The 72089-nt window shown below is 39.7% G+C and overlaps 3 protein-coding genes across 4 annotated transcripts in view; 1 reads left to right on the top strand and 2 right to left on the bottom strand.

Moving 5' to 3' along the window:
• The window catches only part of slc9a6 (solute carrier family 9, subfamily A (NHE6, cation proton antiporter 6), member 6), a 36951-nt gene extending 24743 nt beyond the window's left edge, over positions 1-12208 (bottom strand). The window contains exons 1-3 of the mRNA XM_002932592.5: positions 11806-12208; positions 2888-3087; positions 470-547 (exon numbers count right to left, since the gene is read on the bottom strand). Coding sequence (XP_002932638.3) covers positions 470-547; positions 2888-3087; positions 11806-12160 — 633 coding nt within the window. The 5' untranslated portion in view covers positions 12161-12208. The remainder of the gene's footprint in view (positions 1-469; positions 548-2887; positions 3088-11805) is intronic.
• Positions 12209-21021: 8813 nt separating this feature from the next.
• Positions 21022-27980, top strand: mmgt1 (membrane magnesium transporter 1). Its single transcript, NM_001016553.2, has 4 exons — positions 21022-21119; positions 23634-23686; positions 26188-26291; positions 27237-27980. Exons 1-4 carry the CDS (start codon positions 21041-21043, stop codon positions 27397-27399), a joined length of 399 nt encoding a protein of 132 aa, NP_001016553.1. The 5' UTR covers positions 21022-21040; the 3' UTR covers positions 27400-27980.
• A 12712-nt stretch (positions 27981-40692) lies between these two features.
• ints6l (integrator complex subunit 6 like) lies at positions 40693-70961 on the bottom strand. Of its 2 annotated transcripts, NM_001016198.2 has the most exon segments (19): positions 40832-41002; positions 41292-41648; positions 42135-42228; positions 43450-43827; positions 45120-45357; positions 46134-46276; positions 46427-46550; positions 46840-47055; positions 48283-48393; positions 49480-49574; positions 50790-50922; positions 53393-53545; positions 54022-54185; positions 56025-56153; positions 56403-56586; positions 57131-57220; positions 57556-57705; positions 70373-70450; positions 70580-70895. In NM_001016198.2, coding segments are annotated over 18 exon segments (2691 nt in total). In that variant the 5' UTR covers positions 70691-70895; the 3' UTR covers positions 40832-41002; positions 41292-41548.
• Positions 70962-72089: the final 1128 nt, after the last annotated feature.

Below are 72089 nucleotides of genomic sequence, written 5' to 3'. Positions count from 1 at the left end.
CGTCGTCTTTCTTAGTGCCAGCTGTGCATGAGCAATAGAGTGAAAAGCTGAACTTTATCAAAAGTTGGCTTTTTGACTCTGCTGTGCATGTGTGGGCCTCAGGAGCGCAGCACTAGGAGAAGAAAGGAACAGGGTCGCTTGCCTGCATGTACTGGTGCGCATGACTGGAGCGATTTTCTGCTAATAGGAGCACCAGCCTATCAGGTAAGTGATCTTAATCACAGAGGGTTGCCTAACATTTTAGCTCCCCCCAGTGATTCCACCTTTATTTCTGCTTTACTAACCATTATTCCAATTTAGTTAATTGTACTAGACTCAGGTAAACATAGCCATGCCAGAAGCATGTGTAGTCTATAAATATAACCATGCTGGAAATGTGAGGTCTAAAAATTAATATAAACATACCAGAAACATGCATGGTCAAGTTTCTTAAAAACAGTGGTAGCCAACAACAAAACTTCTCACTTACCCTTTTTAAACTATATCCTGCATAAAAGATGATTGGTGGAAGTAGGATATTGAAAAAGACTTCTGTATCAAAAGTAACCTATATATAAGGTAAGAAAATTATGATGTTAAGCAACATATCTTAGCTTATGAAGAAAAAATATTTGACTGTTAACTAATCATATTGAACCAGCAAGAACCCAAAATGTTAAATTTACTGCATTAGGACTTTGAGGAAACAATATATAATACACACTGGCCCAGAGAATGCCTGGAACACCAGTACAACATAATGACATTACACAGTGGGAAAGTACCCTAGGCTTTTTTTTTGGTGGAGATAGAAAATAGGAGATTTATCAAGAAGTAACAGTTATGTTCAGAAAATGCCAGTCATTCTTGTATGTTTTTCTAAAAGCACACAGGGCTACATGTTGACCAGTTTAACCCTATGGGCAGGGGTGTAGGTGTTGTTGAAAATTTGCACTAACAACATGCATAGGGCTCACCAGCTATGTCACATATACTATATGTAAACTCAATATGTAAAAATATTAACCAGCACCTTTAAGTAACATTTCATAAACTTGTTTTAAAATCTAGAATTTGGAAAATGTATTCTAAATACAAAAAAAGTAACAATCAAAGACAACAAAAAGTGTTCCCTCTTTAATACTGTACATGAAAATAATGACTGAACAGGCTCTAGCCAGTATGGAGCAGATTCTTCTAAGAACAGCCAGTATGTAGCAGAAAATACCTATGATCTAGATAAGTCACTAACGCTCAGTAAGGGGATGGGGGGAGATCTCCAACTCCAATTCTCTTGATAAATGTATTAAAGGAACAGTAACTCCAAAAAATGAAAGAGCTTTAAAGTAATAAATATATAATGTACTGTTGCCCTGCACTGGTAAAACTGTGTGTGTTTGCTACAGTAACACTACTATAATTTATATAATAAGCTGCTGTGTAGCCACGGGGGCAGCCATTTAAGCTGGAAAAAAGGCACAGGTTACATTGCAGATAACAGATAAGTTCTGAAGAATACAATAGTGTTTTATCTGTTATCTGCTATGTGCCTGTGCCTTTTCTCCTTTGAATGGCTGCCTCCATGGCTACATAGCAGCTTATTTATATAAATTATAGTAGACTTTCTGAAGTAAACACACAACTTTTACCAGTGCAGGGCAGCAGCACATAACATTTTAGTTACTTTTATACACTTTCATTTTTTGGTGTTACTGTTCCTTTAAGGCATGTAGCAAATTATACCAATTTAGACAGCCTATACCTGGCTTACTGAGCTTCTACTGGGAAACACCAGGAAAGTTAAAGGTTGAACTGAAATCTTGGAAGAAGAAGAAGAAAGGAATAGAAAAGTCTTTATTTCTAGTATACTACCTGAAAGCAACTGGAATGAAAAAAAAAAAAGTTATCAGAAGGTATACTACAAGGGTAGTTCACCTTTTAATTAACTTTCAGCTTGTTATAGAACGGCCTGTTCTTTTGCAAGTTTTTAGTTCTTAGTTTTTGTATAATTTGCACTAACTTTGCCAACTCTTTTTCCTTTTTAATATTTAGCTTTCTTTTCAGACTCTCTCCTATTAATATTCGAGTCTCATTCAAACTGCCTGGTTGCTAGGATACATTTGACCCTAGCAACTAGATAGCCTCTAAAATTCCAAAAGTGCAGACCAGTTACAAATCATCTCTTAAGTTAATTTAAAGGTAATCTATCCCTTTAATGACTCAAAATTCATACAACTTATTACAAGGATATAAAACTTTAATGAATCATTTTAAATCCAATTGAGCATGCCTTCCATATGCTGAAGGGGAAACTTAAAGGGAGAAGCCCCAGAACAAGCAGGAGTTGAAGGTGGGTACAGTAGAGGGTTGGCAGAGCATCACCAGAGAAGATACTAAGCACCTGCTGATGTCTATAAATCACAGACTTCAAGAAGCCATTGCGTGCAAGGGATATGCAACAAAGCACTAAACATGACTGCTTTAATATACCTACCATTACTTTGTCCCAAACATTATGGTGCCCTGAAATGAGGGGGACCATGTATAAAAAGCGTTGTAATTTCTATATGGAACTGAAATGTATGCAAACAACTTTAAATTAAAGACTGGAATGCGCACTTTAATCATGTCTTAATTGTTTGATTTCAAATTGTACACTGAGGAGCAGAGGAGTAAATCAAAGAAAAATATGTCTGTCTCAAACATTATGGAGGGCACTGTATTATCCATTTAATACAAGATTAATTGGTAAGGAATCCATTAGATAAATGGGTTGACTTAGGCTTTCTTTTAGTGCATAAGAGTTAGAGAGGATTAACCACTCGACCACCTAAAGAACATACAGGTCTCACTTACTGCACTCTGTAAAAAAAAAAAAAAAAAAAAAATAGAAAAACCACTGGCTTACCTTTCTGAGCATATCATTATCCTGAACATTATTGAGTGCCTTAGAACTAATTTCCCCCTTCAGCATATACTCATAGAACTTGCCGCTCACATTCACCAGCAGGGTAGCTGGGCTTGTCTGAAGCTCACAGCTCATAGTCACATTGTTCACATCGCTAGGAACATGAATTCCATACCGTAAAACCACACCAGCAATCAGACCTTTGAGGGGGGAAAAAAAGCATTTTAGTGGCACATCAATAAACCAGCTCTATGGCCCACACATTCTCAAAAAGTTCCTGAATATTTTGGAGTAAGTAAAACCTGAAGTAAATATAGCCTCAGGATAGTATTAGTGGGCCAGTATATTTATGCGAGAAACCCCAGTTCATCACACGGACACAGCTCTCATGGTCCTTTAAGCTTCAAGCTGCTCTTATACAGGAGTATGACAGAAAAAACTCGCTGAGAACATCTGAAGGTAATAGTGGCTGGTCATGAGAAGATCTCCAGCATTCTTTTGCTTTACCAGTAATATTTCATGATTACATTACCTTCTATAGCTGCACTTTCTTTAAGTATCTGATAATCCCATATTTTTTGCCTCATCCCTTCTAGTATGCCATGGGGACTTAATGTAATAAGCTGCATGCAAGCAGTAACCCATACCATCTAAAGGCTGTGACACATGGGGAGATTAGTCGCCCGCAACAAATCTCCCCGAAATGCCATCCCACTGGCGAAAATGTAAACGTGGCGCTGTGATTTCTGGAAATTGCAGAAGTTTCTTCTCAAGGCAAGATGACTAATCTCCCCATCTACCACGGGCCTTCGGGCCTTGAGAGGAAACTTCCGCGATTTCGGGAAATCATGTCGCCACATATGCCATCATACTGGCAATTTACATTCAATGGGATGGCACTGTCGCAGTCGCAGGCGACTAATCTTCCCATCTACCACGGCCCTAATGTCTGTATAGCCAAATCTGAAGCCAGCCTGCTCACGATAAGAATATGGAGATAATCAAAACCTCTAACTACTTTACTACAGAAAACAAAAAAGGTATCAATCTGAAAATCCATTTATTTACTAGCATGGTAAAATCACCACTGTCAGTGGAAAACAAAGCACTATTTTAAAATCAGAAGTTGCGACGGCATTAGCTATCATTTGTGTTAACTTTATTTTTAGGGAGGGGATTTTTAACAAGGAACCAATACTAATTTGCCTTCTGCTTTCTCATTCTTAGGTTTGTTGGGTTAGTAATGAGCTTGTTGTGCCCTACAGATATTTCATTTCTCCTGTGACAAAAAATATCCACACATGACACTGACCTAACGCTCACAGCACATGCTGCTGGTATAAAACCGCCCAGTTGTGCCACCTACTGTACCACTGACTTTCTGACACAGCTGGTACAGCATATTTTGGCCCTAAAATGCAAAAGTGCCATTACTTACAGTGGCTTGCAAAAGTATTCGGCCCCCTTGAACTTTTCCACATTTTGTCACATTACAGCCACAAACATGAATCAATTTTATTGGAATTCCACATGAAAGACCAATACAAAGTGGTGTACACGTGAGAAGTGGAACAAAAATCATACATGATTCCAAACATTTTTTACAAATAAATAACTGCAAAGTGGGGTGTGCGTAATTATTCAGCCCCCTGAGTCAATACTTTGTAGAACCACCTTTTTCTTCAATTACAGCTGCCAGTCTTTTAGGGTATGTCTCTACCAGCTTTGCACATCAACAGACTGACTGCCCATTCTTCTTTGCAAAACAGCTCCATCTTAGTCAGATTAGATGGACAGCGTTTGTGGACAGCAGTTTTCAGATCTTGCCACAGATTCTCGATTGGATTTAGATATGGACTTTGACTGGGCCATTCTAACACATGGATATGTTTTGTTTTAAACCATTCCATTGTTGCCCTGGCTTTATGTTTAGGGTTGTTGTCCTGCTGGAGGGTGAACCTCCGCCCCAGTCTCAAGTTTTTTGCAGAGACTTTTGGCTCCATCCATCTTCCCATCTACTCTGACCAGCTTCCCTGTCCCTGCTGAAGAGAAGCACCCCCAGAGCATGATGCTGCCAACACCATATTTGACAGTGGGGATGGTGTGTTCAGAGTGATGTGCAGTGTTAGTTTTCCGCCAGACATAGTGTTTTGCATTTTGGCCAAAAAGTTCCATTTTGGTCTCATCTGACCAGAGCACCTTCTTCCACATTTGCTGTGTCCCCCACATGGCTTGTGGCAAACTGAACTTCTTATGGTTTCCTGTTAACAATGGCTTTCTTCTTGCCACTCTTCCATAAAGGCCAACTTTGTGCAGTGCACGACTAATAGTTGTCCTATGGACAGATTCCCCCACCTGAGCTGTAGATCTCTGCAGCTCGTCCAGAGTCACCATGGGCCTCTTGGCTGCATTTCTGATCAGCGCTCTCCTTGTTCGGCCTGTGAGTTTAGGTGGACCGCCTTGTCTTGGTAGGTTTACAGCTGTGCCATACTCCTTCCATTTCTGAATGATCGCTTGAACAGTGCTCCGTGGGATGTTCAAGGCTTTGGAAATCTTTTTGTAGCCTAAGCCTGCTTTAAATTTCTCAATAACTTTATCCCTGACCTGTCTGGTGTTTTCTTTGGACTTGATGGTGTTGTTGCTCCCAATATTCTCTTAGACAATCTCTGAGACCGTCACAGAGCAGCTGTATTTGTACTGACATTAGATTACACACAGGTGCACTCTATTTAGTCATTAGCACTCATCAGGCAATGTCTATGGGCAACTGACTGCACTCAGACCAAAGGGGGCTGAATAATTGTGCACACCCCACAGTTATTTATTTGTAAAAAATGTTTGGAATCATGTATGATTTTCGTTCCACTTCTCACGTGTACACCACTTTGTATTGGTCTTTCACGTGGAATTCCAATAAAATTGATTCATGTTTGTGGCTGTAATGTGACATAATGTGGAAAAGTTCAAGGGGGCCGAATACTTTTGCAAGCTACTGTATATACAGGTGTTTTTTGGGGGGGTTTTCTGGTGAATGAATGCACTGCAGTATAAGGGCATCTCTGCAATATTGACTGAGAACGGCCTTTCACAAGGGTTACACACAGAAGGATAATGGAATGTCTTAATAAATATACATGTCAGTATATTCATCTTCTAAGCAAGGAAAGACATCACAACAGTCCATTTTATGGTTTGATAAAAATGTTGGTGTCAAGGATGGTAAGAAAAAATGTGCATTTAAAGGAGAAAGAAAGTTACCCTGGGGGTGCCAAAATATTAGGTGATTGTAATCGCTCACCTGAAACCCTCAGCCGGTGCTCCTGTTAGGAGAAAACTTCACTAGCCAGGATGTATGCGAGCCACAGTTTCTCTTCCTCCTTCAGTCTTCACGCATGAACAGTACAGTGAAAAGCCAAATTTTAACAAAAAATCTTTTTCCCACAACAGCACATGCGTGGGTCCCGGGATCACTACGAAAGGTGAAGGAAGAAAGAGGATCACTTGCCTGTATTTACCCCGGGCCAGTGCAGTCTTCTCCTAACAGGAGCACTGGTCGGGGGTTTCAGGTAAGCAATTACAATCACTGCGGGGGGGGGGGGTGTGTAGCATTTAGCACCCCTATTGATTTAGCCTTTCCTTCCTTTTAAGGCATTCAGGTTAGTTGAGACAGCTGAAACTTTCATCAGGTACAAGGATGCCAATAAAGCATGTAAAAAAGCTATCAGGCAAGTTAAAATTTTGATGGAAAAGGGTAATGCAGCAAGGAGTATAAAAAATTACAAAATAATTTATTAAATATGTAAATAATTTATTTTTAAAAAAAATGACGTAAGAAAAAACTCTGAACTGTTATTTTATTGTCTGTCTACACAACTGAGTAACCAACTAATGAAGGTTTCCATTTTAATAGACCCAATTGTAGTACTACAACTACTGATGAATGGGAGAAAGTTCAAAAGAGACTTGAACATCTAAATGTAAACAAAGGTCCAGGACCAGACACTATTTATCCCAGGGTACTATATAAGGTTAGGGCTTTGATTGTCAAACCTATTTGCTTCATTTTTCAGGATTCATTGAGGTCTGGCATGGTGTTGAGAGACTTGTGAATGTGGTAGTGTTATTCAAAAAGGGATCCCATTCTCAACCTGAAAATTATAGGCCTGTTAGTTTGGCACCAGTGATAAAGATTCCAAGGAAAGATTGTGGAAGGTGTAATAAGGGTAAGATACTTGAATACATTGAAAATCACAATACTATGGGGGAGATTTATTAAGATTCGAACGCTCCGAGCGTATTTTTGCTGATTTTTTTGCGCTTGCGCGACTTTTTCATACGCTTGCGCCAAAAATTCGGAAAAGGTTCTGCCGCTGTTTACAATCGTTCGGTATGAAAATTTTGTGACTTTGCTTGTAGATTACACGGTTGTGGTAAATCGAACATTTTCTAAATGGACCAGTGTCTTGGAGTCCCACAGGGGTCTGTCCTTCATCCTTTGCTTTTTAACTTGTTTAGTAATGACCAGGAGGTGGGCATTGAAAGTATTGTTTCTAGTTTTATTGATGATAATTATGTAAAGTCATAAATTCCATGTAGGATGCTGTCACTTTGCTGCAACTTTGCAGAGGGATGTGACCAGGCAGGTCATTCCATGGCTGCTAAACCAAATAAAGTACTGTGTTGCATAAAAAAAGGCCATTAACACAAGAGATGTATATATATATAATTCTTGCCTTTATAGGTCCCTGGTAAGGCCTAACCTTGAGTATGCAGTGCTACTTTGGCTTCCAGCCCTTAAGAAGAATATTAATGAGCTGGAGAGAGTGCAGAGAAGTGTAATTAAACTGGTAGAAGGCATGGAAGATTTAAACTAGGAGGTTAGACTGCGAGGGGGCATAATTACATTTTCCCCATAAAAAGGATCAATGCACCAGAGAGGTCACCCCTTTAGAGGACCAAAACATTTATTTGAAAAAGCATAGGTGATTCCTTTTAGTATGGGCAGTGAGGTTGTGAAATGCTCTTCCGATGTTGTGATGGCAGATTCTATTAATGCCTTTAAAAGTGGCTTGGATAATTTTTGAACAAGCATATCAAAAATTATTGTGATACTAAAATCTATAGTTAGATATTGGTATATAGTTTATATATGTGAGTGTATAGATAGGTTGGTATGAGTGTGTATATATGTGCACTGGGGTTCACTTGGAAGGGTTGAACATGACAGACTGGTCTTTTTTTTAACCCAACCTATGTGTCTACCATAGGCCAACTGAAAGATAAGGAGACATACCACTTGAGTTCGAGTTCCAGATTGCTAACATTGTTTTTATTAACAACAACTAAAAAGATTCTTATCAAAGATGGAATGTTGATAAATTACTGTTTTGGCCAGAAAAAAACTATATGGTTCATTCCAAAGTAATGACCTAAACTCTAGGTAACACTGGATACTGCTGCAAAATGTTGTATTGCGATAGTTTCCTTTCAATGAAGGGTGCCAGATAACTATTTTTAAACCAGCTAATTTCTGGTAACAATTTACTGCCACAGCAGTAAATATAATCATTTAACTATCCAGTTTATTATAATAGTATTCCATTTTCCACAAATTTGTCACATTGTGGGGTTACACTGCAGCTAATCTTTTTATTTCATATTGCAGTTTACCTTTTTTTATTTTATTCTTATTGGAAAATCAACCTGGGAAACCAGGGGCTTTTATTTATTTTTTTAAAAAGGAGTGGGAAATTTGGAGTTGTCCTTTTAAGTGATTCTATTAGAGTGTATATCACAACTCCATGACATAAAGCTAAACAGAACTGTTGTAGAGAAAACTGATCCCTCATTATAAGCAAACAGAGAACTGATTTGTTGGCACTAACTTTTAACAATATCACACAAAGCTTCCACGCACAATTAAAATGTGAATTCTGACTTTATTAAAAATTGATTAGCCTAAAATTGATTTAGCCTGTAAACAACTGCAATTTAAAAAACAATAAAAAAAGAAATAATTTGCCATGGGTGTGCATAGTACACAATAAATGATTTACTTTGATACAATCACCTTGCGATGGTAAAAGTGATCATGTGACCATGTGTTCCTTTCTCCAGCACTGATTTCTGCTTTCACATGTCTCTCTAGTATGTGCCCTTTATAGAACTTCTACTTTTTTTAGATCACATGAAGCTTGAGGCTGCACGCTTCACTGATATCCACATAGCAGTATTTAATTTTCCATGTTCAGTTGCGTTTGCACTCGACTAATTAACATGTTGCTAGCCAAAACCCACTCTATTGAGAGATTAGAAATTCCTTTATTTAATGCTGCAGATAAAGTGAAGAAAGCACCTACAAGGATCAAACATCCTTTAGTCTATTCACTAAAGGTCAATAAAAGATAATGCATGCAGTATTACATAAACATCTGATCTTTTATTTTAGTTATGCTGTAACCTGTACAAAATCATCACCAAATTTATCAAGATAAAACCAGGAAAATAATGCAACAAGTTAAACTAAAAAAAGTGTGATATGAAAACACACAAAACAATGCATCTTATTTGAGAAGCACAAGATCCTAACAAAATACAATGCCTATAAATAACAACAGAATTGCATCTGGTATTTTCTCTCACACTTAATGAATATACCCTTATATGTTCTATGTAGAGTTTCATCATGCCACACTAGGTTACTAGTTAACCTGTGATTAAATTTGCAGGGAAGTCAGTTGAAATTTGAGTACTATATAAATTATTGTTTTGCCGGACCTCCCCAAAGGGAAAGGAATACTATAAAAAAGTACTATATTCTCACATCAGAGAGTGAAAGAATGGACATATGAAGAAACTAAAGGCATCTATTCGATATCCTACATAGCAAAATAAAAGGATTTTCACTTTTTTTACATTTACATGAAATGAACAATTTTGAATATGAGCAGAAGGGAGGGACAGACAAGAAAGGTTAAGGGACCACTAAAAATGTAAACTCAATACTTTGGACAGATTGGTTGGTCTTACTTAAATAATATTCTTTAGGTGGTGAGCACCAGTAGTATTGTATTTAGGCTTGTAACATGACTGTAACATGACTTGTAACAGTACTGTGAAATACTTTGTCAATTTATAATAAATAATGATATAAATAATAATGATAGAACAATATCTCTCACACACACACACACCTGTGTACTTCAGATAACATTACCTGTATAAACTTAGGAGTGTATAGCCAGTTGGCAAAAAAAGAAGCATTTTTCCAGGGTGCAAATGGCACCTGTTGTGAAGGTATTTTCTCAGCGTGATGTGCCTGACATGGGGAGAACTATGTCTAGCGCAAGGATTCTTAACCTGTGGGTCAGTACGCAAACACTGGTCCCCATGATTCCCCTAAATATCATATTTTATTCCTACAATAAATATAGATTAAAACAAAGCAGATTAATGGTTCTAAACCCAATTTTTGGGTGGGAAAGTTGATTCTGCAATATAATTTGGAACCCCTGAGAAAAAAGGTGAAGACAGACTGCATGTAGGTGTCTTGATAAAATATACTATTACACATATTACCAAGTGTAGTGGTTATAAAAAAGGTAAATAAACTGTCACCCCTTAATATCAATAAAATATGGTAGATGCACCAAATTTTTGGGATTAGGCCAAACCCCAGAATCCTTCGTAAAGAATTTGGGCAAATACCGAACCGAATCTGAACCCTAATTAGGCTAATAAGGTCTTGAAAGGGTTAAACATTGCCACCCGCACAGCACACGGCAAAAAATTGGCATAAGTTGTCAAGCAAAATGGGGGCCAAGATGAGCAGTTGTGTATTACGAACAGCACCTGGCTCACATATGACCAACAGTTCTACATTTTCCATTTTTGTATGGCAGCCAGGGCGGACTTGATGAGAACAGAAACCAAGTGCTAGTGATGAGTGAGGTTAGGTTTAGTGCAGAATACAAAAGCATCTGACTCTATAAATCCACTGTAAGAGATCTTGGAAGACATAAAACATGACCAGTGACCAGGCTGTGGAGTTTTAACTCATGGTAAATGGCAGGAGTTGGTTTTATAATAGCAAGTGACTGATGGGAGACTCAGCACAGAAACCCCATACATGGACTTGGGCATATAACAGAGACTCCCAGCTATGTGGGTGCCCCACCATGGGGGCTTAGTGAAACAGACAGAGGATGAGCCAGTAGGCATGATAAAGTCTGGGACTGGGACTGGGAGCAAATGATTATTTACTTTATTAGCTAGCTCTAACATTTTAACACAGTCACGGTTTTAACTATGTTTTTAACTATATGTACTATGATTAACTAAGTTGTGCCTAATCAAATGCTGGCACACAAAGAAGGGCCTCAACCCCAAACCTCTGGATTAAAGGTTGAAATCACAAACACATGCAAGCAGTCCATGGAAGCTAAACTAACAGTACAACGATTAGACCTGAGGAAGTGTCCCATCATCTATGGACTGAGAAAGTAAAAAATAATGCAGGTTATGTCTGTAAATCCACTGAGGAGGACAAGGGTTTAAAAAAGCTCCAGGTAACAGAGCCAGGGGACAGACTGGTAAGTTCTAGGTTGTCAGACTTTTTCAGTTTAAGCCCCAACGTTTGGCCAGGACCCCCTTGGTATATTGGAACATGACAGGTGTAGCAAACCTATGTCAGTCACAGTTCAATAAATATTCAGGGTACAAAATAAGCGTTTACTCAGATCTTATCATAATTGGCCTTCATATCAGGCTCCCAATACCAGATGTAAGTGAAACTGCATTTAGCCCAGCTCTCACAATAACTGGCCCTCGGTGTGCCCCACTTTGGGAACTGCTGTGTCAGATTGACAATAGAGAGAGCCCTTTGGCACACACCGAGTTAAGGGGGTTCTGGTACTGACCGTATATCATTGCCAAGCCAGTCTCATGCAAAAAACGGAATCGTCTGTGCTTGAAAAGCCAAATGGTGAGAATGGTGAGGGTGAGCAACAAGATGAAGACTAGAAGGTTGGCACTGTCCTGTCGGTGACTGGCTTCCACCTGTTTCTCTGTTACAATCTCCTCTATGACACTGTCCTGGGCCCCAGCTCGGTCCAGCGCCAGCGCCAGCAATAGCAATAGCATCGTCCATGCTTTCCTGCCCCGAGAGCCCGGTTTCATCGCTACCAGCGGCGCCATAACGGGGGCAGGACTGCCGGTTATTCTCGCAGGATCATGGGAAAGGGTCGTGAGGCAACACAACAGCCCCACGCCCATTGGAGGAGGCTCTAACAGCTTCCCTGCCTGCTGCCTGCACGGCCTTCACTATCTAGCGCACTGCTACATTCATCTGCGCTCCTCCTCTCTGAAAATAATTACCTGTCCTGGTCACAAATTATCGTCTTAAACATCCTAATGTATCTATGAGAGATACAATGTTATAGAGTTATTTGCCAACAGTATTTTCAAATAATCAAATATACAGTACTATGGGTTTAGTGCTGATAAAGTGGTCAAATAGCATTCATTAGTCGCCACATTTGCAAAGATTGAAAATAACATTGTTCATGCCGAGGAATTGATTTTTGCAGGATTTGGGTAACTCAGTATAACTTGAAGCTCAAATGTATTTACTTTGTGCTGAGATGCAAGCGCCATATAGTCCTAATAGAAACTGCCTAATATTACTAGTACATATTTGTAGGGACCCATAGGGTTTAGCTCCCCTATGGCTTTAAAGGAACAGTAACACTAAAAAATGAAAGAGCTTTCAAGTAATAAAAATATAATGCACTGTTGCCCTGCACTGGTAAAACTGGTGTGTTTGCTACAGTAACACTACTATAATTTATATAATAAGCTGCTGTGTAGCCACGGGGGCAGCCATTCAAGCTGGAAAAAAGTAGAAAAGGCACAGGTTACATAGCAGATAACAGATAAGCTCTGTAGAATACAATAGTGTTTTATCTGTTATCTGCTATGTGCCTGTGCCTTTTCTCCTTTGATTGGCTGCCTCCATGGCTACATAGCAGCTTATTTATATAAATTATAGTAGAATTTCTGAAGTAAACACACAACTTTTACCAGTGCAGGGCAGCAGCACATTATATTTTAGTTACTTTTATACACTTTCATTTTCTGGTGTTACTGTTCCTTTAAACCCTACCCCTTCACTTAATTCTACTGTTACTAGGCAGAGTGCTATGTATCTAGTTTGCACTAAATTAGCAGCTTTGTTATAGCACCCTCTAGGAGGAGTGAGAGTAGTAAGAACAAAATAGTAAGGGCAGCTAAGGCCCCAACTAGAAGACAGTCGGAAATATTTCTTCTACTAGGCAATGTTGCCTTAACTTAGGGCCACAGACTAGTGACAGGATACAGGTTAGTATAAACCCTGATCTCTGCCCAGCCGTAGGCAGGGCCGCCATCAGAAATCACGGGGCCCCTCACAACAAAATTTTCAGGGCCCTCCTCCTCCTCCCACGCCCTGCCCCCTAATGGCCCCTCCCCCAGTGACCCCTCCCATCAGTATAAGGGACACACAAACATTGGTAGCCAGTGCCCCTAAAACATTGGTAGCCAGGGCCCCCCTAATACATTGGTGCCCAGAAACAGTGCGCCCCTAGTACATTGGTGCCCAGCGGCCCCCCCTAGTACATTGGTGCCCAGCAGCAGTGCCCCCCTAGTACACTGGTGCCCAGCAGCAGTGCCCCCCTAGTACACTGGTGCCCAGCAGCAGTGCCCCCCTAGTACATTGGTGCCAAGAGCAGTGCCCCCCTAGTACATTGGTGCCAAGAGCAGTGCCCCCCTAGTACATTGGTGCCCAGCAGCAGTGCCCCCAAGTACATTGGTGCCAAGAGCCAGCCCCCCCTAGTACATTGGTGCCCAGCAGCAGTGCCCCCATAAGTCAGTGTGCCCCGTGGCCCCCCCTAATACATTGGTGCCCAGCAGCATTTTACTTCTGCTCTTCGGTGGCTTCAGCAGCATCTTCCCCTCACACGCCGCCTCTGCACTTCTGCCTACACACGACCGCACACAGGCCCTTTTATAAGGTTGCGCCCCGTGCGTACTGACGTCACCCATACACACGAGGCGCAACCAATGACAGGGCCCGGATTTTATTGAAAGTAAAAATTGCCCGGGCCCGGGACAGTTGTACCCGCTGTGCCCCCCTGATGGCGGCCCTGGCCGTAGGACCCACAAGAGTTAAAGGTTATCAACCTGGGGACTGAAATCACTATCCAGTCTGCCTTCCAAAGTGGTGCCCAGCTGACAGGTACTTTACCCTGCCCAGACTCCAAAAGAGGTGGGATGAACCGGTGGTACCCTCCTTTGCTGTCCTAAGTGGGTTCTGCTATTTATACCTTGTTCCCGTGAGTATTGATCTATCTCTGCACTTATAATATCTGTCTTGGAAAATAAAGTCTGTATTATAGTTCAACTATAGAACCTTCTGGTGTCCTATTTAATATACCTGCATTACACAGAATCAGTGAGTTGTAGTTAAACTACATCCTCAGCTCTATCCAGGTCTCTTCCACCTAAGCGAAGGCCCATCCTGTTGCATGAGAGTCACATGTACCCCATGTTCTACCAATAGCCTGGTATTTAAGTGCTTTTTAGCCAAAAAGGGGTTACATATTGTTAGTACAGGTGATTATTAAAATGCTCTAATGGATTATTTTGGAGAAAAAAAACTAACTGTATTTGCTGTGTCAGGCAGATTTTATTAAAATCAATAGGAAACAGCATAAGTGGTTTCATGTATTTCTCTGCCAGCTTAATTAAACTGTAATAAACTGCCCCATGAGCCATTCGATTCTGAATAAAGCTTGTGCAGAAAAGGCCTTATATATAAACTTGTAAATAATAATGAAGAGGCTTCCGAGAACAATATCTTCAAGTCCTAAATACAGTATACTGTGAGAGGCACCAACTTACCCTTATAAAAAGTAGGTTACCTGAATGCTGGTGCAAGTTGTTGCATTTTACAACTTTTTAGCTCAAGGGATGAAAACATAATTTTGCCTCTTTATAGGTCCCTGGTAAGGCCTCACCTTGAGTATGCAGTGCAGTTTTGGGCTCCAGTCCTTAAGAAGGATATTAATGAGCTGGAGAGAGTGCAGAGACGTGCAACTAAACTGGTTAAGGGGATGGAAGATTTAAACTATGAGGTTAGACTGTCGAGGTTGGGGTTGTTTTCTCTGGAAAAGAGGCGCTTGCGAGGGGACATGATTACTCTGTACAAGTACATTAGAGGGGATTATAGGCAGATGGAGGATGTTCATTTTTCCCATAAAAACAATCAACGCACCAGAGGTCACCCCTATAGATTAGAGGAACGGAGCTTCCATTTGAAGCAGCGTAGGTGGTTTTTCACGGTGAGGGCAGTGAGGTTGTGGAATGCCCTTCCTAAAAATGTGGTAATGGCAGATTCTATTAATGCCTTTAAGAGGGGCCTGGATGAGTTCTTGAACAATCAGAATATCCAAGGCTATTGTGATACTAATATCTACAGTTAGTGTTGGTGGTTGTATGTGTGGTTTGTGTATGTGGGTGTATGGATTGGTGGGTGTGGGTTGTGTGTGCTGGGTTTACTTGGATGGGTTGAACTTGATGGACTCTGGTCTTTTTTCAACCCTATGTAACTATGTAACTATGTAAAAGCTCCTTTAAAGGTAGTAAAGGGTTGTCCCCAAGGATCTGGAATCAGTTAAGAGGGTACATTTACTGTTTTGCCAGCACATTGGGTCAACCTGATTTAGGGAATCTCTGATCTGACAACTAGGAGAAAGAATATCAAGATGGTACTTTATTTCTATACTGAACAGTTGTAGCATAGTGAAAAGGAGCTTCTGTAACAATGTAGGGCAATGTTTATACTATTGCAGAGCTAAAAAAAACCCTTAACTGCTATGTAATTTTGCCTTCCCATTGACTTCAACGCATTTTTGTAAGATGTTGCTGTTTTTCCTTGAGTTCATTTGCCACTAGTTGCCCCACAAGCTCTTGGGCACACAAGTCATTCCTTGTATTGGGAGACTCACCCCTATATATTTCAGCAAAGGCTTTAAGTCATTTATTTCAGCAGAATTGCAGCACAAGCTTTCGGGGGAACATCCAGGGTTCCTCAGGTGCCTTTTTGGGCATACCAAGAAGTATGTGTATGTGTCTCACTACCTTTATCTAAAATTGTCTCAGTATGCACATGCTGTGTCTGTGTTCCTCTGTCTGTGCCTCTCTTTGTATAGATATTTATTTATTTAACATTGTCTATATGTGCCTCAACATGCATGAGAAAATTAGAGCTTCATTTACTGCTAGTAGCTAAATTAAATAAATCAGCGCATTTTGCTATGATTTTTACACCATTAATATTTTATCCCAGAATTCCAGTGTAATGTAACCTGCTGAAAGTCAACACAAAATTTTGCCTGCGCCACTAGGCACAAGCTATTCTACAACATGTCCAAAAACCTTCCTGTTTGTAAATGCTGTAAAAGCTGTACCCATGTCATTACACAACGTTGTAGGTGACACCCAGGCGGGGCACAGGAGCTTACTTATTCAACATTTCATTGTGCAATTTTTTGAAGGAGACACTCCACAGTTCAAAAATGGGGCTTTGTACATACAACATAAAAAAGACCTAAGTCTAACACAATCAGCAACAATGCTTTTTAAAGTATAAAACCCATTTTATTATTGGTGCAAAATATGTGCAATGTGCACTGTTCAACTAAGTGGCAGATGTAAAGTAACAGGCTGTCTTGTACCTCTACACTCTGTGCCACAATCACAGTACAGGTATGTTATCCAGAATGCTCGGGACCTGGGGTTTTCTGGATAAGGGATATTTCTGTAATTTGGATCTCCATAACTTAAGTCTACTAAAAATCATTTAAATATTGAATAAACCCAGTAGGCTTGTTTTGCCTCCAGTAAGGTATTAATTATATCTTAGTTGGGATCAAGTACAAGGTACTGTTTTATTATTACAGAGAAAAAGGTTATCATTTTTAAAAATTAGAATTATTTGCTTATAATGGAGTCTATGGTAGATGGCCTTTCCATAATTTAGAACTTTCGGGATAGCGTGTTTCCGGATAGGGGATCCCATACCTGTAAAAAGTGCAAGCAGCATTGCTAATGGCACATGAGGAGATTTGGCACCTGCAGTTAAATCTGGGCTACCGGGGGCGATAAACCTCCCTGTGTGTCATATGCCTAAATGAGACCTTCTTGTCAATGTGTTATTTTGTGCCTTTTTGTAAGTATTTTTGAGTTTTTGAGTATGTTTATCTGTAGAAGTCTTTGTTTTACTGTTTTTTTTTTTATCTGTAATATATCTATGCAATTCAGTTCATCCGTATCTGAATTTCTGCATCTCAGCTTGTATCTGTTGGAGCATTTCATAGCCCTCCCTTTAGTAAAATGAAGCTGTAGAAGTATTATTGAATAAACTGGTTCATATTAAGACATATAGCAAGCTATCTTTTTTATTCATAGCATAATATTGCCTTACTTCAGCTTGAACTTGTACATTTTCAAGGATGTTGGTATGTTTACTTAAACACTCACTCATCTATCTGGCTGCTTTCTACCATCCTCAAGCCAAGCCTCCCAGCACTAATGGCAGTTGAGCTTTTGTTTGCTCTTTACTGGAGAGGGGGAGTGCACTGCAAAAATGGAGCTACAGTGTTAGCATAGTGGTTATGCTATTTTACAGTCCGTTTCAAATAAATATGGTTAACCTGATTTAAAATCACCAACAATTTCACTTTCTTCAAGGTCACTAAAGTAAGTACGTGGTTAACATTGCACAGACCCAACGTACTCAGTATGTCTGCAATTACAGCAACATCATACAATGGACCAGAAACACCCACTGCATCCCCCTTGTCTTTCTCAGTTTAAATGTTGCCTATTATTTGGGCATTGTCACAGGAAGAGAGGTACCTAGTTTTCATGCACTTTACTCTAACCTCAGTAGGTAAAAAAGTATGCCATAGAAAGGTGGTACAGCCTCCATGAGGCCTGTTTTGAAGCTTTTTTGCTGTTTTCAGTGCCTGGCACAAGTTTGTGAAACCTAGTTCTTATTCCTGAGTATCATATTCAATCACATACAATACAGGTGTATTGTACATGAAGCACAGCCACAATAGCCTCAACCAATACACTCGGACCTGTTAAATCTCCCAGTAACCAGCTTATTAAAACTTATATCCATACTGATTTGAAGGGATATAGTCAGCAGCCAAGACTAAAAAAATGGCCAGAGGTGGGGTTTATAGCAACAGAAGCCCTATTAGTACTGTTAGCCAACCTACCAGAAATCTCTAAAACCATTTATTGGGCAATGGAATGAAAATTAAATCACTATAATGCCTGATTTCAAAATATTAATATATATACTTAATAGTTTTCATTGCCTTGCAGACTACATAACTCCCTCTGCTGATTATCTGTGTACCGCCTGCTTGGTCAGGACATCAGGGCTTATCTGATCAAATCCTGACTGATTTACAGGTATTCTGTGAGTATCCAGCCCGAAGCAGACCCTTGAATAACCACACACATTTTCAGATGAAACCTTTCTGAAAAGCAACACAAGGAAGGTAGCCACTATTCCCACAAATTTCTTTTTGGTTGTGTACAAAAAATATCTTTTCACTGATATGAATGGTTCAGAATAACTACATTTTAGTATTAAATAAGTACTAAGGAATGTCACACAAAATTCTTTGCATGCACCATCTGTGTAGGTTGATTTCAAATGCAGTCAGAAAGGCAGGCCTGCATTTTCTATGTGATCATACTCATAGGGGCACATTTACTAGGATGCATTTTTTTTCTGGCTTTGAAACGCGATATGGTATAAATTCGAAGTAACCACAATTTCTGAAGTTCTAAAATGTCTTGATAATTCTTTTATCGTTCGTACAAAAATATCACAATTGCGTTTCAAAAGTCACAAAATTTTCGTGCCAAAAAGTTTGTTAACGCCACGAAAAACTTTCTGGTTTTGATACCTTCCATGTCTGGCTTTGGAAGCCTTCCATAGGACTCGATGGCACTCGACAGTTCAAACCTGGTGAAAAGATAGTCCCGATGAAAGTGTAACCAAAGCATTAACGAATTCCGAAATGTTCACATTCTTTACTCAAAGTATGATTTTTTTTATGGAAATTTACAGAAAACCACAAAAAACTAGTGGAAATTTAATGAAATTTTTGCATACACTCCGAAATGTTCTATTATTTAAAATAAATACAAATTTATCTGAAAATTGTTTAGTAAATGGGCCCCATACTTGATGGCAACCCAGTGAGTACAAAATAAGAGAATAGCCTGGGTTGCCCCACTTGTGGAATGCATAAAAGATCCACTGCAAGTAAAAATGCTCATCTGTAAGAGCCCTTAAGAGGTTTTTTTTTTTGGTTCTGTGCTCAAAATGCACTGGAAAAAACAAAAATTAACCTTGTGCATGCTATATCCCTTATCTTAATCACTCATTAATATTTACTTCATTACTATATTTGGACCCATGGCTAATTAAGAATGAGAAGGGAAGCTATATGTTTAAGTGAGGCAAAATAAAGGGTTGTGATGGGCTTATACACATGTATAGACAATCTAAGGGGCTGATTTACTAATCCACGAACGGTCCAAAGGCGTCCGAATGCGTTTTTTTTCGTAATGATCGGTATTTCTCGATTTTTCCGTTAATTGTCACGACTTTTTCGTAGCCATTACGACTGTTTCGCAAATTGTCGAGACTTTTTCGTAGTGTTACAACGCGCGAATTGTCGCGACTTTTTCGTAGCCTTCGCGCCGAGTACGAAAGTTTCGGATTCATTCAAGCTTCAGTATGGTGACTTTTCTTGGGCCAGGTTGGAGCTGCAGAGTGCCATTGAGCCCTATGGGAGACTTTCCTTGGGCCAGGTTGGAGCTGCAGAGTGCCATTGAGCCCTATGGGAGACTATCCTTGGGCCAGGTTGGAGCTGCAGAGTGCCATTGAGTCCTATGGGAGGCTTTCCTTGGGCCAGGTTGGAGCTGCAGAGTGCCATTGAGCCCTATGGGAGGCTTTCCTTGGGCCAGGTTGGAGCTGCAGAGTGCCATTGAGCCCTATGGGAGACTTTCCTTGGGCCAGGTTGGAGCTGCAGAGTGCCATTGAGCCCTATGGGAGGCTTTCCTTGGGCCAGGTTGGAGCTGCAGAGTGCCATTGAGTCCTATGGGAGGCTTCCAAAATCATGCAAAGTCTGAAAGTTTTGCCCGCCGTTTACGAGCGCTCAATACGATAAAGTCACGACAATATACGAGCAATTCGTAGCGGCTCCGAAAAAGTCGCGACTTTTCGCACAAGTCGTAACAGCTACGAAAAAGTTGCGACAATTTACAATAAAGTCGTAACGGCACGAAAAAATCGCAAAAAATACGAAAAAGTCGCAAAATGTTTGTTTCCAATCCGAATTTTTCCCATTCGGATTCGAATTCATGGATTAGTAAATCAGCCCTTAAGAATATACACTATTAAAGCTTGTGTAAAATATTAAAAAATTGTGACATTATCCTCTTATTGATAAAAAAAGAAGTTTTCCTTGTGACCTGGATATTTTTTTTTTATCCTGTCTGGCAATTAATGGTTGACACCAGCGATAAGACTGAAGCCAAATATAAAAAAAAGAATCCACAAAATAAGAGCTGCACTAGATAAAAAGCAGGAGGGAAAGGGGTTTGGTATAAGTTTAGCTTTAATTCAGTTCATAGTAGTGGAAAACATTTACCTGTAGTCAAAAACGTGTTTCCCGCACAGACAATATTAACTAACTACAAAACTTTCAAGTTTAAAAGTATGCTGCCCAGCAAGGATTTTATTCGCAATTGAATAAAACATAGGACGCTTTATCCGGGTCTATTGTGTCATACAGCATCCCTCAACAACTCAAGCAGCACTGCGATTGCTAAACAAAGGCGTGTCAGTGTCACCAAACGGAAATGACATTTACTACCTCATACTAGCCAACCAAAAAATGGCTTCTTTACGTCCTTACGTGCGTAAAGCGTCTGTCGTCAAGGGTCGGCGCTCTAGTTTGGCGTCACTGGTGGCGACCGCCGGCAGCTGGAAGAAGATAGGGGGAACGCAGAGAAGGTGTTATGGCGTCCTCGATCTGGAAAGGGTTGGTGGGGATCGGTCTGTTTGCCTTGGCACATGCGGCCTTTTCCGCTGCTCAGCGTAAGTTTAAAAATGCTCAGGATGTTTAGCTTGTAATAGGACGCCATTGGCTGTTCCTCATAGGAAGGCCTCATTGAGGGCTCATTGATCGGGGTACTGCGGGCCATCTGTTTATATTTTTCCTGTATGGTATTATAACGATGTGGTAGTTTTTAGCGCTTAATGGTACGACTACGATATAAAATAGACTGTGATCGTAGCTGTAGAACACCTTGTGTCATTATAATATGATAGCACACGTAGCAAGTGATATGTGGCCCAGGCAATTAACCGTTAGGTGCATGGGTGACCGTGTTTGGTATCGCTCCTCATTCAGTTAAATGGCAGATACAAGTTCACTCACTGTTGAGGCGATTGGCACTTGAATAGCTGAGCTAAGAAGAGACAGTACACACAGTTCAGGTGATTGCCTGCCTAAGGAGATATTAATTGCCAGGGACACTTAATACTGGAATCATGGTGCCATGGCCCTTCTATAAAATATTGCTTTTGCAGGCAAGAAATATTACATTTACACTTAAAGGAGACATATCCTATGAAAATTATGAATGTACCAGTGAATTATCCTCCTCTAGATATAGAAGGATTGTGCTTAAAAAAAAAAGTTGGATTTCAGACTGATTTATTGAGAAATTCCCCCAAAACCCCACTAGCCCCGCCCATCTGTTCCACTTCCTGCTGGCTGAATTCTCTGGATGAGCTGGGGAGCCGGCGGCCCTCCGTACCCTGCACTGTAGGATAGGAACCAATCAGCAGCTAGGCTGACCTGATAGGGAACTGAAGCCTGTCTGTGCTTGTGTGAGTGCAAGGCTGTGATTGGCTCTCCCCCTCCTACTGTGCGTCTGGCAGGGACCGTTAGGACACGCCCACTCTCCATTTCAAACTCTGACAGAGAAGTGATAGGATCTATAGGGAGCTCCAATAAAGGGGCCATTTTTACAGATAGGATTAATTTTTTAGCACAAAGTGAAACCAGCACCTTATAATATTCATAATTGCCTACAAAATTAGGGTTTTCCCATTTATCCTATGTGTCCCCTTTAAGTAATTCTGGACAAAAGGATATAATCTTTAAGTACATAAGTAATAAAAGCTTTTGTTGTAGTAAGAAGCTTATCTGTCCTGCAAGCATGGCCTGTTCTGGAGCTTTATTGGCAGCCCTTATGGCTAACTTGTAGCTTCTGAAGCCATCATAAATTCTTATAGAGCTGCTTAGTGCTATATTATACTTCTGTGGTGAATCCTAAAGATAACCTGATACCTTTTAATAACATTTAGTTTTATACTTAATCTAACATTAACTACCATGCGTGCATGATATTGTTGATAGATAAAAAAAAAAAAAAAATCATGTAGCTGTACTGTTTCGTTAAAGGGCCAGTAATACCAAAAACAAAGTGTTTAGTATGCATTTTAATTTAATATACACTTACACTGCCCAGCGGGTAAAGCTGACCATGCATGCACTGATACAATAGTTTCGTACGATTTTCGGACTGTGTGTGGGCTCCAAATTATCATCCCAATAATTTTCGTACCATGGTGGTGGTAGTCGATCGGACAGGTTAGAAAATTTCTGTTGGGTATCCATAATCTGTGCATGTATTGTGTATCTGACCAAATCCTTTGAGGACCTACCATGGATTTTGGGGAGGCACTTTTGTATGATTGGTGTCTTACAATTATTTTCAGAACATTCTCCGAATAGATATTTTTAGGACTTTAGTTAGTTTTAGATCATTGCTTTTAAACGTACGATCAATATCTAAAGAAAAAAAAATATGGTCACCTTTAGTGAACTACTACAAATGTTATAAATAAGCTGTGTAGCCATAGGGCTACATGGCTATTGAAGTAAATTAAAAAAAAAAAAAGCTAGTGCATTATACTCACCTATAGAAGGAATGTGCTGAGAAAAGTAGTGTTTTGGGTTATTTATTGAAGTTTTCCCCAAAAACCCTATTTGCCCCTTCTGTCTTTTCCACTTTCTGCTGCCTCATTTCCCAGGCTGTGCAGGGCAGTTGGTGGCACTGGGCATACTGCACTGTAGGATAGGAACCAATCAGCAACTAGGCAGATGTGATAGGGAACTGAAGCCTGTCTGCTTGTGTGACTGCAGGAACCATAAGGACACGCCTACCCCTCATTTGAATCATGGACAGAGACCATAGCAGATGTACAGGGTAATTTTAGAGTGAAACCAGCGTCACATATCCATTATTGCCAACAAGATTGGGGAGGAGTTCAATTATGCTTTATATCCCCTTTAAAAGTAACTTTAGTATGTCTGCTTCGAACTGAAATAAGCAATTTTCCTGGTGCTGCTTTTGCTGCTATGTTGTCCACCAAACAGGGATAATAAGAAAAGCTCTTTAGTGGCAAATCATTTTTGCCATCTTTCAGGGTTTGCTGTTGGCAGGAGAGCAGTAGTATTGTCATGGCAGTAGCTGATTATTCCATTTTTTTTACACAGTATAAATGTTTCATATTGTTTCTTCCCCCTCTGGCTGCTAGATCGCTCTTACATGAGATTAACTGAAAAGGAAGATGAAACACTGCCGATAGATGTAAGTATAACATTATTTTAATGCATATCTGTTTCATCAATGTTTTGATTTGCTTTAATTCAAACTGGGCATTATTTGTATACGGACAATATTTCTAGGTGTAAAATGTGTGTTTTTCTACTCTTTAAAGGACAATGAAAGGTTAATATGAATTAAAAGTAAGTCTAAAGGCATTCTTTTTATGTACTTACTGCATATCTAAGTTCCCAGATCCCTGCTTGCTTCTCTGAGATATGGTGCTGGCAGCCTACAGCAGTGTGAAGACTACAGTGACATCACTGAAATCTCTCTGTCCTTCCTGTAGCTGCCAGCAGCAGCCTTCCTATTCTCTGAGCATGTGTGTAACTTGATCCTGTCTCCTGTTCTGAGCTACACATGCCCACCAGCCAATCAGAAGCGGATCTGGCAGAGGGGAGGGGGGAGGGAATGAAACACATGTGCAGTATGAAGCAAGGAGGGAAAGGAAGGGAGAATACCTTTTTAGAGATGGCTGCCTGTTCTAGAAAATGTGAAGTAAGTGTGACTGAGTAAATATTTGATTAGGTGAGCCAAAAGTGTGGCGTTTTTACTAAACAATAGGAGGACTATTGGGCAGTATGCTTTTTAAATTTTGACTTGCATTCTCCTTTAAATGTTGATGACATGATGCATTACACTATGTGGCAAAATGTATTTAGACACTTGCCTGTTAAGAATATTCCCGATGCCAAGGATATTTATATTAATGTGGTCATCCCTTTTCTGTCATAACAGCCTTTTCTTTCATGGGAAGGTTTTTCATTAGATTTTTGTTTGTGGGATTTTTCTCCATTTAGCTGTGAGTTTGGGCAGTGATATTAGACAGTTGCTTGCAAGGGCTTTGTTCAGGCCAGAGTCATGTTTTTCTCCCACCTAGGCAAACCTGTTCTAGACAAAACTCACTTTCTACCTTTGGGCATAATCGGCGGAGGAGGGTGAAATTTATGTTTGGGAAGGCTATCAATAGAAGGCTTCCATAGGACAACTCATATATGGATATATATGTTGCCACAGGAAAGGGCCTTCCACAAAGCCATTATTCCTTATCCACTAAACTTGACCATCAACATAACACATTTGGGCAGGTAGATTTCTCTTGGAATTTCAGCTACACTGGGAAACAAGGTGGTGACCTATCTATGGGCGAGCAGCTGCATGCACCTAACATCATCAAGCATCTTTTGGCATTTTTAATTGAGCACCTACCAATAAACTATTTCTTGAAAACAAATGTCTTATAAGAGAGGATTTGTCTACAGTCCTTTAGAGAGCATAAATGACATTTTCCTGTATAAGAACTAAACCCATTATACTCTACAGAATATCTGTCATCTGCCATGTAACCTGTGCTTTTTTTGTCTTATTCAGTTTGAATTGTTGCCTTTACAGTTTATGGCTGTATTTACATAGACCTTTCTGATAAAGCTTACATAGTTTTTACCTTTCATTCTTCTTTAAAAACTGTCCCTATCGCTAACCCCAAGCTAAAAGAGCAGAGTGGCAACATCTTCCCTGCAAGCGAACACTCTTCGGATCTCTCCGCCGACACAGACCCTGCTTGCGCACGCACAGTTTGAGCTGACTTCCTGCTACCTCCAACTGTGCATGCACAAGCGGGGTTCGTGTTGGCAGAGAGAATCAAAGTATGTTCTCTCGCAGGGAAGATGTCGCCCAGGTACGCAACTGTGCTACTCTGCTCTTTTAGCTTGGGGTTAGTGATAGGGACAGTGCTTAAAGTTAGAGACTGTGATAAGGGAGAGGTGAGGAGGGTTGAGGCAGGCCAGGAAAGGGAGCTTTTATAGCCGGGGAAGGTGGTGGTCTCCTTTTAAAGGAGAATAATAGATTAGGAGCTCTCAAAAAACTGAACATATAAAAACCCTATAGACCGATTTTATGAAATATGCACTTTAGGTTAGTCAGTCATATAATATGGAAAATTCCTCTTTAAGCCCCTGACAAATAGTTCTTGTCTTGGTTTTTAACATACACTACAGGCCTTAGCACTCAGGACTCCCTTTTTGTAACTTCTACAGACCTTTACTACCGTACTTGTTTCTCCAAGACATTTTCACTTTACTATAGACTTTGTGGGAAACATTGCAGCCTGTGATAGTGCCAACTTGATTCAGCTCTTCCTATGGGTGTGGCTTAAATAGATGGTTTCACTAATTAGATGGGGTGTCTGGATACTTTTGACAATGTTCTGTATCTATAAATATAAAATATATGGGCAGGTGTTATTCTATAAAAAGTTAATTATATGCGTATGTTTTGCTGCACTGAGGAACAAGAGACTTATTCATTGACTTAAAAGACACAGTGCCCTCCAGTGGACAGTGTAAACAAAAATCACAATGCTTCCTTTGATTTGCTATTCTGCCTCACAAACAAAATATTATTAAGTATTATAACTTTTAAATATTGTCTTATGTGTGCTTATAAGTTAACATTTTGCATTGAGTACTACATTGATTTCTTTGCAGATTGTTCTCCAGACATTGCTGGCCTTTATAGTGGCCTGTTATGGCATCGTACACATTGCTGGAGAGTTTAAAGACATGGATGCAACATCAGAATTAAGGAATAAGTACGCTTTCCTGATTTATTCTCGAATTTTAGTTGTGATTTGTAATTGTATGTTAAACAGTAATATAATAATCAGGTTACACATGAATATGCTGGATATTTATTCTCTGGTAGGTGATTGGTCTTTTCTATTTTGCTTCTTACCATTCGATTGTTTCACAGGCGGCAAATAGTAAAATCTAGAAGATAGCAGAAAGTGTAACTTGCCTTTACCTTGGTACCTAAATCAGGAATCACCCACCACTGGCTAAATTTGCATGGCAGTGAGATATGGCTGGCTTTGATTTTTTGCTATTCGTAGTCATCTCTCCAGTCAGGGCTTCAAGCCCCCAGATCATTTGTATGTTCTGTGATTAAAGGACATGGAAAGGCAAAGTCACTTGGGGGTGCCAAAATATTAGGCACAGCACCAGCCCGGGGTATCTGCAGCACTTCCTCCTTCCTGGTTCGCGAGCGCATGCATGCGCAGTAGAGTGAAAAGCCGAACTTTAACAGAGAAGTCGGCTACTGCGCGGACGCCTGTCGGATAGCCGCAGCTAAACGCAGGTGGAAGGAGGAAGCGCTACAGGTACCCCGGCTGGTGCTGTTTTCTCCTAACAGGGGCACCAGCCCGGGGTACGAGGTAAGTGATTAAAGTCACTTGGGGGTGCCTAACATTTTGGCACCCCCAAGTGACTTAGCCTTTCCTTGTCCTTTAAGAGGCCTGGGGGGGGGGGGGAGCTAACATTTTTTTAAGTCATTGAGGGATTTGTAAGTCTTGATTGGAGGTGGACTGATTTCTGTTGCACTGTTTCTGTAGTGTGGCAAAGGGATTAGCAAGTACTGACAAACTGCTTTTACTTGTGCCTTTGTTGGAAAATAACTAGCTTGCTACTGGTCATTTTAATAAATCCGTTCAAATACTTTAGTAATTGCTTTATTTCTCTTTTTATTTTGTATTTTAAAGGACATTTGACACATTAAGAAATCATCCATCGTTTTATGTATTCAACCATCGCGGTCGGGTAATGTTCCAGCCTCCCGAGTCAGAGGATTGCCATCGAATTCAAGCTCCATTCTCATCCAACTCCTCACTAAAGCTTTCCAAATTAGAATCAATGCACCGCTGAGACCGCAGATATTTTTACAGATGATTATAGAGCAGGACACTGTACAAACTATGGAGTTCAGGATGTACCCACTTATTATTTTTTAAAATGTTTTATTTTTATTTTTCTGGAGCAGTATTTATATTGTTCTTCCAGACTTTATAAAAGGGGGACTTTCTTTGTACACTGTTCATGAAAAGGACTGTATTGTGGACTTGGCAATGCAGTGTAACTTATTGCTACAATTATGCTGTGAAAGATGTCTTTTATCTATGAATCATTAAACAATGCTGCAGTAGATTTCTCCTGGACCAATGCCAATTCTTTTAGTATTTACTTTAGGTATAGATTTTAGTGTAGCACTGGGTTCATGAGGTAATGGAGAGGGGATGTCAGACTTAAATCTGGTCTGGGCAGATAGTGATTTCAATTTATTTCTCTACACATTGAATGAAATCATTAGGAGACAAAAAAATTAAAATGTAACTAACCATTTCAGGAAAACTATTCACCTGAAAAATGTTGGTCCCTGTAAAAATATACTGCGTAAAGCAATTCATATGTAAAACTCTGCTTCATCTAAATAAACCATTTTCATAAAAGTATGCTTTTTATTTTTTTAGTAGTATGTGCCATTGGGTAATCCTAAATAAAATAAAAATTGCCATTTAAAAATTAAGGGCCGCCTCCTGGAATCATAGGATTCACAGTGCACACAAACAAGCCAAGGCACACATACATGCTAGGCCCCATCAGCCAATTAATGGGCAGAGTTCTGCCTTTTGCTTTCTTGCTTTTTCCTGTTACAGTTAGAGCTGTTTTATTTCTGGTCATGTGATTTTTGAGGGAGCACACAGCCCATCACTAAATGGTGGCTCAAGGGGAAGGATGTAAAAGGGCAATATTTACTGATACATATATTCCAGTTTGGCAAGATTATTTATTATATATATATATATATATATATATATATATATAAACCATCTGTTAATTAAGTATTTATTCTGGGGGTATAGTTTTCCTTTAACTATGAAACTCCCCAAGAAACATTTTTTCTAGATGAGCTATATTTTCATATGATGGGACAATTAATCATACTGCGTGTTTGAGGGCTAGATAATAAAATGTCATTCCACGAGTTCAGTAAAACTTGAGCATTTTGGGCTACTGGTACGGAATCTACTAGTTGATAACCTGTGAAGGCTATGTCTCATAGAATCCATTTTAATCAAATAGAAATTTCCTTTTCCTCTATTAATAAAACAGTGGCATGTTCTTGATCCCAAGAAACAATTACCGTATATACTCTAGTATAAGCTGAGTTTTTCAGCACCAAAAATGTGCTGAAAAAGTAACCCTCGGCTTATACGCGAGTATATGGATTTGAAGATGTAACTTCAGTGGGATTTAACGCGCTGGCATTTGCGCACGCATGTCTTTATACTGTGGGACACGCACAGTTCTAAAAAGGAAGATTCCAAAGCATGTGACTTGGTGTTCTAAGGACCCTGGTGAATGGTGGATCATCCCGAGCCTGGCTCTCTTCACCCAACAAGATTGATTATCTAAGTGATAGCTGGCACTGTCTGCAATGGTCAGGGAACAGCATGGCAGGTTTTGTGATTTAACTCCAGGTATGGACATTGGCTTTTAAGTAGCAGAATAATGTTCCTGTAAATGAATGGCTACAAGAACACTGTATTCATGTTGATTTGTACCTTCGGCTCATTTACAGACATAATACCCTCACCTAACTACAGGTTACTCTGCCCTGTTCGTGGCTGCATTTCTGTTTTAAAGGGGCTGCAGCACCTAGATATTATTTTTATTCTTTAAAAAGCAGCAACTTATTCTGCAACACTTTCCACAGATTATACATCATTGACACCAGTAATATTCATTCAACTATATGTCATGTATATTTATGCATTTGTCTTTATACTGTGGGACGCGCACACAGCACAGACATGATGGGAGTACACACAGAAATCAATTGAAGCAAAGTGACAATTCTGCATCTGGGTAATGCTTTATTGGCTTGTATTGGTCCTCCATCCACCTTTCCCTAATCTGCAGCTGCCAACATGATATATTTATGAAGAGTTCACAGGGGGTCACGCTGAATGTCCTTTATTAATTATTTGATTATTGAAACATAGCAGTAGCTGCTGCATTTCTCAGCCAAGGCTTATACTCGAGTCAACAAGTTTTTCCAGTTTTCTTAGGTAAAATTAGGTACCACGGCTTATATTCGGATCATCTTATACTCGAGTATATATGGTAATCCTTGTTGAAGGCAGAAAAACCCCATTGGGTTTACTGTATACAGTATACTTGAGTATAAGCCGATCTGAATATAATCCGAGGTACCTAATTTTACCTAAGAAAACTGGAAAAACTTATTGACTCGAGTATAAGCCTAGGGTGGGAAAGGTATGTACTTTTTCATTATGTCATTTACAAATTAATGTCTTACTACACTGCACTGCTGGGAGAGAACATAAATATATATTGATCAAACTTGAAATTGTTGTGCTGTGGTAAATTGCAGTTTCCAGGAATCCCTTAATGGCTGAGGCTGTTAATTGAATATCCAAATGACTATTGTGCCATGGGATGAAGTGTGCATCATAAAACCATTTCCCTCAGTCTGTGGCTACAAACAATCTTTTATTTTGTACTTCAGTCTGACCAAATCATTCCTCTAAGTAGGACACATAAAAAATAATAGCTGCAGGGATGCATTTTAATCAGCACTTCCCTGCAGTGCACACTTGATTATTAGTGTTTCTAATTAAAGGGAAAATCTGGTCAGCTTTCTGTACCACGTATGAGAACTGTATTATTGCCTCATATTTCGCCAGCTAGAAATCAAAGTGCTTACAAAGGATATGGGCACAGCCACTGATGCCATAAGGAGAATTTCACTTACCTTCTTGACGTAAATTCTATTTCTTCTAGTCCCGACATGTCAGTACACATGGGTAGCATCGCCCCTCCCACACAGGAGGTAGGACCGATAACAAAGCCAATTAAAATGAATCCTGCCCTATAAGACCACCTGACTTCCTCCTCACCACTGTTATACATTTGCCATAGCAGTACAGGAAGCAAAATTGGGATGGGAAACCTGTACTGACATGTCGGGACTAGAAGAAATAGAATTTACGTCAAGGAGGTAAGTGAAATTCTCCTTTTCTTCTGTGTCCCTCCATGTCAGTACACATGGGATCTACCAAGCCATGCCCCACAAAACAGTAAGGGGTGGGAAACAAAAGGTACAAAACCAAACAAGAGCAAGAAAGGCCAAAACAAGGCCAACATCCCGTAAAGGAAACAGGGACACTGATGAAACCCTGAAAATGAGATAAGAATGCTGAACAACCAAAAAGAACAACAATGCCCCAAGGTATAAGTAAGTGGCTGACAACCAAAACTCAAATTTTCCTACTACTGCATATAACATAATATGAGAGACAAGCAAGCCAAGGCAAAAAATGACCATTCCCTGCAACAAGAGTTCTTTCACAGAACAGAGGGCCTTTCACAATACCCAGATGCTCACTGCATACACAACCATAATCCTGGCCTAACCAGCTCAATAGTATAACTAACTTAGCACAGCTAGCAGGCCAGAGAAACCACACCAGAACTGGCAACAACTAGGATATATAACCCACTAGTGCTGAGGCTAAGAAACTGACCCTAAGCCCCAAACAGTGGCACTAGAAAATAAAGCTTGTCACCTGCAAGCATCTACTCCACAGCTCAATGGGAGCAGCTCAAAAAAAGCTTGGGCAATCATCTTCAAAAGAAGAACCAACAAGGCACTGATGCAGATGTCCACAAATACAGAGATACTGCAGCCCTCAAAGTCCACTAAGCCCAACCAAACTGGAGAACATAAGAAGCTAATGAACCAGCAACACTGGTATAAGCACTGTGCAAGCAACTGCTGATGCTAAGACAAATAACAGTCTGCACACCAATCTATATCCTAAAGTCAAAATACATGTCAGGCAATGCACACCAAGGCAATGTTGCACAAACTAGCCGGCCTGAATGTACACCTGGTGTGCCAATGCAACCACCACGAAGACAAAATCCCAGAGGGAAGGGCTGATAGCACACAAGCCATAGCACCCAAACAACCAAACATTGCCAAATAGCGAATGTGAATCCAAGCATGAGCACTCCCGCTGCAAACATGCCAACCTTTGGATAAAGAAAGCAAGCAAGCACTGAAACCAAGGTCAGAGGTCCTGGGAGGCAATAACCCTAGCCTTATCTAGGACTGCCATAGGGCAGACCCTCAAGCATGTCCATGGCCCAAAAGACAACACCAGGCTATAACTAAGGCAAAACCCAGAATCCACATGCACCAAGGGCCACACCAACAAAAGCGGACATCAGCACCAAAGGCTATCCTGAGACCAGCTAACACATAAGCCAATCCCTAAGAAAGCAAAGGGACAACCAAAACCCCTGGGTGCAAGGGTCAAAGGCCAAAACAAGGGCCCGTGACCACACAAGTCTGTAGGGCAACATAAGGGCCAAGGGCAATGGCAAGAACCAGCGTCCCATAAGCCAAAAAACAATGGCCACATGAACCAAGACCCCAATGACCACTCAGAGCCAGCGGCCCTGCACAGCAGACCCGCAAGCCAAGACAGACACCAGCGGACACACAGGCTAAGGGTCACAACAAACACCAGAAAACACGCGGGCCAGCAGACAAGCGGGCCAAGGGCCCCGCCGGCAGACAAGCGGGCCAAGGGCCCCGCCGGCAGACAAGCGGGCCAAGGGCCACGCCACACGCCGGCAGACAAGCGGGCCAAGGGCCCCGCCACACGCCAGCAGACAAGCGGGCCAAGGGCCCCGCCGGCAGACAAGCGGGCCAAGGGCCCCGCCGGCAGACAAGCGGGCCAAGGGCCCCGCCGGCAGACAAGCGGGCCAAGGGCCCCGCCGGCAGACAAGCGGGCCAAGGGCCCCGCCGGCAGACAAGCGGGCCAAGGGCCACACGCCAGCAGACAAGCGGGCCAAGCCACACGCCAGCAGACAAGCGGGCCAAGCCACACGCCAGCAGACAAGCGGGCCAAGCCACACGCCAGCAGACAAGCGGGCCAAGCCACACGCCAGCAGACAAGCGGGCCAAGGGCCACGCCAGCAGACAAGCGGGCCAAGGGCCACGCCACACGGCAGCAGACAAGCGGGCCAAGCCACACGCCAGCAGACAAGCGGGCCAAGGGCCATAAGGAGGATGGGAACCAGGCAGCCACCAACCATCAGTGGAAGAGGTTGAACTATAACTAGGCTCAACCTGAGCCACCAGAGAGAAAGAAATTTCTAAGAGAAAACAATGTGAAATAAAAGGCAATCACCTGTGTCTGCCACCGAGGAGGCTCACAATAAAACTTAAATGTGAAGTGACCCATAAGCAAACAGCTCCTTACCAGATAGCCCTGGCTTGGTGGAAAAGCAAATCCCTGTTAGAAACCCGAGTAGGTTGCTTAAAGGGAGCACGCACATACAGTAATATTAGAGAGAGAGAAAGGGGGAACAATACTGCTAAAGCTGAGCAAACCCCCAATCATTGCTGGAAGTGCCTGGTAAAAACAGGAGCACAAATACCTGCTGTGTCTGCACAGAGGACTTAAAGGAACAGTAACACCAAAAAATGAAAGTGTATAAAAGTAACTAAAATATAATGTGCTGCTGCCCTGCACTGGTAAAAGTTGTGTGTTTACTTCAGAAAGTCTACTATAATTTATATAAATAAGCTGCTATGTAGCCATGGGGGCAGCCATTCAAAGGAGAAAAGGCACAGGCACATAGCAGATAACAGATAAAACACTATTGTATTCTACAGAACTTGTCTGTTATCTGCTATGTAACATGTGCCTTTTCTCCTTTTTTCCAGCTTGAATGGCTGCCCCCATGGCTACACAGCAGCTTATTATATAAATTATAGTAGTGTTACTGTAGCAAACACACCAGTTTTACCAGTGCAGGGCAACAGTGCATTATATTTTTATTACTTTAAAGCTCTTTCATTTTTTGGTGTTACTGTTCCTTTAAGCTTGGGATAAAAAACTAGCAAAAGTAAGCAAGGTGCCCCAGATAAACACAAGCACCTACCCAGCAGCAAAGCTAGTCAGCAGAATGCAAACTCCAGTGAAACCTGGGAAATGGCTGCTAATTGTGAGCACACAATATGAGAGGAAGAAGAAACAATACTTCTGCAGTAGTGCAACACCAAACAGCTATAGAAGCACCTGGTGTAATAAAGAGCACAATTACCCACTGTGTCTGCACAGAGGCCTCAGGCTCACAATAAAACATAAGAAATTATAAGTAAAAGAAGTGCACCTTACCAGAAGAGACTGTCTGCAGGATGGGACCTCCAGCAAGAACCCTGACAGCTTTCAGCTGAGGGATATAATTGCTAATTAGTATGCAGGTTTCCCAGTGCACAGAGCATTTTAGACACATAGTGGAAACTGAGGAATCATACTCAACGGATTCAGGCTAAGCTGACACTAGCCCATATCCATACCCATGGCCCTTAATCAATCATTTCACAGGGCAGGAGTCCTTAAAGCCTCACAAAAAACACAGGAAAAATGGAGGCTAAGTTAGCTTACAGGTAAAAATGTGGAAAAAACCCACACCTGTAGCCTACCAAATAGGCATCAGTTTGAATACTGTGCGTAGTTGGGAGTAGCGCAGGGGGGCTATTTCAGCACAAGGCTAGGACCATGGGTATGCCCACACCTGCATTTCTTCCCAATAGGCATCAATTTGAACATTTTGCGTATTTGGGGCATCAGGTAAATTCTTCTCCATTACCCGGGAAATATCCCTCTGTGTCTACACCGAAGTTAAAAAAAAAAAGAAAAAATTAATCTGGAGGGACTTACCAAACTTGTAAGGCAGAAGAGTTTGAGGCCGAGGGATTCATGTCAAAAAAGGGGAAACAAAAATCAACCTAAGTGAAAAAACAATCCAAAAGGAAAAAACTTACCAGGGCACGGACTCATGCATGCAATGAAGCCTTTGCCCAATTCCAAGATGGCCGCCTGCAAACGCAAGATTACATCAACGCCATCTTGGAAAGCAGGAAACTGACAGACACACTGCCAGAAAAAAAAGCCCCTGAATCCCTAGTGACACGAGCAATCTCAGGATCACCCACATGTCACCCTCAGCGACCTACCAGAACCAGGGGGGTAGCGCCCATAAGTACAACTATAGGGAGAACTACCAGACACCCCACAAAAGCCTTACCCTGACTTAACAAGAAAGGGAAGAGGGCTGTCGCATTCTGCCAATGTTCACCAAGAAGAGCAAGTTACTTTTCCAGGAACAGCACCTAGCCTGGTAAGCCCTTCCACTGATCTAAGATGGAAAAAAAAAAAAAAAAAAAAAAAAAAAAAAAGTGAGGAGGGAGATCCTACCTACCTGTCCGGTAGGACAAAAAATAACAGTGGTGAGGAGGAAGTCAGGTGGTCTTATAGGGCAGGATTCATTTTAATTGGCTTTGTTATAGGTCCTACCTCCTGTGTGGGAGGGGCGATGCTACCCATGTGTACTGACATGGAGGGACGCAGAAGAAAACACAATAAATGCTTTGATAACACAATGGCTGCTTTGATGGCTTACTCTTGTGTAAGCTTCAAATGGTATCAGTACTGTGATTAACTGCCCCCCTGCATGGTTCACACCTCAGATTCAAACTGTAATCCTCCTGTATTCCCCCTGTGTTGTTCACACTTTTTAATCCCTGCATTGTTCAACCACTGTATTGTTCACACCTCAGGCTCAGGCTGTAATCACCCACATTGCTCACCAATTCACACCTCAGAGCAGTAGAAACCCACAAATAAACCTTGCACACTACAAAAAGAATATATACTGAGGTGGTACTGCAATTAAAAAGTTCTTGTTAATAAATAGTTATTGTGCAGACTGTAGGAGCAGTGCCAGCATTGTGTCACTGTATGCTGCCTGTGTGTGCCATCACTGGGCAGGCAGAGTATGGCACACACAGGCAGGGTAGGGCAGGCTGAGTATGGCACACACAGGCAGGGTAGGGAAGGCAGAGTATGGCATACACAGGCAGGGTAGGGAAGGCAGAGTATGGCACACACAGGCAGGGTAGGGAAGGCAGAGTATGACACACACAGGCAGGGTAGGGAAGGCAGAGTATGGCACACACAGGCAGGGTAGGGAAGGCAGAGTATGGCACACACAGGCAGGGTAGGGAAGGCAGAGTTTGGCACACACAGGCAGGGTAGGGAAGGCAGAGTATGGCAGGCTTTTGCTGTACCATTGTGTATGGTCATGTTATAACATGGGTGTAGTTTCAAGTGGGTGTGGTTGTAAAAGGGGAGTGGTCAAAACTGGCTTCCATTATCGGCCCTCCACCACGTAGGCTGGAAAAATTCCAGCCCTCGGTACCACAGAAGTTGGACAGCACTGCTATATATCATGACCTGGATGAATGAGACATGGAATAGGAGAAACAATAGGTTACCTAAAAGCAGTTCCAATGTGTAACTCTGACACTTTCTGAAAGCTGAGACTCAGGCACAATGCACTGAGATGGCTGCCTACACACCAATAGTACAACTAAAGAAAAAACATGTTTTTAAATGGTAGAGTGAATTATTTGCAGTGTAATTTAGAAATAAAAACCACACCATACATACCATTACAGAAGCCCTTTTAGTAGTACAAAGCAATTTATTTAGAAAAGCTGTTTGGCTGTAAAAAAAAAAAAAAAGCACAGTCATCAGGTTGTTTAGGAAAATTACTCCTTATGACTGTGAAGATGCATTTTTATTAGCATCAGTGCTGTAACTACATGCCCTTTGCACCTAGTGTTTCTCAGCCAGCTAAACAACATGGAGTGAATAATTGGCTAGTATGCTATTAGCTTCAGACTCAATTTGTACATTTACAGGGGAATGTAATGAAAGTTGTAAAAGGGGAAAGTAGAACACAAATAGGAATAAAAATAGCATTTCACAATGTAATATTCAAATTGTTATTACTTTGCAAATTTTAATTGTGCATTGCAAACTTTTTAAGACATCTTGAATGTGGCATAATCCTTTGGAGCAAACAACTTTTTCATTAAGAAGTTTTATTTCATACACTGCTCACTGGTGCTTAATATAACATTTGCAAACTTCTTTGTCAGAAGTGGTGGCTAAACAGTTTCCACGTTTGCAAAAGCTATATTAAATTCATGCATAGGCAAAATTATTTGCACAGAAGCATATTTTTTTTCTATTTACTTTTATTACATACATTCACTTTTATATACTACAAGATCAACTACCCCTCATCTTAAATACATTGTGTGGTGATAGGCAGGGGGTACCGACTCCTGAGAAACCCAAAATGAAATACAGCGAGAAGTAATGGATAAACCACCTTCACCTACAGGTTACTATGAAGAAGGTTTCAGCATACTACAGGTTCAGTTAACAATAGAAGTGATCTACGTTGCTTAATAAGCAACAACACAGCCTCCTGGCAGATATGCCAATAGCACTAAACAGGAGAATAGGCTCTGCAGTAGGTAAGGGAGATAAATGAAGGGAGTAGTTGCCTGTAATTACTTGCATTTTTTTTTACTTGCCTGACACTCATCAAGCTTGCCCCTCACCTCTTCTGTTCTGCAGTGTGTGCTGGTGCACAGTGCGTATCCATGGTTTTGCTTCTTGGTATCCAAGATGGCCCTTGCTAGTATCATATCACTGATGTCAGCAAGTTAACCAATGTCACAGGAAGGTGCATTACTGGGGAAGCAGAGAGCATCTAATATGTGCACTTAAAGAGGTGTGTGAAACAGATGAAGCAATACTGGAAGATTTTTAAAGAAGGGAGTGGGAAGAGTGTATGAAGAGGCCTCTGTGAGAGAAGCAAAAAACAAGATAGGGAATATATAAAGTAGAGAGGGAAAAAAACAACAAGGGCACTGGAAATAAGACTAGGAGACATGTTTGTATCACAATACAAACTGTACTTTACCTACTGCTCAGATTTAAATATCTGAATGTGCAGACAGAACAGCCTTCAACCATGCATTATAACTCACTGTGCAACATACTGTACACACAAACACCATTTACTACAGTGGAACACAGAATGTGGCATATTTCACTGTAATAAGCCGAATGCACATTTAAGGCAACGGACTGAAGCTATTGATTTCTTGTAAAATTTACGTAGACTTAAGAGGCCAAAGGGGAGGTCTTGTGGCACTACCTGTCAATAGAATAGTGTTTCAACAAGAACCTAATGCTGGCTAATATTGTCTGCTGACTTGGTGACTCATAAATTGAATGGGCAGCTTATTGGCTAGTGTATGGCCTGTGTAGAGTTACACACAGCAGACATTGGTGCAAAAATGCATACTTTTGCATTTCCACACTGATATCTTCTACTTGTAGCTTCACACTGGCTGACGTTAGGCGTTAATGTAAGTGCATGAACGCAGACAATCCACTATGTGTGCCTCTGCCCATGGAAGCACAAAATTATGCTGGTTCCTTATGTGAGCTAATTGTTTGGCCTAAACAATCAGATCAGCCTTAGCCATTAAATATATATAAATGGATTTATGGTTTGCTTAAAGGAGAACTAAAACCTAAAAATGAATATGGCTACAAATACTATACTTCATGCACGAGACTACAGGTTTAGCAGCTCTATAGTAGATGCAGGAAAACGTGATGTACCGTCAAAAATGTTTACAGGGTAACCCTTTTGAAATAAAAAATAACAAAAGTGGTATAAAGGTGATACCTTTATTGGCTAACTAAGATAATCATAGCAAGCTTTCAGAACATTTTAGTTCCTTTTTCAAGCTGATTACAATGAAGCTATGGTGCACTCTGATATATATACAACATTCAGCCCATAGATCAAATACCCAAAAAAAAGGAATATTTGTGTGGAAGGTGTTAACAAAGTCATATGCTCTATAGTAGTAATGATAAAAACCTTCAAAGTTGTCACAGGTTTCTGCTAGAAGTGTCATTGACACTATCAAGCAGAAAATAAGTGGTGCCTGTTGTGGAAGCAGATGCTACAGGGCTGATTATTAAATTTAGTGCTAATTGCACTGGTTTCAGAGCTGCCATGTAGTAATAATCTGTATTATTTACTAATTATCCTTATATTGTTACAATTATATTCTGTATATACAGTAAATTGTTAGTTGGTCCCTAAGCTCAGTAAGTGACAGCAGCATAGACAATGTGCTGTGAATCAGTGGAAAAGAAGATGGGGAGCTACTGAGGCATCTTTAGAGACACAGACCTTCCCTGCTAAAGGACTGTGGTTGCCTTGGGCTGGTACAGAGGCCCAGAACATAATGTATAACATTTCTGGCCTACTTCTTTCATCAAGCTTTAGTTCTCCTTTGGCACCCCCATTCACTTTTTTCTTGCTTGTGTTGCCCCCCAACTCTGTACTCTTTACATTTGAAAGTGGCTCATGGGTTTTAACATTTAACAGTCTCTGAATATACAGTATCCACTTGGGGGGAAAATTACTATTTTAAAACCCTGTAGATCATTTAAATAGGACATTACTTCTATAATGATAAAAGCTAACTGATTTTGCCTGCTAATTGGCTGATTCTATCATGAGACAGCAATATGCATTACACTACTGACGCACAGAATGGCTGAGGGAACACATTAACCACATAACCCATTTGAAAAGATTACGAAAAAAAATTGTCAGGGCCCAAATGCCCTCAAGTTCAGACCTGCTCGAAGGAGGTGATTTGATATATGGAGGAGAATTAGGCCCTCCCTATGTGTACAGGTCTGCTAGGCCTTGCAGGGGACTTAACTCCTTGCTGAACAAGACCAGGTCCCTAACTAGAATTCTTCTGTTTTATGCCAAAAAAGTTTATCATTATAAACTGGATGGGAACAACTACACCCTCAGTTGTACATTGGGTCAATTTAATAAATAAATCCCTCTCCTCTATCAGACTCATATATGAAGCCCAGGGTTACCCAACCAAATTTGATAAGATATGGTCCCCTTGGCCAGACATACACCCTACAAGTGACGACTCATACTCCACATACCTCTACTGTATCTCTAATTGTAAACTGGACAAATACTTAGGGGCATCAATGTATTGATATAATAGTTTACTATTTGGTACTATATGCCACAAATGTAATGCACCAACTCCTTGTTTTCTTTTTTTCACTGTATTCTGTTTTTACCTTTGTGTTGTAATTAAAATTTAAAATAAAACCTTTAATAAACTTTAAAACATACCTGCGCCAAAGAACTCTGCATCTACAACAGATCTGGTGCATGTTGATACTGATGGAAAGTTTTATAAAGTATAGGCAAGCACAGCATCCATTTGAGCCATGTCTGCACATTTTTAACTGCAATTAATCAAGCACCCAGATATCAACCAAAATATGTATTGTACAGTGCTGCTGAATTTGTTGGCACTTGATAAATACTTGTTTATAATAGAGACTTGAGCACAAGAAAAAAGGGAAAAAAAGCACACCAAAGAAATTGCTGGTGTAAAAAAATACCAACCTGTTTATTGTTGACCAAACGTTTCAAGAGTTACATGCTCTCTTCATCAGTGGAAAAAGTACACACAGCTCTTGAAACATTTGGCCTGTATGTGCACTCTGCAATAAACAGGTTGGAGGTATTTTTTTACACCAGCTATTTCTTTTGTGTGCTTTTTCCCCCCCTTTTTATTGTGCTCATTACTATAGGCACCTGGCCAGGTGCATCAGGAGGATCTGCACCAGTGGATAACGGACTGAGTTTACAAGGAACCGTGAGTGTATGGACTTACTTTGTTTGCTATAATAGAGACTTAGCATCCTGCCTGTTATTCCCACAGGACTCAGTTCATGATATGCAGAAGTGATAAGTCTAATGCAAATGAATTTACAGTGTAATGTTGAAAATGGTTCACTAGTCTTGTGCATGGCTTCTTTTGTTAAACCAACAATGCTTTTAGTTGCTTTAAGCTTACTACTAGGTACTGTATATTTACCCCTTAACTGCCATAGAATGTAGAATTTGCAGCGCTGGCTGTCAAGGACCTGATTGCCACCCACCATATATTCTACATTTCTGTATTTCATTCCCCCTGGAAGGGAAAATGAATTGCCTAGCAACGTGTGGTGCCTGTGGTAGAGAGTAATAAAATAAAATATCTGCCTGTTTCTATTTACACAAAAGTAAAATATGTACATATATGACATCAGTCCTCAAGAAGCTCAAGAATGTGCACCATTTAAAAATTAATAAAAAATGTTTATTATATATATATATATTTATGTATGTATATATATCTGTACACATTTCAGAACCACTTTATACAAGATAAAATATCACAAATTACTGGTCTAATAACAATACTGTTTTCAAAATATTTTTTTTTCTCTGTATGAACATTAAAAGTACATATTATAAAAAAAAAATCTTTTCCTTTTCTAGTGCTTCCAAAGCACAGCGAGTGCAATGCCACCTGACGAGTCTCCGTCCTGCTCACAGGATGAAAGAAGTCGGGGACCTGGGGGTCTCAGGTGCACTTTCTTAAAGTCTGCAGACAAAACAGAAGAGAGTCTGAGGTAGATTGTTTAGTGGCCTACAGTGAGGGATACAGTCAAAGGGCTGTCTTCAACTGTCCTGAATACAGAATGGCTATTCTGAGAAGGTCAAAGGGACAAGCTACCTCATGCACTCACAAATGCACCATGCGCGGCTGGCACCTCAGCCCAGCAGATGGTGCACTCTGCCCTGTCCCAAAAGATTGAGTTTGTCTCTCGCTCCCTCAAATTCTCTCTACAGCATAGGCATGATCTGTACTGAGAAATGAGTAAGCTCATCACCTGTAGGAGGGCCACCAAGGGTTTTTTTTCTCCAGCCTGGTCAGCGGGCGGCACCCTCCACACAGAAAAAGCCTCACAGTTCATAGCAAGTCCTGAAGCTTAGAGCTCAACTTCTTAATCTGTTTACTCTGCCTCTTGCCCTCTGTCTCTGGCCAGAAAGTGTCCCGAGGTGCAAGGTGTTGAAGGAGGTCACCGTGTCATCTTCCTTCTGCGACAGCAAACTCATCCCTGGGCCTCATTATCATCCAGGTACAGTGTTATCTGCTGTTGATATGATTTAAGCTGTTTGGCAAACCACTGTAATCCACATTGGATAAAACTCTTTCTAGGTGCTGAATTAAGACTCGTTTTTTAAACCTGTAGAGCAAAATGAAAACATATTAGAAAAGGTCAATAAGTTTAAAAAAAAAAAAAGACCCAAATACACTTCTTTTCCCACTTCGGAATATTTATTTGCAGCTGACTACACATAAAGGAGTTTGGTTATCCAAGTAAAATTGTGGGTGTACTAGATTCTTCTTGTAACCTGACATAACTTAGAAACTGTCTAAAATAAAAGGAAAAGCAAGTGTCCACAAGTGATCTTTGAAACATCTGCCAAAGTCAACTAACTTCACTCATGGATGTACAGGATGAGAATAATAAATGTCAATCTACCTAAAGTATTCTCCTGTACTGGGCATAATAAAGAAAGTGTTTTGAGATTAGAGTGCCTAATAAAATAACACCAGTAAATGAGTATATACAAAAGCTAAAAAAAACAAGAATCCATTTTTAATTAGAAGTGTATAGAAACATTTAGAAAAATGTATAACAACAACAAAGCTTCATCCATTTACCAACCTTGCGGCTTCTTTGATAGTAAATTCAATAAAGGTTTTCTGTACTTCAGGTGATCCTTGCACTTCCTCAAGGAGAGTGAATATTTTTTCGTAATCTGAAAAAGAGTGCTTTTGTTGTTAAAGGGATTGTGTCATGATTTTATATTTAAAATTACACTGTTTACATAGCTTATAACTCACTCTACTATTTAAAATGTTATTCTTGAACCAACAAATGTATTTTGTTTAGTTATAATATTGGTGTGTAGGCAGCCCCAGTGCATTACGCTTTCAGAGTCTGAGCTTTCAGAAGGAGCCAGAGCTACACAGTAGAACTGCTGTCAGGTAACCTATTGTTTCTCCTACTCCCATGTAACTGGAGGAGTCCCAAGGCAGACTTGGATTTCTTACTATTGAGCAGTAAAGTGTGAGTGAAGTTTATCTGAGCACAAGTCACAGGGCTGTAGCACCATGAGAAATTAAGAACATGGCTAGCCCCATATGAAACTTAAAATGAAATATAAAAAAATGTTTGTTTGTTTTTTTAAATCAAATTTCAATGCAGGATTCTGCTGGAGAAGCTCTAATAACTGATATGTTTTGAAAAAAACTTGTATTCCCATGAGAGTATTCCTTTAAATGTAACATCTTAATATCAATTTGCAAAGCTGTGTAGAAAGAAACTTTAGAAATTATCATAATGCAGACCACCACACTGAAGGGCACAAGGCAGACCATCATACTGGAGGGACAAGGCAGACCACCACACTGGAATGCACAAGGCAGACCCATCATAATGGAGGGCACAAGGCAGACCACCACACTGGAGGGCACAAGGCAGACCATCATAATGGAGGGCACAAGGCAGACCACCATACTTAAGGGTACAAGACAAGCCACCATTCTTGAGGGCACAAGGCAGGCCACCATACCTCAGCAGTGCATTACCAATACAGGTATGGGTAAAGCAGTGACAGGGAAAGGAGTTTGGATTTTGACCACGGCCTTTCACACCTAGGCATGGCACAGATAAAACACCCCATGTGCCACAGGCCTTCTTACCCTATTAGCATTCATAAAGGTAACTACCACAAGTCAATGGCTTTCTGCACCACCAATAATAGTCCCTGCCCATTAAAACTAATCCCATAATTTGTAAAAAAAAAAAAAAAAAAAAAAAAATTATATGTTATCAGTAAGTTGTTGATATTTCATTTTGCTTGTTTCTAGTACAGTTGTTATGCAATCTCAGGCCAGCAGGTAAGTCATGGGTTAGCAATGTTTCCAGGATTACAGAAGCTGAATAAGCACACATGTCTTCTTTGGTTTGTACTTACTTCTTCCTGGTTTACGAACTTCTTTCATGACTTTAATTTTAATGTCTGCATTAGACCCTTCAATCATACTGTGCACTCTCTTTAGTGTGTTTGGCACACAGCTTCCAGAAGTGCATTCCTGAACATCTCCAGACTCTTCAGCAGGCATATAGTTGTCTGATGGCCCTTTCACGTTATTAACTGGCTTCTGCTCCAAACCATCATCACTAAAGCAATTTAGTTCATCAGTTACAGTATGAAAGTCATTAGAGACAACAACCTCGTCATCTAGAGCAGAAGAAACAATTAGTGGAGGCAATCCGTCCATCTGTTTCTCCAGGGGCTGACCATTATCCAACCTTTCTCCGTTCCCTTCTGCAGTTAGCACATTATTAGTGTCTACAAATTAAAAAAAAATGTTGTTACTTTGGTGTAATACACTTTGACAAACAAAGACAGAAAGTGTCAAACCTGTATATTTGTTACTGTTTAATATAAACTACAAAAAAAAGATAAAAGACACAAGTACATTGCTGTGCATTCTGTTGGCACAAACTTTGCATCACCACCAGCCACTTAAATTCTGTGCCTCCTTTTGTCACAGCAGCAAGCTACAGAGAGTGACTTAAAGGAAAACTGGCACAGGCTTTCAAAGTTGTGCATGGGGTCACCAACCTGGATCTTTTGTTAGGAGTGTCAGAAACACTCACATGCTCAGTGTGCTCTGTGCAGCTGTCGAGGCATCATTGCAAGTTATCAAGCAAAAAAAATTAGGTATCTGTCAGATGCTACAGAGCTGATTATTCTGATGCAACTGTGCTGGTTTCTGAACTGCCACGTAATAGAAATATGAAATAGATGCTAATCAGCCCTGGATTGTTACTTATATATTCTCTGTATACATTATATTGTGAGTTGGTCCCTAAGCTCAGGTACGTGACAGCAGCACAGAGCATGTGCAGTGAATCAGCAGAAAAGAAGATGGGACAGATCTTCACTGCTAAAGGGCAGAAGGTATTGGTTAGAGATTATTGGTTGCCTAGGGCTGGTACAGAAGCCCAAAAACAAGGTGCAGAATTTCTAGCCTATTGAATCAGCCCTTTGTATTGTAAGTGTATTTGTGAACATAACACAAAACTGGTCACTGTGCTTTTTTTTTTTTTACATATTTCATTTTTGATGTTGGAAAGTTCTTGAGCTGTCAAGTCTCCCAATTTCTCCTGCTTTACAAACCAAAGGCATGGTAGCACATTTAGATCAACAGCAGCTTCAGAACAACAAGTTGACCTTGTACCTGAGAGAACACTTGGTTTAGAGAAGATAAATGTGCAAAAAATTAAAAGCTACTTAACTGCACTAACATTGCATTGCATTAACCCTTCTAGATTCAAGTAAAAATATCCCTTCCTTCTGGCCTTTCTGTAGCCACCAAAGTCTACAGATGAAAAACACATTTTTGCATACTTACCTTATTCATGTTAACAATTTAAATTTTTTTTTTCAATACATCTTCACATGGGGCAAGGAGATTGTCCCTTTTTTCCTTTACAACAAAATAATTTTCTTTCACAACTATGAAAATCCCTAGACACACTATAAAAACAGCAACCCCCCAAGCTCTATCAAATCCATTTAATTAAGACTACAGTTTACACATATTTAGGCTGCAAATTCACAATTTTTCATCTCACCTTTATGCACAGGAATCGGCTTGATTAGGTTATGTGTAATGGAGCCTCCAGGCGAAGTAGGGGGCCCCTTCCCTCCAACATGGTTGGTGATAATAGGTGGTGTCTGGGGCCTACGAAGTAACAGCGGAGACATGCTCCTCCTTCTCTTTAGAGAAGCTGGAGTGTTCAACTCTCCTGGCCGCTTGATTTTATTCTGAGGCCCAGCAACAAACTCATCTGCTTCATCAATCATCATACCCTACAAGAACAAGAAAGAAAAAAAAAATTAAATCTACTATGACAACTCTTTAATTTTAAAGTTATTTTTTTTTAACTTTTTGTTAGAAAAAAGGCAAAGGGTCTACACCCCAGTTAATCATTAGCTCAATAAATATATTAATGTCCTTTTATTAAGTTATGTCTATGCTTTTTGTTATTTCTTACACTAACAAGAAAATTAAACTGAAAAACTTTGCTTTTTTTAGATTACAAGAACCAGAATACCATGTGAGGGTGCATTTCTATCTTTTCCCCTCAATTGCATAATTGAAAATGAAACAACTTACACTTTCCAACTCCCTGTTCTGCAAAGTCACTGTTTGTGGGAAAGAGGCTTATACAATAAATTACCAGTCCACAAATAAGCCCTCTGTACAGTTTGCTGCTCCTTTTGACTGCAGCTTAGGGAAGAGGGGTTGGTTTATACAGAGCTCATTACCTCCCTTTTGAACAAATTACCCTGTTTAAAGGGGATGAGGGGGTAGTGGAAAAAAATTGCAACACGAGTCCTGTTCATAATACTCATTTGTTGCTAATGTGTATTTATTGCCCATTTAATAGATTGGAGTACTACCAAACTATGAGTGGTATGAACATGGGATCAAAGATCACAATCTCCTACTAGGAAGAGAGACAAGTATACTAGAAAAGGTTAGGGGCTTACTGGTATCCAAAGTGAGTTGTGAATAAACAATAGACTTTTTTGGGAGGAAAGTTGTTTTTCCCCACATTAAGATGAATTAGGACATTTTGTACCTTCTTATCCTGTTTAAAAGGGTTTCCAAAGGTATGCAGTCTTTTTGGTTGATCTGGATCAATCTCTCGAAGGGGAGAGGGCATAGATTTAAGATATTCTTGGTAGTTGCCCATCTGAGCTACAGGAACACTGTGAAGACAATCTTAAAAAAAAAAATAAAGAAAAAAAACAAAATGTGATATTATCAAATCAATCTGTTAAATTACTGGGGCAAGCATCTAAAGCTTGTGACAAATGCAATTTGTTATTATTCAGGATTATAAGATTCAATGAAATTACAAATGCTATTTACCTTCATCTTGTCCAACAATAAGCTTATGGGTTTTCAGTAAATTGGTCCTCATCCTAGTCAGCTGATCTAATAAATTTCGGCGTGGAATGTCATAAGCATTTCGGTAGGTCTGGGGCTTCAGATCCTAACAATGTACAAAAGATAATGTATGATATATTTATCTTGTCTGCTTCTGTTGAATCAACATTGTATTTTTTTTTCTAAAAATGGAAACTGCAAAGCATTAAGACTCAAACATAACAGGATACGTTGCAAAAGTCACAGGCCTAAAAGGCAAAAGATCATCTACTATCATACCAAACATCACATATAATTAATCATTCTGCATAAGGTGTCCTTGACAGTTTCCGTAAAACAAAACTCTATTTTCAATTTGGCACATGTTCTAGATTCAATTAAAGCATGTAACATACCTTATTTAAAAGCCCAACTTGAAAGCCTGGGAATTCTTTAACATTAATTTCAGAAACTCGGATAGATGACTCATTGCAAAACCCTTGTAGCAACTGTTTAAAATCTCTGTTATGAACCAAGGACAGCCTGGTGGAGTTATTCTTTACTTTAATTCCGGTCTCCTGTGGGGCTTTCTTCCCTACAGATGCAATTATTCTCTCAGATTCAATTTTTGTCTGGAAAAAAACATGACATTTTACAGGTTTAAGTTAAGATTAAAATTGATTTATGGCTGTGAAATTTGAAAGCTGCATTTGAAAAGCAGTAGTCCAAAATGCCTTGTTAAAGTTATTTAAACCATTGTTTATAACTGTGTCCATAACTCCTTCTTTTATTTGATTTAAGGTTATGTGTGTAAAATAAGGCATGTGAATACATTCTGATGTAAAATGAATTACATTTTAAATGTGAAGAAAGCAAAGGTCTTCCAAGTCTTACTTTAAATGTATTCTGATATAATGGGCCTTCAACATTAACAAAAAGACCCATTATACATAATACATATACATAAAGACCCATTATATATTATTTTGCCTTTGTATTTGTCTAATAACAATATGATTGTGTTTTTCAGTGATAACTGCAGGTGTGGTGTAAACTATGCTACTTCCTACAGAAAGGAAGGAGGCCCTGTGAAACTAAATCCTTGCTTATGCGGTCAGTGTTTTTGGTCTGTCTGGCCACTTATTTATTACTTCCCACAGCCTTTCTGATACAAACCCCCTTCACAGGAAACCAGGAGGTGGCATGGTGTGATTATAATTGTGGGGCATGGACATTTAAAACATTGCCTGTCAGCCAAAATATTGCCATTACCTTTTTCCAGAGCAGTAAGAACAACCAAATTTTCTCATAGCCAATGTTAGGCAACCCGAGTAAATTTAATCACTACGCCTTTGACACAGATGGTGCTCCTTTTAAGAAAAGGATGCACTCACTCATGGGGAAAAAAAGAATGCATCATCATGCGTCCATCTTACATACCATTCTCAGGTGTGACTCTTCAGATTTAGACTTCAGCATGCACTGTATGAAAATCATTCTCTACGGTACACTTGCAAGTCTACGTCTGGGACATCTGGGAAAGGTAAGTTAAATGTTGGCATGGTGGTGCACTACTTATTTTCCCTAGGTGGTGCATTTTTTTTCATAAAGTAATCAATGTCCTTGGGGAAAAATATAGTAATCTGATTTACTGATTTAATATTGGCACCCCATAGTGATTCGGGGTTTCCTTGCCCTTTATAAAGGGAAATAATAAAAGACAAACCATTCTTATACCTTGATTATATGCTTGTTATAAACATGAGTGAACAACCTTCACTTAAAAATCAGGTATATTTTTGTCCAACCAAGCAATTAATCATGTTTTCGAGTACAGAAAAACAAAAAACAAAAATTACCTGCTGGCTGAGCTTTTTAAGATATGAAATAACACTATAACTAAGACCACAGTCCAAATTCTCAGATATCAAATTTGGTGCTCCCATCATTCGTAGTGCTTTCTTCAGTGGCTAAAGAAACAAAAATATTTAAATATCAAATAATGAAAATTACTCTTTCTTATAACCCTTTTTTCCTATTAGTTTGCTAATTGTAGCAGTAAGTAGTTCAATCCTAGCCAGGGCACTACCTGCAAGGAGTTTGTATGTTCTCTTGGTGCTCTGTTTCCTCTGGGTACTTCAGTTTCCTCAGACACTTCAAAAACATACAGGCAGGTTAACTGGCTTCTGACTAAATTGACCATAGTGTGTGTGTGAATGTGACAGGGACCTTAGATTGTAAGCTCCTCTGGGGCAGAGACTGATGTGAATGATACGATTTATGCCCTATAAAGTGCTGCGGAAATGTGTAGTACCATATAAATGACTGGAAATAAATGAAGAAAATTGCTGTTTCTGAGATATTTGCATTTTGTGCCAAGGCTGCTGTTAGCTGTCTAAAACTAGTAATACACACCCCTTTTTTTTTTTTTTTTTTTAATAATCACTTTATATAACCAGTTTTATATATAAGTTGCTAACATCATCAGTAACATACATATTTAATTCAACATGGCAAAGACAGGTGGAGAGAAATAAAGTTAATATTACATGGCAAACCATAATGAAATAAGGCTGATCTGCAAGAAAGTTTTAATGGCTGGGGGTTTGCTATTCTTTTGATGAAGCTTGATTTTTTTGTATAGGGCAGTATTTTGGTGCTGAAGTTCTGTTTACACCCCTTTTAACAACTGTGAATTGTTTTTTCCATCTAGTGCTAGAATTTTCTAATGCTAGCATGGGCTAACAATCAGGCATGCATGATTTAGAGTGTGTCTAGGCATAACTGGCAAACACAGCAACACTGGCAAAGAAAGTACATACTACACTTCGCAAGGATACAGAGAAAGGAGTCCTAAAATGTGTTCTTTTGAACTTAGGTGATTTTAACAAAATATCAAGCACCTTCCTGTCCTTTCCTAGTGGTAGGGAAAAACAAAAAGAACATAACTATCATGTTTGCTATATCAAAACCTCAGCTCTAACTTGGATTTCTGGTATCTCTGAAGTAAATGAAAACTGTTAATTGTTCAAAGCAACAAATTCAAAAGCACATACCATTAAAAAGTAAGGGGGCATAGTCTTTAAGTAATTGTCGAAGGTCTGACGCCATTTCAGAGTTGGCTTTAGTTTGTGTACCTTGAACAAATCATCTGCAAGAAATAAAAAGTCCACATTGTTTAAAGAGGGATATGAGCACCACACTCAAGCCAATCAAGTTAAAATAGGGCTATATGGTACAGGTTACATAGCACATAATAGTTAGGGCTGTGGCAGATGGGAAGATTAGTCGCCCGTGACAAATTTCTGCGATTTCGGGGAAATCGCGGCACCGCATATGCCATCCCACCGGCGATTTACATTCTCACCGGGGAGATGGCATTTCGGGGAGATTAGTCGCCCGCGACAAGGGAGATGTGTCGCAGGCAACTAATCTCCCCATGTGCCACAGCCCTTAAGGCATTTGGCACATGTTAGAAGAGAGAAATTAATTGGCAGTGCCAGCTTATTATATAACTAAGATCCTTACTGGAGTGGAATGAGCACAAGCCACCGCAGTACTTTGCTGCAAACAACTGTGTAATCACCATGAATTGTTTAGGGCCATAAACAGTTTTTTGCAGCAACGTACTGCAGTGGCTTGTGCTCACCATCTAATCTCCCAAAATGCATTCCCATGGCAATAATGTCAATCGCCATTGAGAAAACAGTTGTCAAAAGCTTTCTTGCAAGGCAACTTTTGCTGACTTTGGAAAAACTAGGGGGTTGAGATTGGAGATAAATATCTCTGGTGATGTTGCCCATAGCAACCAATCAGCAATAAGATTTGAAAAGTCACCTACAAGTTAGAAATCAAAGCAAAGACCTAATTGGTTGCTTCAGGCAACATCACTGGTGATATTTATACATACCCCTAAGTGCCACATATGTTTTGCTGCTGGCGATTTACATTATTGCCATGGTAAAGCATTCTGCGGAGATTAGTCTCCCGCAGTAGTAAAGATTTATCACAGGCGACTAATCTACCTGTGTGCCAGTACAATAAATCTGAGACAAACAAATAAACAAGTAAACATTGCAAATTCATAGATGAAGTAACCCTTAATCCAGAGTTAATTAAAATAATGCATTGCATTGCTATAATTAAATAGAACACACTGAGCATAATAACAAATCCAGTACATCCAATATACAGTGGAAGAAGCACACACCAAAGCAGTTGCTGCTGCAAACACGACTGATTTATTAGCACAACATGTTTCAAGTCACAAAAGAACCCTTTCTCACACTTGAGGGAAAAAAGTGAGTTGAGAAAATCTTATCACAAGTGTTGAACAAGTGTTAAGATCAGAAGATGTCTGACTTACCAAGTAAAGGAAGCAATACTGGGTAGTTGTAGGGCATGACGAAGAGATTTACACAGGTTAAAGTGGTGCTTGCTTTTAAATACCCAAAAGGCTGACCAATCTCACTGTATTTTCCACTACTGTTCACAAATACCTAGGACAAAGCCATATTTCAATGTTATCATTAAGACTGCATGTGTATGTAAGACTATTTTAAGACAAACCAATGTGCATACATATTATAGACCCAACCTGCACTGAAAGCATTATATAGTGCATGATGCTCCTATTTGAAAAACCAACTTGTAACATCTATAAATATTTATGTAACACCTGTCATTTGCAGAATTAATAAGTATAAACTGGTGAAGTACAATGTTTTCTTTTGCACTAAAACCTATGATTTCTAATTATAATAGAGGCATGGGATCTCTTATCTGGCAACCTGTTATCCAGAAAGCTCTGGATTAACAGACCATTATAAGCAAATAATTATTTTTTCATTCTTAATTAATTTACAAAAGCTGATGCATCAGCGTTGGTGAATTGTTCCCAAGTTGTTGAACATACTGTACTGTGAGGGTCACAACGAAGTTAGAATTCTGGGAAAAAATTGTTCATACATTGCACCTATATTCTGCCCTTTAAAGGAGAAGGAAAAGCTAAGTCACTTGGGGGTGCCAAAATGTTAGGCACCCCCAAGTGACTTGAATCGCTTACCCCGTACCCCAGGCTGGTGCCCCTGTACGGAGAGAACAGCACCAGCCTGGGGTACCTGCAGCGCATGTGCAGTAGAGTGAATAGTGGAACTTTAACAGAGAAGTCAGCTTTGTCACTCTACTGCGCATGCGCCTGACTCACAGTCAAGGCTGAACGGAGCAGGAAGGAGGAAGCGCATCGCCCCAGGTGCCCCGGGCTGGTGCTGTTTTCTCCTAATAGGGGCATGAGGTAAGCGATTCAAGTCACTTGGGGGTGATTAACATTTTAGCCTTTCCTTCCCCTTTAAACAAACACTACTTGGGTAAATGATCCCTATAAATTTTTACTCAAAATAGTTTCTTTCAAAACCTTATTGTCTTGTTATGTTACAGTTTTAACTGTTTTTGTAAATCAATCTCCAACAAGGAACATGCAACCTAATAAAATATCAAAACATTTCCAGATACACCTGTTTTTACTACATTCTCTTCAGATTTTATAGTACAGGTATAGGACCCGTTATCCAGAATGCTTGGGACCAAGGCTGTTCCAGATAAGGGGTCTTTCTGTAATTTGGATCTCTATAACTTAAGTCTATTAAGAAATCAATAAAACATTAATTAAACCCAATAGGATTGTTTTGCATCCAATAAGGATTATTTATATCTTAGTTGGGATCAATTACAAGGTACTGTTTTATTATTGCAGAGAAATCAGTTTTAAAAATCTAAACTATTTGATAATAATGGAGTCTATGGGACACAGGCTTTCCGTAATTCGGAGTTTTCTGGATAACGGGTTTCTGGATAAGGGATCCCATACCTGTACCATAAATTTTAATTCAAAGGCTGAAAAATCTGAACATTTTGAGCACATAAATCTACTTCTATTTGGTTGTTTAAAGGGGATGTTCACCTTCAGACAATAGTCCAAATTTGAGCCCCTGTTAGAAAAAACATTTTTTTTGTAAATTATCTTTATTGTTTTGAATGATTAGTTTTGAAGCTACAGACTATATAGGCTTTGGATCAGCACTGCTAAAACTCTCTCTGCACTGCTCTTTGGAAGGGACCAACAAACACCAGCATTCTGCCCTAACCTTCCTTACTCCTTAATTTGCATTTTATTGATCTGACTGGCTGAATCTTGCCAGCCAATGGTATCAAAGATAAGCAAATTAAGAGAAAGTGAAGGCATGTGCAGAACTAGTTCATTGTGAACTAGTCCTGGTCTGGGAAATCCCCTATACAGTGAGCAGAGAGCAGATCTGTGAGAGTTTTAGCAGTGCTGATCAACAGCTTATATGGTCTACAGCTTTAAAACTAAACAATTAAAAATAATGTTTATTTTTCTGACGGGGGCTCTTTTAATTCAAACTATTGCCTGAAGGTGAACAGATCTATGTTATGAGAATGTGTCACTGCTTTGGGTGGGAGGGTGGTTTATGCAATGTTTAGTTAGAGTTGATTATTTTCACATTCTGTTTTTATTTGTTATGTTACATATTGCACATGCAGACCTTTTAAAATTGACAGGGACAAATACATAATACATATGAAAAGTGTACAAAGTCTCAAACATGCAATTCAAGGGTACACTATGTTAGAAACACCTTCTGGGGAACAACAAAGAAACTAGACTGATTATCAGGGAATACAATATTAACAATGTCATCTGCTAGAGACCACAGCTAAGCATCAAAGAGGTAAAAGATAACTGGATGGTAATGCTTAGTGAAGCAGCCATCTCTGCAAACCTTTCAGAAACGTTAACACCATTACAAGTGCTTGTCTGTTAGATGCATCCTGCCCTCATCTAGCACCTAACTAGTGCATGCTCATTTCAGCAAACCACCAAAATTAACTATAACAGACATTATGCTTAGTAAGAAAATATTAGTTTTAAATAGAATGCACAAAACTCACCTGCCAGCAGGTATGAGGAGATTTCCTTTCTAGAATGAACTGTGTTAGTGGGGATGGTTCAAGTTCATACTTATCAAAAGGAAGCTTGTCAATAACCATGGGTTCACAGTCCAAACATGAAAATCTCACCACTGGGTGAGCTGTACGAGGTGGCTGCAAAGAAAAAGAGATGGGTGTAAAATGGAAACTATACCCCTACACCTTTGTATTAGTATGTGTCATTGGATAATCCTAGATAAAAATTGCCATTTTAAGTAAGGATGCATCTAACCTTTCAATTGAGGATTCGGCCACATGCGGAATCCTTCTCACTAGATCCACCTAAATCTCGAACCCTCCCCTCCTCAAAATTGCAGACGTACAGAAATCACAGATGCATGAGCGAATCAAGTGTGTGAAGTGTGTGGCAAATTTTTCACATTGTTAAGGGTATGGGTTTGGTTTGGCCAGGCTCTTAGAGAAGGCTTTTTACCCACAAAATTTAAATATAATTGCCATAAGGGCTTAGTACACATGCACAAACTTCCAGTTTACGTACACAGCATGGTAAAGCAGTCGTTTTTTTTGGTTTATATATACAAATTTTATTAGCCAAAAGCACAAATAAAGACGCAAATTACTTCACTTACTAATGTTGGAGAGTTCTGATCAGGCCAGAAAGACTCAGGAATTGGCCAATGTCCAACAGGAACACCAGTTTTTGGATTTGGTCGCACATATATAAGCTTATGGCAGGTATGCCATGCTTGCGGAGCAAACGAATGAGTAGGTCTGAGGGAATCAGCAAGCCCATCTAGAGTGTTAGAGGAAAAAAAAAGTCTTGAGAGAGAAGCTTTACCAACTGCAATAGTTAACTTTTGCTCTAAAATCAACTGAGCTGCCATTGCAATAGAGATATACAAATATATCTTATAATTGGATATACACATTCAGATTTTAGTCTTCTTCTGATGAACATTTGATATTGATCGTACGTTTAAATATAACAATCTAAAACCAGCAAACATTCAGATTGAAATTTGTAGGATAAAACGCTAAAAATAACAAAGTGGAGGATGTTCAGAACATAAAATAATTGGCAGACAACAAATTGTAGAGATGGGAAAACCCGGAAATGCATTGTAGGTCACCTACAATGACCTACATGCACAGATTTCGTCTTTATACAACCAAAATTCGGACAATAATTCAAAGCTCACACAGTCCAAAAATTGCACAAAACTATACTTTGTACGATTATACATGCGTGTATGTCCAGCTTTATTAAAGCCTGCGGTGCTGAGTGTGAATAATTCTGCTTACAATCAATGCATTCAAACAATTGCAAGATAGAAGAGATCAAAGTCACCAGTATGAGTCTATACAGAAGTAAAATACAGGTATCGGACCCCTTATCTGGAAACCCATTATCCAGAAAGCTCCGAATTACGGAATGCCCGTCTCCCATAGACTCCATTTTAATCAAATAATTCAGAATTTTAAAACTGATTTCCTTTTTCTATGTAGAAATAAAACAGAACCTTGTAATTGATTCCAACTAAGATATAATTAATCCTTATTGGATGCAAAACAATCCTATTGGGTTTAATTAATGTTTTATTGATTTTTTAGTAGACTTAAGGTATTGAGATCCAAATTACGGAAAGACCTCTTATCCGGAATACCCTTGGTCCCGAGCATTCTGGATAATGGGTCCTATACCTGTACTGACAAAATAAATTCTATTTAACGGAATGTGAGTCCTAAATAGGTTCATTTTGTACTTGCCCTGAATGCAATTCTAAACACATGTACAGATGTGATGTCTGACATTCTTAAATGACATTCTGTATTTTCACACAGTGTTTGCTCTAAAATGAGGTAAGTGAGCATCTTCGTGATCATGACAACACATCTAAGCATATATATTACATTTAAAGGGTATCTTTAGTGCATTGCACATGGATACAATTTAGGCAATTTTGCAGTTAATCCCTTTTCTTTTCCGATTTAGCTTTCAAACCTTTAGTTTAAAATGCAAACTGGTTGTTACTGTCAGTAAGCCTAGTAATGAAAGGAGAGTGATCACAAATTTTATTATCACACTGATGACTTCTATTTATTCAAGCTTCCTTCTAGTAATAGGCCATTCTGACATCCAATTCTCATTGCATGGTTGCTAGTGTTAACTGCTATCTGGTAGCTAAATTGACTAAATCTACTTTCTGTGTTTGCGGAAAGAATATTCAAATATATTACTTTTTGTTTTAAAGAAAAGATATAAACTGAAAGGGGGCTATTAAAACAAGTTTTTTCCTTCCACTTTTATTTTCCTTTCAAACAAAATAAATAATATAAATAACATTACTGTTATTTACCAAAGAATACATATTTGCTTAAGCTTGAAAATATACTGTAAAAATTATCTGAAAAACCTTTGATTAAAAAAAAAAATAAGACAGGCAACAATTTACTAGGCCAAAACAGCAGTCAAATTCTATGTTTCTGTTTTTACATAACCTTTCTACGAGTACAAAAAACCCCAATAAAGTTACATGTACTTCTGTTAAGAATTACTCTAGGATAGCACATAATCAGAATTAATAAATGTTAAATGCAACAGAAGCAGGATGGAATAATACTGTACAATTACCTTCACTGTTGGGAGTAGGATCAGGCCCAGTCTTCTCAAAGTTGATGACAACTCCACTTTGAACCTTTTGAACCAGGGACTCCAAGCACTGGTTCAACATTCTTTGTGTCCTGACACAGTAGGAACGACCTAAAAGACAACATAGGCCTTGAACTGAGAAGCTAAGTAAAACCACCTGACATGCCAGGCAGGACACATTTAAGTTTAGTCACAAACTTTTTTGTGATGAGATTTAACTTTTCAAGGGTTATCCCTACCTTTGGCCGGTATAAAATTATTTGTTAACATTTATGGCATATTAAACATTATGTAAATCTGGGCCATAGACATGACGACAACTACAAATATATAGGCTTTAGTGTGTATATTGTCACACACCTCCTGTTACTTCGCACATCTGAGAGATAGCAGAGTCATCTGAGGGCACACCGCCCACCTGTTCTGGCTCCACAGATGATGCCCCTGGAAGGCGAAGCACAAGTGCAAACAGTCGCTGATCCCAACGGAATGGTTCTTTAGTAAGTTCACTTCCCGGTAAAGGGGAATTTAGAGGAAGATGAAGCTAAGGATATATAAAAAAAACTATTCATTCCAAATTTTACAGCACTGTGTATCCTAATAGCTCTACATTGTTATGTATAAACAAAAAGACAAAACAAGAATTCTTTAAACTTGCCAAGCATCTAGGGAAGGCATATAAAATGTTTGCTAATCTCAGATCTTCTGTCCCCTTATATTTAAGACGTCTGTCTCAAAAACAGACTTGGAGCTGTTCATCCTAGTAATCAAAGGTGGAGCTTTGATTACAAAATTCAGAAGAATGCAAACACATTAAAAATACTGTCTTGACAGCATATACAGTGACTATCACCCTATAAGGCCACATATCTATAGAAAAATAAGAGAACTTGGGACTAATTTATGACCATGGATGTCTGCTAAATTTCACCAGGGCAGTCACCTATACCAAAACACAGCAAAAACAGTAAGTTCTTTAATTTCATTTTCTAACTTGTAACTGACAAATAAAAGCTAATTGTTGATTAGTTGTTATGGGTAACTGTACTACTGTAACTGAGATTCCTTGTCTACAAAACCGTACTCACCTCCTCCTGAACACTTGCAGTTGATGTTAACTTGTTACCATCAGTAATCGTAATTAAAATGGAAGGCTCCAAAAAGAACGGATTTCTTCCCTAAACGAGGATTGGAATATAATCAGATCAAAATAATGCATGATTAAACTCACCAAAATGGAATACATTACAACATATCTACAGTGTGCAGGTTATGCCTGTTATGCAAGCTTTAATATATAACAAAGCAAGATTTTACAGGAAAAAAACATGCTAAGCATTTTGGAGAAAAAAACAATGTAGCAGCAGGAAAAAGGCACCCCTTAGGGAGAAATTATCACAAAGTAAGCAGAGTTTCAAAATGAATGAAAACACCCTTTCGCTAACCTGGTAACAAATATGGCTTTGAAAGGAGTGCTAATCTGTTTCTCACCAAATTAAATTGCATTTCGTACCTGTCCATAATTGTCGATTCCAGATACCAATCTATTCAAATTGAGCAAATCGAAAGATGACCTCAGTGCCTGGCCAAGAGTTGTGAGACCAGATGCTTGAAGGTTCTTCAGTTCATTCATAAACGTTGCATGGTTTTCCTTCCAGCCCGCCTTAAAATTAATCCAAATAAATGAATTTTAGTGTTCCAAAAAGAAGATGAAACATTTTCAAATTACACCATAAGCCATATAACAGTATCACCACGGTTTACTGGCATAATTGTCTAATAAATGTGAATAGCTGAATGATTAATACGGGCAAGTGCCACACGGGGCTAATCCACTTCTGTGCCTGCACCCAGAGGCAGTCCTTTTTGCCTTTATACGCAGGTCTAGTATCAGCCCCATGTGCCAAAAGCCTTAAGGCAAGTGCACACAAAGTGTATCCAATGCTTCTCTCCACCTGCAGAGAGAAGTGGAGATCGGCCTAAAAAACCTAAAAGCAGGCATTTTCAGGTCGATCTCTTAATGCAGATACATGAAGCCATGGGAAGAGTTGGATGTGCTTTGTGTGGCATTGCTCTTAAGGTGGCCATACACGTGGCGATCTGACGATGTTTCGTACGACCATCGGTCGCACGAAACATCGTAAGATCCGCCACACACCATTCAGGGCTGAATCGGCAGGTAAGGAGGTAAAAACAATAGGATTTCTACCTCCTTCTGCCGATTCAGCTCTGAAAGGAGAATTTTGGTCAGGCGCCTTCTATGGCGCCCGATCAAAATTTTCAAACTGGTCCGATCGGCGAGTCGTCCGATATCAGCAGCTTCCTGCGATATCGGTCGACTCGCCGACATGCCATACATGCACCGATTATCGTACGAAACGAGGTTTCGTACAATAATATCGGTGCGTGTATGGCCACCTTTAGGGAACAAAGATAAATCTGATAAGAGCAAAAGCAACATCACATTCTGTTTGTCAAGAGTGTCTAACACTCACACTCTTAAAAGGAGAAGGAAGGATAATTATATAGTTAAGTGCTAATTAACTTGCCTCTCCCAAACTGCTATATTAATATTTCAAAAAGCTGAATTTTCTGTATTAGAGTCCCTATAACAAGTAAAGGTAGCTTACATCAGAGTATGGCCTGCTGCTCCTTTTTTATTAAACATGCCTAGGTGCTTTTCTTCTCAGAACCGCACTCAGCTGGTGCCTCAGTATCTTTGAAGACTTTTTGTAACACATATGCCATCAGCAATATGCAGAATCCTAAGGCACTCCTCAAGCAGAGTAGAGTATTCTGGGACATCAAAGCTGCACAACAGGTTTGTGTATTTTGGAAAGAGAGGCTAAGGGCAGTGGCACACGGGGAGATTAGTTAAGAGGCAACTTCGGAAAAACAAAGCGACACATTTGCCATCCCACCAGCGATTTACATTCTTGTCGGTGGGATGGCACTGCAGGGAGATTAGTGGTAACGAAAATTTGTCAAGGGGCGTCAAATCTCCTGTGTGCCACTGCCCTAAAAGAATTCAACATGCCTGTCACCTAGACTGTGCAAGACAGATCAGAAGTGGTCTGATGTCATGCTTATTAGACACTTATTAAAAGAAAGGCAAATGTTTGCGATGAAGTGAGGTACTACACTATAATTCACAAAGACAAATCACATTAGCACTCCTTATAAATCATTTTTTCCTGTCCTTTCTTAAGCTGTACTTTGTGATGAGATAGAAGCAGCAGTCTTCAGTAACAATTCCCTACTTGTTAGGGCTGTGGCACACACCCACTTGTTAGGACTGTGGCACACGCCACACAACAAATCTCCCTTGTCGCGGGCAACTAATCTCCCCGAAATGCCATCCCACCGGCGAGAATGTAAATCGCCTTGAGAGGAAATTTCCGTGAGTTTGGGAAATCATATATGCCACCCCACCGGCGAGAATGTAAATTACCGGTGGGATGGCATTTCGGGGAGATTTGTCGCGGGCGACTAATCTCCACGTGTGCCACAGCCCTTAGGGAGGAAGTTGCACTGTTTTACAAAAACCTGAGGCCCTTTGTCATTTAAAGAGATTCTAATTTTTTGCCGAAATCGCCTGCGCAGCGCGTGCCATCCCACCGGCAACTTACATTTTCACCGGTGGAATGGTAGTTCGGGGAGATTAGTCGTCCGTGACAAGGGAGATTTGTCGCGGGCGACTAATCTCCCCGTGTGCCAGAGCCCTTACATAGATAAGTAAAATAAGTTTTAATAATTAATTCCAAACCAGTTCATGTGTCACAACTTTTTTATATTGATCTACTATATGACTTCTATTTTAAAGGAACAGTAACACCAAAAAATGAAAGAGCAGTAAAGTAATAAAAATATAATGCACTGTTGCCCTGCACTGGTAAAACTGGTGTGTTTGCTACAGTAACACTACTATAATTTATATAATAAGCTGCTGTGTAGCCACGGGGGCAGCCATTCAAGCTGGAAAAAAGGAGAAAAGGCACAGGTTACATAGCAGATAACAGATAAGTTCTGTAGAATACAATAGTGTTTTATCTGTTATCTGCTATGTGCCTTTTCTCCTTTAAATGGCTGCCTCCATAGCTACATAGCAGTTTATTTATATAAATTATAGTAGACTTTCTGAAGTAAACACACAACTTTTACCAGTGCAGGGCAGCAGCACATTATATTTTAGTTACTTTTATACACTTTAATTTTTTGGTGTTACTGTTCCTTTAAATACCCAGCCTGCTAGAGAAACTGCCCTCACATTAAACCAGCGTCAGCCATCTATGAATTCACTCTATGCTGGCACTATCCTTGACTGCCTTTTTGGGACCCAAGTCTCAGTACAGATGTTTGCTAAAAGAGAAATGCAGAAATGTATGGCAGGAAAGGGTACAAGTACAGTGACACCCAAATTCTATGTATTTAAGTTAAGCAGGTGTTATTAAAATTTAGAGAGCTGTACAAAATTATCTCAAATCAGTACTTTAATAGAATACTGAATTTAAGTAAGTGATTATAGAGAAGGTACAAACTTTTAGGTTAAAATATATTAAAAATTGAATAATGTTTTATTAAACTACGCATAAACTCATAAACCAGGATAAATAATGCTACAGTTTTTGCAAAAACAAGAAATTACTGCAGACTCTTCATTAGTAAGACCAATAGTTTTACTCAAACTCCCATTAAAATTTTGCAGAGAACTAATAAGCCCCTAGAGTATTTTGTCAATCCTTATTCCTCAAGCTCCTTTAGAAGAACAAATAAAATGTTAAGCCAACTATGTCCAGCACTCTTTTGCTGAACAGTATTTAGGGCTCTGGCACACGGGGAGATTAGTCGCCCGCGACAAATCTCCCTGTCACGGGCGACTAATCTCCCCGAACTACCATCCCACTGGCGAACATGTAAGTCGCCGGTGGGATGGTACACGCTGCGCAGGCGATTTCGGCAAATCGCCGAATATGCCTCGCGCCAAATATGCCTATGCAATCGCACCGCCGCGTGTGACATCCCACCGGCGACTTACATGTTTGCCGGTGGGATGGCAACTGATGGCAACTCGGGGAGATTAGTCGCCTGCGAACAGGGAGATTTGTCGCGGGCGACTAATCTCCCCGTGTGCCAGAGCCCTTAAGAATATTCTACTCAGCGTTTGCTTTTTTTGCTGTCACTGATAAATTTAAAGCCAGATAACTTAACAATTAACGATCACAGTAATGCAAATGACAAACAGTGTTCCTTTAAGGGCTCTGGCACATGGGGAGATTAGTCGCCCGCGACAAATCTCCCCGAAACGCCATCCCACCAGCGAAAAAGTAAATCGCCGGTGGGATGGCATACCTGGCGAGTGATTTCAGTGAAATCGCAGAAGTTTCCTCTCAAGGTCGCCCACGAATCGCGGGCGTGGGCCAGAACCCTAAAGCAAAATATCTTTCTACCAGTGCATAAAAAGGTCATCAGAGGTAGACATAAACCTTGAGGTTTTTCTTAAAAATCAAGACTACACTAGATCATGTAAATAAATCAGAGGCATTTCTAATAAATCCAAATGGAAGAGCTGCAATAATATAATAAAAAGCTACAAAACCTAAAATAGGGATCTGACTAGATGCTGTATTTTATATTTTAGATTTAATGTATCAACTCAAACTCTTGTTATGAAAAAGAGGTCAAAACTAATAAGCAACAAATTCTGTATCATCAGATTCTGATACAGAATGAGATGTGTGCTAATATGTCATGTAACATGAACCTGAATTAATTACAAATTAATTAGCTAAGCTCAGGTAACATGCAGTTTACCTAAATCATGGTGACCTACTGGGGAACAGCTCTGGAAGCAGAACACTGTTAAAGGGATGTTGTGGCTTTGCACTGGTACAAAAGGCCAAAATTGAAAAAAAAAAAAGGCAAAGCAGTTCCAGTTCAATTTTTTATTGAGGTTTAGTTCCCCTTTAAATCCAATCAAAGTAGCCCAGCTAGTTGCAATTGTTAAAGTGTAAAAGAAAGAGAGCACCCCGGAAACATTCTCAATGGATAAACTTACCACCCCCAAAGGCCATATTAGACCTACCTGTCAATCAAAATCTGTCTCCTGTATGAGGAGAGAAGGGACAAGAGTGAAGAATAACTAAGGGATGCACCACATCCAGATTCTGCCCTTTTCAGCAGGATTCATCTCACTCCAAGTGTCTGAGTGAACCGAATCCTTAAAGGACATGTCAACCCCAAAAATAATTTTTGCCTAATAAAAGAAAACGTAATTCTAAGCAACTTTGCAATATACATTCATTACATATTTGTAATGGTTTTTGAGTTATTTGCATATATAACTGCTATTAAAAGCAGCCTTTGTCTGTCCTTTTTCTATTCCCTGCAATGGAGGCTATGACTTTTGAAACAATGTAACACAAGGCAGCAGATTTTATAGACCTGACTTGCTGGAGGAGCCTGGCACTTGCAACATTGTTTAAAAAGTATCATCACCAGGAGTCCAGCAAATGCTGCTTTCTATAGCAATTACAAATAACTTTTAAACCACTAATAAATTTCAATAAATCCATATTGGAAAGTTGCTTGGAATTAATGTTTTCTTTTATTAGGCAAACACTTTTTGGGGTTGATATGTCCTTTAAAGGAACAGTAACACCAAAAAATTAAAGAGTTTTAAAGTAAAAGAAATATAATGTACTGTTGCCCAGCACTGGTAAAAGTTGTGTGTTTGCTACAGTAACTACTATAGTTTATATAAATAAGCTGCTGTGTAGCCCGGAGGGCAGCCATTCAAGCTGGAAAAAAGGAGAAAAGGCACAGGTTACATAGCAGATAATGGATAAGCTCTGTAGAATACAATAGTGTTTTATCTGTTATCTGCTATGTGCCTGTGCCTTTGCTCCTTTGAATGGCTGCCCCCATGGCTACATATCTGCATTCTTTATATAAACCATAGTAGTGTTTCTGAGGCAAACACACCAGTTGTACCAGTGCAGAGCAGCAGTACATTATATTGGAATTTCTTTTATACAGTTGAATTTTTTGGTGTTACTGTTCCTTTAAAATCAAATGACTTTTGTTTACATGTTCCTGCGCACACTTCTATTTAACCCTTCCATACCCTAATTTCCATATGCAAATTAGGATTTTTAAAAATTGTCTTAGGGAAAGGTGAGGTACAACCTAATGAATAGATTACGGCTTATCTCTGGGCTGATAACAAGTAGCAGTGATTTTGTTTTCTCCATGACTCCATTTTACCTGTGGGGATCTTGAACTGATTGCTTTGGTGGGGATTTTAACTTCTTGTCCACAAGTACCCAGACACAAGGGGGAGCACATAGAAGTGATCCACTCCTAGATTGCACCTCAGCTTCCTCTTAAAGTGGTGGTGGTAATTTTTGCCCATTGAGATTGTTTATTGGGTTAAAACATTATGGGGGCATGTCCCTTGTGCACTCTTTTCTGTTACTTGAAAGTCCAGCACAAACTTGCAATTATTAGTACTGGTCCTGATTCTTTAAGCGAACTGGTATTCTAACTGCAGCAGAGTAGTAAAAACGAACTACTTATTAGTTAATATTGATTTCTGGAGAAAAGTTAGCAGTTCATTAAATAACCCTCAATCAGCAATATGCCAAAAAAGGATAATTAAAAACTGAAATTTCATCCAATATTAAAGGACATGTAAAGCCTACATTTGCCTACAATGTAAATCAGTTGGGCATGTCTCCCCCACCCAAATGCATCATTTGTACTGTATATATCCCCTCCGCTTTCCAGCACCATCACATTTTGCTAAAGCAAAAAGCAGCTTTCACCCGGTGGCCATTTTTCCTCTGATACATAATCAGTTACATTTAAATCTGCAAACGGCATACACACACACACAGACCCTTATTCAGCATACATTTCACCAATGATACAGGCTCATACAGGCACAACTGTCTTTGATAAAAGTTCTGCTTTGTTTGAGCTGAGCTCAGGTTAGGAGAAAAAAATTGAAGCAGACAGCTAGAGCTGAGTTTCTATGGGAACCAGCAATGCCATCTCTTTACTGGCTGCTAGACTGGGGGGCATGTTTAGTAATCTGAGCTTAGAACAACTGAGCATGCCCACAAGCCAACAGCCAAACCAAATTCCTGAGGGAGGGGGCCGAATGGGTTACAGGAGGAGAAGCAAATCTTAGTGATTAAGGGGATGTTGCAGCCTTACTATTAACCTTTCGACAACCAGTGTGGCAGGTATTGAAAGATTTCAAAGAGGCTGTTCACTGATTACATTTGTGTGTGTGGGGTTTACATGTCCTTTAAATGCATTTCTTAATGTTAGCAGTTTAACAGTGGTATACAGGTATGGGATCAGTTATCCAGAATGTTTGGGACCTGGGGTTTTGCGAATAAGGGGTCTTTTTATTATTTTGATCTTCATACCTTTAGTCTGCAAAAAAAAAATCAGTTAAACATTTTTTAAACCCAATAAGATTGTCTTGTCTCCAATAAAGACAATTATATCTTAGTTAGGATCCAGTACCAGGTACTGTCATTATTATTACAGAGAACAGGGAATCATTTTTAAAAATCGGAAATATTTGATTAAAATTGAGCCTATTGGAAACAGCCTTCCTGTAATTCTGAGCTTTCTGGATAATCCCATAGCTGTACTAAAAAGTGTTTTAGTTGTAAGTTTATGATCACAAAATCCACAAGGAAAATACCCGTGTTTTACTGAGAAAGAACTGACACAAGGACACTGCACTGTAAGATAGGAACCAATAAGCAGCTAGGCTGACCTGATAGGGAACTAAAGGCCTGCCTTTGCTTGTGGGACTGCAGGGCTGTGATTGGCTAACCCCCTTCTACTGTGCTTCTGGCAAGGACCAGTCAAAGCATCCACTCATCATTTGAAACATGGACAGGGATGTAGCTGATCTATAGGGAGCTCTGAATAAGTGGTCTTTTTAACTTTTGGCACAAAGTAAAACCAGTACCATATACTTTCCATTATTGCCTACAAGACTGTAAAGGTTTTTAGTTATGCTACATGTCTCCATTAAAAAAGGTCTCTGAGGAGACCTACATTTTGGTTCACAGATAAAATAACATTTTTTCACCAATATGTAAAGACCTGTGAGTGCCTTGCTTTTTGTTTGTTGCATATATCTTATATATAAACATATAAAAAAAGATTTAATCTATTTTTTTTTTTTTTTTAAAAGACATGGGGTAACAGACTCTATCCAGTACAGAACATCAAAAATGCTGTACACACGGATCGTTACAAAAAAAAAAAAAAAAAACAAAGTACGTTTTTATTAAATCCTCATTTTGGTCTTAACATGGAGCTTTCCATAGAAGACTGAACTTATAGGGACAGATTAACCAAATTGTGAGTTTAGAGCATAACAATTCATCCATGTCCTAATCATAATGAATCTAACATTGACCCACTGATAAATCCAGGAGCCTACTCAGTCAACATATGGAAATTTTTGGCCAGATATCGGTCAAAGAGGCCCGTCGGAGGGCCCCAAAAGCTTCCAAAACGGTCTGAAAGACCTAAATCGGCAGCTTAAAACTGCTTTTCATATTGCTATTAGAACAGCTATGTTATAAAGTAAACTCATTGCGCAGGTTAATAGCTTTTCATAAAGCAATTTTGGAGACTTTTAGTTAAAGGCTCAATCACACAGGGCTCCTGTTGTGGGATGACAGCCTCCTCAAAAGAAATGTCAATGGATCAGTGCAAATCTTCTTAATACCAGTTTCTCTTCCTATATTATATCTTTTTTTTGGCAGAGATTTGCTACACAAAACAAGTGTGATCTGTGAACAAGACACAGACACTCCTAAGATTGTGTCATATATAGTTACATTATAAGTTGTATCCAACATGATTTTATGAAGAAGAGATCATGGCAAGCAAACTTACTTGCTTTTAATGATGAAGTTATTAGAAGGTTGGACTGGAGAATTGCAGTAGATGTGGTCTTGGATTTTTGCCAAGGATTTTGATGCATTGCACATAAACATCTGCTATCTTAACCAGGGTTTCAGTGTTGGCCTTATATTTTATCGCTGGCGATGGATTGGATACAGGGAGGTAGATGTCAATAGTACATTGTCTAAACACAATAGGGTTCTAAGTAAAGTGTGACAAGAATCTGTACTGTCTCCACTTGTTTTAACTTTTATTAAAAATAAACAGTAAAACGAGAAGTGAAAATATTTTAACATTTAAAATTTGTATTTGTTGATCAAGAACCTATAAAACAAGTTTTTGGCAACAAATGTCCTATTTTTTATTGGAAAGGTTTTCATCCTATAGTGCCGACGATAGCCATGAATGGCTATTTATCTTACTGTTTATTAACAAAACTCACTGTATTTAACACTGCCCTATTCTGTTTGAATGGCTGCCTACATGGCTACACAGCAGTTTATTAATTTAAGATGACCATACACAGGCAAATTTAAGCTGCCAATTCAGGTTCTTCAGACCGATTTGGCAGCTTATCTGCCAGTGTATGGGGCCCTCTTACAGGTCTCCTCGATGTCGAACCGGGTAGGTTTGATTTTTCTGTTGGATCGTGGACCGCATCAGCTCATTTATGTGGTCCTCACTCCGACCTTTCCACTGCATTGTAATGCGGTCATTTAGCCCTAGAGCCAAACGTTCACATTAGCACGATATCGGCAACTCAAGGTGGCATATTGGAGAAAAAATATGCTTATTTGGTGACCTTGAGAAACAAGCAAATCTCACCGTGTATGGCCACCTTTAGTTACTGGAGGTATAAATTCTGAACCAAACACAATTTTTGAACCAATGTGGGGAAACAGTACATTATATTTAATTGCATATAAAATGCTTTTGCTTTTTTTGCCTGTTAACTGTTTCTTAAGGGCACTTGCAGATGGGAGGTTTTGCTGCACAGATAAACATCCAAAGTTATCTTTCTACTGGTGGTAAACTAAATGCCTTGTGAGGCATCTAAGGGCTACTATTGGAAACTTATGCAATGCATATGTTTCCACACTAGCAATTAAGATTAATGGTGGAAGGAAGATAGCATACCTAACTTTTTTTCAGCATGGGTGCGACAAAACATCTTGCCTCAGTGTTTATCCTTGCAAATGTATCTGAACAACCCAATGTCAACCAAGATCAATGTAGGTACATTTAATTGTATGCATTTTGGTGTTGAACTATGCATATTACTCTCATGGACAAAGCCAGGTGGATATTTTATTAAAAAAAGTATCCAAGAGGAGTTGTGCATAATACATTTATTTACAGAAAGCAATGCTAGTCTGCAAAAATAAACATCCTCGTAAATGCATTGTTTTGCACCCTAATGACCAGTCTCAAGTGTTACCAAATCAGGAAATGTGTACAGATCAATACTCTTCGCATTTGTAGTAAAATTGGCCAGATCAGTCACACTTCTGTTGTACATTATATATATATTTTACTTAGTCTTGGATTGCTCCAATAACCAATTTTCTATAAACTTTTGTTGCTGCTGTTAATTTCCCAACACAAATTTGTGCAGAAATCCACAACTAATAAAGAAAACATGCAAGTCCACTTGCAAGTATGCGTTTATTTCATGTTGTTCAGCATGACACCTATAACACCCTGCACACTGTTTTGGGTAGGTGTGTAACCTTTATTGTATGTGATACTGGTGGGAGGGTACCAGAATTATTCACTTGCACCCCACTTCTCTTTTTGTATGAAACCTGTATGAAATCCATATGAAACCATTGTGCTATCAACGGACTACATTTAAAAAAATGTCTGGCAACTGTAACTTATTGCACAGGGAAAACTTAATAAATATTTTCCTTGTCTTTAGATGCATGCCACTGAAGATTGCTTTAGATGTATTGAAAGCAAAGTAGGCTAGATTTTGTAGAAAGTAATTCAGAAAGCTATGCTTTGTTTTTGTACTGAGTTCTCTCTGTACATTAAAGCAAGTTGATAGCAAGCTAAGGTACTAATCAAATTTTCTGCTGATTGCTACCGATCTTGCTTAGTAGAGCAATTCATTTTTTTCTTAAAAGCTTTTGCTGTAACTAGGAGTCAGATACAGAACTGAAGGAAAAGAACCTGTCTGTTGGTGGCATCATGGTAGCAGTGGTGCTTGATTTTGTAAATCAAGAGAGGGTTGAAAGGCTGCCCATACCACACATCAGCACTAGTAAATTGATGTGTATAATTTTAACGTGTGCGCCATGAACATTATCAGTCCTCTCAATTGCAGAATGTGGACTATACCCTTATAATTTAGTTATGAATAAAAATTGTATAAATGAGGAATGTGTTATGTTTTGCACTACACATAAGAAAATTAAACTTTACTAATTCCTGTCATTTCCTGATTTTTGTCAACAGAGGGGAGGCTGAAAAAGAAAATTACCAGCCCATATAGGGGGGAGTTTTAATACAGCGAAAACAAGCTAATTTTCCACCAGTGACTTTTTTTTTACTATTACCAGAATAGAGAATACATTTTCAACATAATTCCTATTTGTGGTTCTCAATTTAGCAAAGGTATACATAGAAAGATAATGCCCCACAATGACAATTTTGACTGCAACTTGTGCAGGGAAAAAAATGGTAACTTACCTCCCAAAATTGCACTATGAGCATTGCGCTGCATTTGTAAATGCCCCTTATATATGTTGTGCATGGTACAATCTGTCTTTGTAGATCTCTGTTAATGTTTTTTTTTTTACCCTTTAGGTAAAGATAAAGATATCGGCAATGCACTTGTGCAAGTTATCACCTATGTTGGAACATTAGCCTCATGCTTTTGTCATTAAATTGAGTATCTGGAAAAGCTTCCAATCAGTGAAAACAGTTAAAAAAGATAAATGTAACCATTTGCATGAGTGTATTATGATTTTGAGGGGGCCACAAAAGAATGAAAGAAAAAGTCAACTCAAAAGTTAATTTTTGGCCTTAATAAAAAGAAAACATAATTCTAAGCAACTTTGCGTTGTTACAAATTTGCAATGGACTTTGACTTATTTGTATATATATACATATAATTATATATACATAATTGCTATTAGAAGCAGTGTCTGCCTGTCCTTTAGTATTCTCTGCCCTGTGGCTCTGGCATTTGCACTAGTAGGTGGCATCATTGGTCAATTTTTCCAGCTGGGTTAAACACCAGTTGGGGAACAATTATTAATGCTGCCACAGCACACAAAACAAAGAAACTGGAAAATTGGGAATGGACACTACTGTCAAATAATTAGATTGAATGACTTTCCCAAATAATTTTAACACAAGCAGTTGTCAGGTTTGTCATATTAGTCATATTTTGGTACATTAAAGCCACATTATTTAGATACTTAAAGCCCTAACGAGACCCATGTTATTATAATAGGTGTACACCATAGCCCAACTTTAGCAAAACAAATAGGAAACATATTCTATTTTAAAATATCTACATGTGTTATTACAAAGCACTAAGAAACATTTTTGCTCCATATAAACAACCCCCTGCCTTTCCAAAGAAGCACTCTGTGGGTCAGGCTTACAGGTAAGGATCAGTTAGCTATACATAAGGGGCTGAAAATGAAACCACTTTTTATTTTTTTATAGTTTGCCCTATTTAGTAAAGGAACTCCAAACACTTCTTAATTTAAACAACGGACATACAAATATTTTTAGTATAAGCCTTTGCATTGCGGCTTAGTGCCCCTTTAAAGTGTAACTAAAGTCAGTGACAGTTAAGCTAAATTAAACTTGACTAAAAGTGGCCATGAAGGAAACAAGACTAAATAACACATTTTTACACCGCAACTGTTAAACACAGAAATGTTTGAACTTAAGTTAAATTTCCCTGACATGTCACATATGCTAAACCATGCACTCATTGACTCGTGTAATCTCCGCTCCTTATTTATTTTTTTGCCAATCATGGTGCAGCCCACTTCAATAAAACAGGAAAGGGTGGGTCCAACACGTCTACAAAGACCAATGATATTGCGATGAGTTGTGACATCATAAGCACCGCCCACCAATGCTCTCTCCCCCCGCCTCCATCTCGGGCGCCTCAGCCCCATACAAAAGCAAGATGTCCGCCATCTTCGGAGGCTGCGACCCGTCTACTCCCGCCGAAACCACCCCCTGCACCCCGCCCGCCGCGGCCTGCAAGGCTCCCGGGTCCGCCCTGCCGTTTTCCTCCGTCCTACGGAGCGTTCCCACGGGGTCTTGTTACAGGTGCGGCTGGAGGCGACTAAAGGGCCTAGCTTTTTCCCCAGATACAAACCACCACGGAGTCGGGGTAGTAGCTGAAATGCGTTTACCTTGATGCAGTATGGTGGCTCGTCATATGTAACCAGCATATACCTGTCGCCCCTACTAGCAGGATCCCGGGCACGCAGCTGCGGGGACACAAACACAAGGGAAGGCAGGGGTGAATACACAGTCATACAAATAACACGAATCACCCAAAAATAAAATAAACCCATCAGCCCTCCCCCGCGCTGGGAGACACCAACAATTCCTGTTACCTTCATAAATATCTCTACCGCGCCTTTGGCAATATCCAGATAGGTGGTACCCAAATAAGTGCGCTGGTTCATAGAGGCGGACGTGTCTATGAGGAAAAGTAAGATAGGCATTTTCAGCGCATACTATAGGCGGAAACCCGATGGATCCGCCAGCCTGGGCTACCCTGGCGCTGCGGTGGTTTATTGTGCCCACACCCTGGGGTATCTTGCTGGCTATGTGGAGTTTGTTTGGTGGGACGGTAAAATTGGACCCCTGTCTCAGTAGAGGGAACGATATGTTGTGTGGGTCCCCGGCCCCCAAGAACGGGCTACCCCCGTACAGCTCACTTGAGCTCTGAGTCTCTGTACAGTGTTCACTGATAGATAACTTCTCTTCCTAACCTCTACCAGCGCACCATGTGACCGCCCCGCCGCCGTATTGGCTGGCAAGCCCCAGTCGCAATTAGCATATTCATGATTATCTTAGCCAAAACCCGACTAGCGCGGCATGTGATCGCTGTGCCCTGCTATTGGTTCCATGCGGCGGCCAGCCCTTGCATATTAACGAGGAAAGGCGGGGAATGGATTTATTTATTTATTTTAGCTCCGCGTGGAGTTCAGGGAAATGTAGTTCAACTGCACGGCCGCCATGTTTTTTCCGTTTCACCGCTTGAGGTGCTGGGTAATCTGCAGTGAGCAGATTACTGTGTGAAACAGGCTCTTGCCGGGAAGGTCATTATTGTACCTCCTGCTGATGGTCAAGTTAATAGGGATGGGTGTAAGCACCAGCCGCAGGATGGTTGCGTTTTTCGCTAAAATTCAATTCTTTTTAGTGGGGCAGTACATTACTTTCCTTTTATCACTTTAGCCGTCTCTTTGGCACTGCAGAACCTCTTGGCTGTGAGTTGTCACCAGTTATTCGTAACAACGTGGCTCCCTGCATACAGTTTCCTTTGTCCCTGCTTTATTTGGGCAAATTGAAATCCATTGTAGGTGCCTAATTCTAGTCTGGCAGCATAAATAATCTCGCAAATGCAATGAAAATAATCACATACCAGGTATAAACTCAAGTGTATGGCCAGGTCAAAACGGCACACATGTTTGAAACTGTGGCCAAAATCCCGAGTAGAACAGACAGAAATAACTAAAGTCTGGTGTTTTATCTCCTAAAGGTTTCCAGCTCCATGGTTGGCAAAAATGCCTGCAATTGTCCATTCATTGCCTAAAACAGCAAATGCCTCAACCCTGATAGTGCTCAGTCCACCAGTTTTGTTGTTTTCAGTGTGCCAAGCCTCATAGGGCATAGATTTTCCTAAAAGTAAATAAAAAAATTCACATATGCTTCCATAAACTTCGTTAGAGTAAATCTATGAAGCTTCTTATTAAACAAACAAAATTGCACACCTAAGAACAAAGGAATAGCTCAGACAGCTGCATTCAATGCCAACCCCTATCACTTTTTGCAACTGCTGATGGAGTTTCAGCACGGGTTGAGGGGGGTTGCATCGCTAGTGCAGGAAGCGCAATTGGT

The sequence above is a fragment of the Xenopus tropicalis genome, chromosome 8 (genome assembly GCF_000004195.4).
Source record: "Xenopus tropicalis strain Nigerian chromosome 8, UCB_Xtro_10.0, whole genome shotgun sequence".
NCBI lineage: Eukaryota > Metazoa > Chordata > Amphibia > Anura > Pipidae > Xenopus > Xenopus tropicalis.
The sequence above is the reverse complement of the archived record's forward strand: the minus strand, read 5'-3'. Positions and strand labels throughout refer to the sequence as shown.

What these genes read in the sequence shown, in the direction of transcription:
- mmgt1 (NM_001016553.2), top strand. Translation starts at nt 21,041, where the DNA reads ATGGCGTCCTCGATCTGGAAAGGGTTGGTGGGGATCGGTCTGTTTGCC. An exon ending in GGCCTTTTCCGCTGCTCAGC is followed by an intron (nt 21,120 to 23,633) that starts GTAAGTTTAAAA and finishes TCTGGCTGCTAG; the next exon opens with ATCGCTCTTACATGAGATTA. An exon ending in ACATCAGAATTAAGGAATAA is followed by an intron (nt 26,292 to 27,236) that starts GTACGCTTTCCT and finishes TGTATTTTAAAG; the next exon opens with GACATTTGACACATTAAGAA.
- ints6l (XM_012968374.3), bottom strand. Translation starts at nt 70,690, where the DNA reads ATGCCTATCTTACTTTTCCTCATAGACACGTCCGCCTCTATGAACCAG. An exon ending in AGCCACCATACTGCATCAAG is followed by an intron (nt 57,706 to 70,372) that starts GTAAACGCATTT and finishes ATTAATTTTAAG; the next exon opens with GCGGGCTGGAAGGAAAACCA. An exon ending in TATTGTTGGACAAGATGAAG is followed by an intron (nt 46,277 to 46,426) that starts GTAAATAGCATT and finishes TTTTTTTTTAAG; the next exon opens with ATTGTCTTCACAGTGTTCCT.